Raw genomic sequence first — 72,089 nt, 5'->3', positions numbered from 1 at the left:
CCTGTGGAACTCCTTGCTGCAGGAGGCTGTGAAGGCTACAACTAGAACAGAGTTTAAAGGGAAGTGAGATCAAGTCATGGAGGTTGGGTCCATGGAGTGCTATTAGCCAGAGGGTAGGAGTGGTGTCCCTGCCCAAAGTTTGTGGAAGGCTGGAGAGGGATGGCACGAGACAAATGGCTTGGTCATTGTCTTCGGTCCATCCCCTCCAGGGTTCCTAGGGTTGGCCGCTGTTGGCAGACAGGCTACTGGGCTTGATGGACCTTTGGTCTGACCCAGGACGGCCATTGTAAGCTCAGGGCTCAGTGTCGGGGGTCTCAGTGGACCCCCCTGATTTTCATGCACACCTGGTCCTGGGTGGCCAGGCTGGCAGCTCTCCTGCCCTAGACGGCCACTTTCCTGTGCCTAGTGCGGAGATCGTGGACGAGGTCCACGATGTCCGCACTAGCCCAGGAAGGTGCCCGCCTCTTGCGGTCCAGGGCAAACTCCCGGGAGCCGCCAGCCTGGTCCCGGCAAGAGGGGGTGGGCTGGGGGGCATCGGGTGGGTGGCTCTGTGCCGTGCCAGGTGCAGGGTCTGCTAGCTGGGTGCTGGCAGGCTTGCACCTGGCACGGGCACCGTAGCCAGCCCGTGCCCCTTTAAGGGGTCCGGGGCCGGGAGGGGGGCATAGAGTTTCCCTGGTGTTGGCCAGAGTGGCCACCAGGGAAACCTGGGGAGGGCTAGCCTCCCACTAGTTCGAACTAAAGGGCTACACAGCCCTTAGTTCGAACTAGCTAGTTCGAACTAGGCGTTAGTCCTCGTAAAATGAGGTTTTCCTAGTTCGAACTAAGCGCTCCGCTAGTTCGATTCAAATTCGAACTAGCGGAGCGCTAGTGTAGCACCTATTAAAGTTAGTTCGAACTAACGTCCGTTAGTTCGAACTAACTTTGTAGTGTAGACATACCCTGGGAGTTCTGCTGGAAATTAACAACTTTATATAGTCATCAAATTTCTGATTCACATCCATTTAATCCTCAGGACAAAGCATTTTCCAGTGCCCTGTAGGCAGAGAGACGGAAGTACATGACAACAAGATACTATTAAAACATAGACCTGGGATCAGATTTTCAGCTGACATTAATTGGCATAGATCTACTAACATTATTTGAGCTATGCTGATTTATACCAGCTGAGAATTTGAGCCCTGATGCAGAAGCCTTGGGTATGTAGGAGATAACAAATGATTTCAAAGAATCGTAGAAATGTAGGTCTGGAAGGGATTAGTCCCTGCACTGAGGCAGGACCAAGTTAACCTAGACCAGAGATGGGCAATAATTTTTGATGATGGGACACTCCAATAATTTTTTAAGTGGTCAAGGGCCACACTCTTTTATGATATTATGAAGGAGGTGTGTGATCTGGAGGCTTGGTGCGGAAGGGAGGGGATTGGGATGCAGGAGAGAATGTAGAGTCTGAGAGGGAGTTTGGATGAAAGAGGGCAGAAGATTAGGAGGCAGGGGGTCTAGGAGAGGATATGAGTATGGGTGCAGGAAAGGATTCTGACCTAGAGAAAACTGACCAATGGGAGTTGCAAGATTGTGTTGGGGTAGGGGCAAGGTGCTTAGTGCAGAAATCTCATGACTCCTGCAGCTAGTCACTTTGAACAGCGTGCGGGGTGCAGAAGGCACAGATCCTGTCCCAGGCTCCCACTGGGCCACAGGCCAGATCCAAAGACTTGGTGGGCCACTTTGCCCACCCTATCTCTCACAGATGGTTGTCCAAACTGTTCTTAAAATCCTCCAGTGATGGTGGATTTTCCACAAGCTCCCCTTGAAGCTTACTCCAGTGCTTAAAGACACAGAACGTTTTTCCCAATATCTGACCCAAATCTCCCTTGTTTCAGATTAAACCCACTCTTTCTGTTCTAGCTTCAAGAGACCTGAAGAAAAATTGATCACATTCCTCTTTTAACAGCCCTTAACTGTCTATTATCAGGTCCATCCATCCTCCCTCCCCCTTTTCTCAAGACTAAACAAACACAGATTTTTTTTTTAGCCTTTCCTCCCGTGTCAGGTTTTCTAATTCTTTCATCTTTTTCTTACTTTCTTTCCTAAAATGTGGCACCCAGAATTGGACACAATACGTCAGAGGAGGCCTTTTCTCACAACTTCATCACATTATTGACTCATATTCAATTTGTGATCCCCTATAACCCTTGGACTCTTTTCAGCAGTACAATCATCAATCCAGTTATTCCCAATTTTGTAGCTGTGCATTTGATTTAACCTTATTCAGTGAAATATTTTACATTTTTATTTACTGAATTCCATCTTGTTGAATTCAGAACAATTCTCCAGTTTATCATGGTCCTTTTGAATTCTAATCCTTCCTTCACAGTACTGGCAACCCCTCCCAGCTTGTTTCATCTACAAAATTTCATAAACACATTAATCATTCCATTATCTAATCTTTTAATGAAAATATAGAATAGTACTGGACCTCTGTAGGATCCCATTCGATATGCCCTCCCAATATGACAGCAAATCACTGATAATTACTCTTTGGATATGATCTTTCAATCAGTTGTGCATTCACCTTATATTAATTTCAGCCTTGAAAGATTATGTCAAAAGTCATATTAAAAATCAAAATATATCATGTCTATTGCATCCTCCCTATCCACTAGGCCAGTAAACCTGTAAAAGACGTGAATCAAGTTGGCTTGGCATGATTTGGAATTGGATCCTGCAAGGTGTTGAGTACAATGGATGTTGAGAGTGTTCAGCACCTGGCTGAAGCACTCAGCACCTTGCAGACAGGGCCTTTTCTAAGTGATTGTTGATATGGATGCTAGGTCCAATCCTGTGCAAATCAGTATTAGCATTACCACAGAGAGATCACAACAGCACCATTCGGAATTCCACACAAATGTCCCTAAAGATTATAGATCTTAAAACTGCAATGATATAAATGGAGCTTTTGGAGACGTAAATTGTCATTAAAATTAACCAACAAGTTTTGATTATTCTGAGTTTTGGAATAGGACACAGTAGGAGAGACTTTCTAGAGATTATTGATTAGCCGGTGTTGTGAAAGCAGACTGAAATTTCAGCTCCACTTCTCAAATCTGGATTTAACTTCTCAAACCTGGCTTCTTGATCTTTTGACCACAAATGTGTCTGATTATGCTTGCAGGCAAACTGTCCGTTTCATTGCAAAAGCAAATGATAGACCTGCCTGCTTCTGACAGAGAAGTTCAACCTGTGTAGATTATGCCAAGATCTGATCCTTCGGTAGCTCATTCTCATGTGTGACCTTTTTGCGGTTCATTTCAAAGGACCCGGTTCTGTATGTGTTAAACTCAGTATTGCTGGCTACAGATCTCCTTATTTCATAGTTCATTGGTATGAAAAATACTTTTTTGCCAATTACAAAATTCAGAAGTGGATCTAGGTACAGATTCTGACTTCCCTCAAAGACTGGAGTTGTTCACACCGGGGATTTTGATTTGAACCCCTCAGCAAATGTGACTGTTAAATTTTGCTTCTGCCATTGGGTTCTGCTGCAGAAATGGTGAAGTCATAGAATGTGGTGCAATTGGAAATGGTGCCAACATTCCATTGAAAATACACATGGGAGGAATAATGAAATATATACCTAGTAAATTAGGTAACACTTACGAATGTATAGTCAAATCCTGACCTAAGTGAAGTTAATGAGAGTCCATCAACATCAGCTGGGGCTGAACTACACCCCTAGTAAATTGTAGGCAACATGAAATTGTTGGAGTGCAGAAGGGGAATGAATTTGTGGTGGTATTTCCACCTTAAATTGCAGACAATTAATCTAATTTAGATTTATTGTGGTTTATGTGTTGGTTAGTTTATTTATTTATTTATTTATGTTCTGTCTCAGGGAGTGGTTGTTCTTGTACTTGTCTGAATCATAAGAATACGGAATATATTTTTAACAGAAAACTGTTAAATAGCATAATCCTTTACAAACTTGACTGACACAAAGGCAAATTTTTATAATGGTAAATCAGACGTAATAAATAAGGTTATTTTGATTTTGAGGACAGAAAATGCTTTTATAGACCTGCTCTGCCTTTAGGCTTCCTTGTAGTAAGAAAGCAAATTTACAAAGGCTCTACTGAACTTTGACCCAATTCAGAGCTTCCACACCCAAGGCTGCTGTATTTTAGAGACAGGTAAATCACTGCTATTAGCATGGTAACTAGTAGTAAAGAAATTGGAAAAGGTTGTTTACATTTTATTTTGTGCCCATTTTCTCTGAGTTTGAGTTTTGCATAGTTTACTTATATTAGTAAGCATTGGCAACCCATTCAAAGTAACTACATTTCAACTTTGGGATTCATATGCATTGGAAACGCAGATTTACTTTTCTGTAGAAAAAAATTTCAACTACAGGTTTGACCTTTATGGTTGAGACTTCTATAGTCTGGCACCACATGCAATGTGGCACTCAGCAACTCTTCCCTGCCCTTCTAGAACTTTGGTGCGTTGTAAGGAGTGGGTGGAGGGGTGGAGAAGTGGGGCTGATGCACATTCAGGGGAAGAAGCAGAGTAGTTGTGGAGCCCTATGCCCGGGGACCAAGAGTGCAGCTGCGCAGGGGGGGCAGAGGCTGGGAGCACAGCCCGGCTGCCACAGGGCTGGGCGCACTCCCATGGGGCTGTGCTCTTGGGGCTCCATCTTGCATCATCCTCTAAGTGTCCACCGCGGCCCTGGTTAGTCAATGGCAGCCCCTCTGTTTCTGCCAGAGTGGAGCCCTGCAGCCTGTGGCAGCAGAGGGGTCGGCATTGGCTGAGCAGGAACCGTAGGGGGCACTCGGAGGAAGACACAAGATGGCTGCGGAGCCCTGCAGCAGGGGGCCAGGAGTGCAATGCCACAGCCAGCAGCAGGATCCAGGAATGCAGCCCGGCTGCTGCAGGGCTCAGTGCACTTCCGCGGGGCTGCACTCCTGGCCCCTGGCAGGGAGCACCACAGCCACCTTGCCTCTTGCCTGGTGTGCCCCATACCCAATCCCCACTTGGTCAATGCCAGCCCCTCTACTCCCATGAAAGCAGAACCTGGCAGCCAGCGAGCGGCAGCAGAGGGGCTGGCATTGGTCCGGGACTGGTCAGGTGTTGAGGGTGCTGGACCGGGGAAGTTCAACCTGTAGCTCTACCTTTCTGTTTACATACGTCGTGTGAAACCATCACACAGGCAGATAGAAACGTAGTCAAATCCTGATCTTACAAGCAAAGACTAAACAAATGAGCTCTGTCCATGGGAATGAGGTAGGGCATGGAGGCACCTGCACAGCTTGGTTCTGGCCACTATTACAATAGCTATTTGGCCCAATAGTAACAAATCAGATATTCAGATCCAAGTCTTTGCTACTGTTTTGGGAAAATGACAAAGATTGCAACAATGGATAAAGCAAAGTTTTATTCTCTTCCAGGTCAAGACAGGCTAATGACTACAAAATCTCCCATTTTTCCTATTGTGACCCTTACAAGAGCGGTTCTTAACCAGAAGTCCAGAGACCCCTGCAGGGCCACAAGCAGGTTTCAGGAGGACCACCAAAACAAACCAGAGAGTAAGTCCAGCATTGTACTCTCTGGGAATCAGGGCAGAAAGCTGAAGATCAAACCCCACCGTACCAAGCTGAAGCCAAAGCCTGAGTATCAAAACTTCATGGACACCCAGCAGTGTGGAGTCAAGGGCAGTTACCCAGCTTCCTAACTCCTAATGCCTGGCTTTTAAACTGCTGAATATTCAGAAAAACATGTAGTGGTGGAGGCAGACTGAGGGATTTTTGTAGCAGATTGAAGGGGTCTCAGGAAGAAAAAGATCGAGGATGCCTGCCTCCCAACACATCACATAATCATGTCTAACACTTGTAAGCCTTGTCTTTACTACTGAACAAGTACATTTTTTACTTTGTAGTATCTAGCACACAAGCTATCCTAAGATTAAAAAAGAAGCGAAGATAAGGGCTTGTAGTACTGGGACATAAACTATGTGAGGTCAACTAGGTGAGGTCAGCACTGCACCGCAGCATGGTGTTGACCTTGACACGGTACAGTAAGCTAGACATCACTGAGCATTACTTCAGAACAGCTCATTTGTTGATTATCCCAAGGAAAGATGCATCTCTTTTAGTAGTGAAAACAAGGCCTCAATCCGGAAGCATCATCAACCACCTTCCTGCTATGATCAAGACAAGTAATGTTCTTTAGCTGATGGGAATTATCTCTTCTTTTTGAGACATTCTGAATTGCATTGGTGGTTGTCACCAGTGCTGCTAATACACTTATCAATTACTTCACATTTGTTCTATAGTGGGAGAAGATTAGAAAGGATTCCAAATACCTGCCAGTCCATACAATTAAGCAGTTAGTCATTTATATGGGAGTAGCACTGGCTCTGTTAAAAACTGCATCTCTGAAAGGCATTTCTGATGTGGAGTAAACACAGCCCACTTTTGGTTAATAAAGTGTTATAGCTGATTCAGTTTGGACAAAATACAATTGAGTATGGTCCATGTTTTTCCACTATGGTCCCTTCAATCACCAACATTTGTGTGCCTAAGTAGCATACATATGCAATTGCTAATGCAGGTGAGCAAATAATTGGATGTATGTGTGTGTGCAGTTTTCAAAACCTTGCCCTGTATGACTTTATTCACATATTATTGGATGAACAAACATAGTTTGACATTTCAAGCACAACAGTAATGGGAACACTTGATCAACACACAGATGAGTACCTATGTACATATATGAAATGGAATGGGAACAACTGCCACTAGAAAAGTGAATAAATCAGGGAAAAAGTGGATGAAGCTGAGTTGTGAATGGGGTATGCATTTTCTAGTGCAAAAGATCTTAATGTTTTGCAAATGAGAGGTGGATAATTCAAAGCATAAATATGAAAATATATCCATGAAATGAATCACCCTGCTTTCAGGAGATGCACTACATTGCATAGAAAAAAACATTACTATTAATTATTATTAGTAGTAGTATTACTTGAGAAAAAGAGTCACAGAAAACCTTGAAAGCAATAAGCAGAGATTCTGAACAAGGTTGCATTTTGCGTCTGTACGCATAAAATCCATACAACCTTTGTAACACAGCAACATGAGCTTAAAAGATTTCTGTGCTCCATGAAAAATTAATTGGGTTAGTTGTTTAGGAAAAAATGGAGTAAAGTGCTCACACTCTTGCTATAGCTGTCCTGAAAAATAAGCAAATTGAACCCTGACTCAATGGGATGGAATATTTAATACATTCGCTTCTTTTGAATAACATAAAATACAATGCTTGTGGAGTGCATGCATTAATTGGAGAGAATGAAAATTACTTCGTGAGTTTGACTCAATGAAGTGTAGCTTCACTGTCAGAATGCATGTTTTCTCTTCCTAATTGCAATCAATGGGTAAGATAAAATTGTGCAAGATTGCAAGTTGTTTTGTAGAATGGACAGAGATATCTTAGTGGGTAATACAGGCAGTCCCCGGGTTACGTACAAGATAGGGACTGTAGGTTTGTTCTTAAGTTGAATCTGTATGTAAGTCGGAACTGGCATCCAGATTCAGCCGCTGCTGAAACTGACCAGCGGCTGACTACAGGAAGCCCGAGGCAGAGTTGCTCTGCCCCGGGCTTCCTGGAATCAGCCGCTGATCAGTTTCAACAGGCTGAATCTGGATGCCAGTTCTTACATACAGATTCAACTTAAGAACCCCAGGCGTCCCCAAGTCAGCTGCTGCTGAAACTAATCAGCGGCTGATTCCAGGAAGCCCGGGGCAGAGCAACTCTGCCTCGGGCTTCCTGTAGTCAGCGCTGGTCAGTTTCAGCAGCGGCTGACTTGGGGACACCTGGGGCAGAGCAGCTTGGGTGCTGCTGGGTTGATCCAGTAGCGCCGCTCCTCCGCGCTACTGGACCAACCCAGCAGCACCCAAGCTGCTCTGCCCCAGGCGTCCTGATTCAGCCGCTGCTGAAACTGACCAGCAGTGGCTGAATCAGGACGCCTGGGGCAGAGCAGCTGGGGTGCTGCCGGGTTGGTTCATTAGCGCCCAGAGAGGCGCTACGGGACCAACCGGCAGCGCCCCAGCTGCTGTACCACAGGAGTCCAGAGCAAAGCCGCGGAGCACGGGGGCAGCGGGACAGCCCAGATGCGCCGCGGCTGTCCTGCTGCCCGCGTGCTCCGCGGCTTTGATCCCCGTCTCCCTGGTCTGCTGGTCTCCAGCAGACCAGGGAGACGCGGAGCAAACCCCGTTCGTAACTGCGGATCCGACATAAGTCGGATCCGCGTAACTCGGGGACTGCCTGTATTCTTCACTTCTGCTAGATAATAATTAACAATGCAGCAACCACCCAGAGTAACCTGGAGATCTTTAGAGGGGCAATTGAGAGATGATTGCTCTCTCAAAACCACACCAAAAGGTTTCTTTTTATTGATAGCTCTAGTGAAATGCAAATCTTTTACAGGGTAGTCTTGAGAGAGTAGGCAAGAGGGCCAGTAGGTGAAATATGAAATGTGTAACTTGGGTAGAAATATATTGTAAGACATTTAATTAAAGAGGCTCAGGTGGTCTGAATACTTCCTATGAAACTAGGTAAGGACAGAGTCAAGACTGCTCCAGATTTTTTTCCCTTTTATGACTTGTTGCAATACAATGAGTCCCTTTTGTATATTAACAGTTTCTTTCATTTACCAGTTCAGCCTCACAAAACCAACATTGCATAGGCAGGTATTTCAGCTGGAATTTGTTTTGTATGATATACATGGACTGTCCCCTTTGTGCAGTGTACATGTAATTCAGCTCTCCACAAGAACATGCTGTCCTCATCTCTGAAATAAACACTGCTCTTGAGTTGTTGTATGTAGTCTGTGGAAATGGTCTGAAACACTAAACTTATGCAAGCAGCCTAGCAGGCCAAAAAATATCCACATTGCCTGTTCCAGATGCTGCTTTTGGATTTCATTGTTTGTATTTATGAAAAATCACCATTTTTTCTACTCTGACATGCACAATCATCAAATTGTGCTTTATTTTATAACCCCTGACTCTTGACATTATTCTTCATAGGCAACTTTCTTGCATAACACTAGTTAATATGTTAATTTCTAAAGATGTAATAAGTACATTAATAACAAAATACAGAGTTTTGGCTTTGCTTTAAGAACTTCAAAAGAACACTGTAAGCATTGATTAATCTCACAACACAAAGCCACATTTTGGATTAGTACATTTATAGAGGTTGAACCTCTCTAGTCCGGCATGCTCTGGTCTGGCAACATCCATGGTCCATCATGATGATAGTTAGCCAGATATCCACTTATCATGGATGTGGCCAAGTTTCCCGTGGTCCCATAAAATTTGATTACAGCCCCCCAGTCCTGGCTCTCAGTGCTCTGTGCTATTATTGAGCTCTAATTTACCCTTATTTGTCTTCTAAGGCTTCATCTACGTAAATTACATAGCTGGAGTTGATGTATCTTAAATCCCTGTCCACACAACGGGAGGTCGATGGGTGCAAATGGTCCTGGCAGCTTCCCTTACTCCTCACGAGGAGTAGAACTATGAGAGCCGATGGAGGTGCCCTTTGAGTTCAATTTAGTGGGTCTATACTACACCCGCTAAATCGAACCCCAGAAGATCGACCATGGCGGTGTCAATCTTCCAGGTAATGCAGATGTGCCCTAGGAGCCCAATGAACATTGGAAATGTTGGTAACACTGCTAGAAAATATTGAATTCCCGTGGTCTGGCAAATTCTCTGGTTCAGCACTGGTCTGAGGATGCTAGACTAGAGAGGTTCAACCTGTATTAGATACATTTCAGTAAGGGGCATAAAGAGGTGTAGTGATTTCTCAAGGTCAAATGGAAAGTCAGGGGCAGTGACAAGGGTAAAACTTTTTAAAACAGAGAATGAACTCTCTCCATATTTTGTGAGAGACTCCTTACTGGGGGACTAGGGAGGCAGAGTTCCCAATCTTTAATAAACATTAGATGCCTTGAGGGATTTTTAAAATGCCTATATATCTAGCTCCCTTCGGGGTGCTTACTCCCTTTATTAGGCACCTATGCATAAGCAATAAATACCGTTTAAAATATGGCCTACAGTGCTGCTGTGAACAAATAATGGCCCTACTTACAAAAGTAAGCACTTTGCATGTGATTTACTTTTTCAGGACTGGATCCTAAACTGGTAATCATCTGATTCCCCAAAAGGGGAACCTGCAGCTGAGAACCAGCAGCAGAGAAGAAGTTACTATACAGCTGGATAGGATGACCTGATACTCATCCACTCAAAGAACCTTACTTTTCTGTGTCCATGGAGCTAAATGATACCTTTCTTTTCTCTTTGGACTGGCAAGCTGAAGTAGACTTTTTTGTTTGAAAAAAGACATCGTGATGGCTAATTAACCTAATTCTGCATTTCTCATACCCGTTACAATTAGCAGCTATTTTGAACTGCTTGTCTTGCTAGGCTTAAATATATAACTGGATATAAAATCCATTTGAAAACCCTTTTTCTTTTGAATCATGTTTCAACACATTGGCACATCTTACACTTCTAAAAACGATTTGTTTCATTCAGAACAGATATATGTTGAACCAATCCAAGAGTAATTTGAAATTAACAATTTCTCATGAGTCAGTTTAGTCACACACACTCACATCTTGTTTCACTCAGCAAATTTTATCTGCCAAAGTTTGTAACAGTGGCAAATTAAATCTACACAATAAGAAAGGCTCCTTCATTCACAGCAAGAAATGTGTTTAAAGAAATAGAGCATGAAGAGTCAAACTCTGATAGATGTACATAGCCCATGTGTGAAAGATCTAAAATAAATGCTTGTTATTTTTCACAAGAGAATATGATGCTATTAGGTCATTTAAATTCCAGTTAGCTAGTGACTTACACAACATGTAGCTTTCCCCCAAGAGAACTATAGAAACCTACTAAGCCATATGTTTATATTCCTAATGCATGCAAGTCACTCTGGAAAAAAAAGAACTTCATGCACTATACTTGTAGGTTTTGTTATGAGGAGCCAAAAGCTCACCTCTGCCAATGAGCTAATTCAGAGTTGTGTTGCCCCAGGAAGGATCTTGATTCAGAGTGTCACAATTCTTCCCTTGCACCTCTCTTGCTCTGGAGCAGGAGCAGGAGCAGGATGCAGTTTATTACAGCCCTGAAAAGGGAGCAGTCTCTTTCCCACTTGGGTTTGGTGGCTGATGAAGATGGGAAGGCAGAGTCGTAGCTCCATTCTCTCACCTCTTATCGAGAAGAAAACAAGGTTTGCACTCGACAGGGGCACTCGTGTGGTATTTTGTACTCTGGAAGCTGGACACAGCCTTATGACAGTTATTTCCAACAAGGTGATGCTTGAAGAAGACAAAAATTCTGAGTTTACGTTTCCTGAGAGTCAATTCTATAAAGTAATTCCGGAGTGAAAATGCCCCTAATCATGTTAGATTAGCCTGGCCTGGGATTAAACGCAATAGTTTCTAATTTTGCACCATGTTCTCTTCTATAAAAGTACATGATGCCCTGATCATATTTCCCAGAGAGACACTAATACACTCGAGTGCCAGCTGTTGATAGCTATAAGTAATGAAATTGCTGTTAAAATGAAACACGACTCTTGGTTTCAGTATGGATGGTTTCAGTAAGGATGACAGTTCTTCCACTGCTCAGAGAGAACAAATCAACCTTTTTCAGGTAGCGCATTTATACAACTGGCTAAATGCTGAACAGACTTCCCATGAAGATTTAACTCCAATTTTAAACAAAATATAAGGATACTTGTAATGAATGTTAGTCATAAAAGTTGCAGATATGATTGCATAAGGCATTGTTAATCACAAAATTTAAAAATCATAATTCCTTTTAATTGTGACCCTTATACGGTGTTACAAATTATGACTTTTTTACTTATATATTCACTCAGATTTTGACATGAATTTGCATTGTCTATTCATTCCTTTTGTCTTGACTTCAGGAAACATTTTTCTTATAGAGTATGTCTGAACTAGAGCTTTTAACCAGTGTTTTAATATGAATTAGTTGACTACCAGTTAACATGAGCTAGCTAACACTTTGGTAAATGCTGGTTTATAGATTTCAAGGCCAGAAGAGAGCACTGTCTTCTAGTCTGACCTGGCATAGGACACAGGCCAGAGACCTTCTTCAAAATAATTCCTAGAGCAGACCTTTTAGAAAGACATCCAGTCTTGAGTTAAAAATTGCCAGTGACAAAGAAACCAGCATGACACACAGTACATTGTTTCAATGTCTAATGATTCTCACCATTAAAATTTACATCTTGTTTCCAGTCTGATTTTGTCTAGATTGAATTTACAGCCAAGGCATAGTGTTATAGCTTTATCTGCTAGATTGAAGAGCCCACTCCTAAGTATTTTTTCCCTGTGTAGATATCTATGCACTATAATCAAGTCACTACTTAACCTTCTCTTTGTTAAGCTAAATAGTTTGAACTCTTTTAATCTATCATGATAAGGTATGTTTTTCTTGTGGCTGTTCTCTGAAACATCTCCAAATTATCAATATCTTTCTTGAACAGTGGACACTAAAACTGGACACACCAGTGAAATAAGCTCTCTAATCCAACTCAAGTTTCCTTTGCTTGCACATCCCAGGATCCCATCATCTCTTTCGGCTACAGCATCACAGTGGGTGCTCATATTCAGCTAGTGTCCACCATGCCCTCCAATCTTATTCAGAGTCACTGTTTTCTAGGACAGAGTTCCCATACTAGTAAGGAAGACCTATGTTCTCCATTCCAGTCTAAGGCTTGTCTTCATTATACTGTTAGCTCAAGGTATAAGCTGAGTATGGCCCCTCAGACCTGCCCATTACACTAAAATGTCAACCTCAAATAAAGTGGTGCTTTAAGCTCAAGCTAGCTGGCCTACTAGGGGATATGGACTGTAGCCCGAGAACTGCTGATTATAAGATAATCATGTAGTGGGGCTGTAATTTCAGACTTAAATTTGAATCAGCACAACTCATCAGCTACTTGGCCAATCCCTTTGCCCATCCAATCCCTGTGTGTAGCTGGAAGGCTTCACAGTGTGGTCATTCATGCTTGAGAAAGCTGTTGCAACAAAAACAAGTCACCAGGCACTCCACAAACATTTGTTCTAAGGTGAGCTGTAGGAAAAAACCCGAACTTGTGTGCCTTGGAATAAAAGAATGTAGAGTGTCTAATGTCACATTTATAAACCTATTCACTAGCTCAAGTTAAACAGCAATTAAGTAACTTGAATTACAATAGGAGCAAAACCTCTAAGTTAGACATACCCTTAATTTCAATTTCAATTTGGAGTGATCGAGCTAACATTGCAGCAGGACTTAATCTTGCACTTTCTGACTTTTTCTTTTTGAAATGTGCACCATTTCTGTTTCATTAACTTTGTTTGCATTCCATTTCTCTTTTGTTTAGAAAAAAGAAAAGGGACTGCCTGGACATACTTAATAACTAGACTTGAAGTTGCATTGAAGTGGCTAGAATGAAATTCTATCCACAAGTCAGTTAAGTAGTGAGGAGACAAAAGCAGAAGATGAAAAATCAAAATGTTAGGACTCCTGGATAAGAAGAGAACTAGATGATGGTTCAGGGGCTGACAATGGGATATGGAACCTCTCACTCCTAGGTCACGACTACAGATCTGGTGCAGTTTCAATTGAGGCCAAAAGTCCTTACAGCCTAACATCTGTTCAGCAGCCTATGTGCAATGAGGTGACAGTTGCAGTCAGTTCCCAATAGACAGTTGTCCTCATAACAAAACCCACCACTGTAACCGGCACAGATCAACATCTCTATTGACAGTGCCACAAGGAATACATGTCCACGGAGTCAGTTCTGCCTTCTCAGCCCTGCAGGTTGTCTTTCCACATCAGAATTGAGGTAGATCAGAAGGGTGGTGCAGGCAAATTCTTCCTGCTGTTTCCTATGTCATTGTTTTAAGGATGGGAGGAGTCTCCGCATTTTCTTTTCTATTTACGAAAGCGGGTTGCTCTATTTACGAAGCGGTTTGAATAAAAATCAAGAAGATATCTAATCTGGAAGTGATCTATAGTTCGTTTGGAAATACTGAGAAGCACACTAGTGACAGGGCATATAAAGCATAGATTTACGGTGGCAAGATTCAATAACAACAACTAGAACCAGAAATTAATTTGTTCTAATTATTTGTGAATTAGAACAAATAATCTGACAGACATGTTGCCCTGTTTTTGTTCTCAAAGTGTCTGCAAACTAAGCAGTTTTCTCCTTGAAAAAGGGGGAGGGAGGTTGTGATGCCAGAGTGCAATGCACTCCAGCCAATCCTCGCTGGCATTATAATCCTTAGGGGCCATTACAGACTGACATAGGCCTAAAACTGCTCTAACTTCTATTCATGGACAACTTGGCTCCTACCAAACTCCAAGACTGCAAAGGCAGAAAAGTGTCTCGCTTCTTCAGCCAAGAACTAACCTTTAGGAGTTTCAGACCCAATGTTTAGACCTGTGTCTTAGCAACTACCATCTTGGACAAGCCACGAAAGAAAAGTCCACCAAAATTCTCAGATACAATATCAGAAGTAAACAGACTTTTACAAATTCCTTTTCTGGAGCATAAATGCCTGACACTGAATGCACATACTAATCATTTAAAAAAGAGGTGGGTGTATAAAGAGTCATTGAAACATGGAAAGAGGAAAACATGTAGGTTGAAGAGCTCAGTGGATATTGAATTAAATAGTTGTTCAGAGCTAGCACTTAGGAACCTGAAAGGCTGATTTTATGCAAAATCAAAGCCATATGAAAGATATCAGTCTCAAGATGAGAGGAGATGGGTACGAGTGGAGTTTCTGCAAGCACTAAACTGGATTTATTGTGTATGGCTTGGCATCAGAAGAGGACAGCTTCACACAAGTAGTGCTCTTAGAATAACTGCAAGAAAATTGCATTTGCTACAGATTGCAACAATGGAACTTTTGGCTGAGTGTTGTGCCTCATCACTGGATAAATAGAGAACTTTATTTCCAAGTGTTGGCATTTTCCATGAGCAATATAAATTCACGGTTAAATTACAATGCAGACATTATTTATGTATACAGGTACTTTCGTTTTTTCTAATGCTATCTGACATCTGCTAATTTTAGAGTAGCAGTAAAACATTGCTCCTAGATATCTGAGATTGAAGTTGATAATGGCATAATTTATTCACTTTACTGCTGAAAGTAATTTAAAGGAAATATGTGATTTTGATATATGGGAAAAGTTACCTAGAAGGCCAATTTCACTGAATTCATTTCCACAGCTCTTAGCACTGAGGAGCTACAATCATATTTTTATGACGTCCAGGCTAGTCTTTTGATTGAATGATACATGAATAAAATCTCCTTTTTGAATAAGTTATGTAAGTTTCATTGCTAATTCCATCTCTTACTTATACTATATATTATAGATGGGTTCTATCTCACTTAAAACAGGATGGCAGTGGGGTTTATTTTATAAACACAGATGGCTCCATCTGGATATAGATTTCATAAACTTGTATTAGACTTCTGAACTTGAGCGATTTATGTATTTCACACCAGGGTGGCAAAGTTTGTGTCTTTTTCTACAATAATATATTTTGATGGATTCTGCTTTCCACTTAATGTCCTCTTCCCTACACATACACAACCTTCTTAGAAGCTCCTTCCTGTTCTCACTGGATATGTCTACACTACAGAGTTAATTCAAAATAAAAGCCCTTATTTCAAATTAACTGTAATAACTGTCTACACATACAACCTGCTATTTCGAAATTAATTTATTTAGAATTAGGTAAACCTCATTCTACGAGGAATAACGCCTAATTTGAAAAAGCTAATTCGAAATAAGTGCTGTGTAGACACTTATTTCGAATTAGCTGGCCTCCACCCCTTCCCAGGGAGCCCTGGTGGCCACTCTGGGCACAACCAGGAAAACTTGTCTGCTCGCCCCTCTCCCAGCCCTGGAGCCCTTAAAGGGGCAGACTCTGGCCACAGTGCCTGTGCCAGTTGCCAGCCTGCCAGCACCCAGCGAGCAGGCTGGCACCTTGCACAGGATGAGGCAGCCACCCACCGCCGCCTATCCGTCCACCGCTCCCCAGGACCAGGCTGGTGGCTCCCAGGAGCCTGCCAGGGGCTGCAAAAGGCAGGCGCCTTCCTGGTCAGGTGCGGAGATCGTGGACCTCATTGAGATTTGGGAGGAGGCCTCCAATGCCCATGATCTCCTCACTAGGCACAGGAATGTGGCTGTCTACAACCACATGGCTGCCAGCCTGGCCACCAGAGGCCACATGCAGACCCAAGAGCAGGTGCAGAGCAAAATTAAAGAGCTGTGACAGGCCTATACCAGGGCCTCCCAACCAGGGGCTGACCCAGAGGCCTGCCCTCACTTTGAGGCCCTGGACCACATCCTGGGGGGTCAGACAGTCCGTGCCCCCCCGGTCATCGTTGACCCCAGGGCAGAGTGCCCTGCCCCTGACACAGGGGAAGAGGAGGAGGAGGAGGACGATGACAGCCAGGAGCCTGCAGGGAACCTGCCCTGCATCCAGGAACCCCTAGCCATCCCAGAGAGCCCGTCAGCAGCCTCATCCGAGGCCAGGGAGGCCTCCACATGTGAGTGACATCACAGTCCCCTTATGTGGGGTCGGGGGGAGGAGAGCCATGGGACCTTACCCCGGGAAGAGACACTGCACACTGCCCTCCCTCCAAACGCCCCCTCTACACAGAGGCAGGGCACAGCTCTTCCCTCTTCTTCCAAAAAAACTCCCTCTTCCCCGTCCACACATGCCTTTTTGCAAAAGAGCTCTTTAGCAAAATGGCATTCTTCCTCGTAAAATGAGGATTACCAATTGTGGAAAAAGCCTTCTGTTGTTTCGATTTACTTGCTAAAGAATGCAATTGCAGTGTAGATATAACTCAAGTTTTGTCAGAAAAACGGCCATTTTTCTGACAAAACTCAGTAGTCTAGACACACCCTCAGGGCTTAGGTCACCGTCCCCCAGTCAAAGGAAAGTGAAAAAAAGTCAAAGGAAAAAGACTCTCAGAAACATTGTATTAGATCCTCCATGAGTAACTGGACTCCATTGATACAAGATGGAGTGCTGTCAAGAGAACAAGAAACTTGATTGTCCTCTAAAGCTCAGAGATGCATCCTGGCAGAAGCGTCCAGAGGAACTCCCTTGGAATAATAGAGAGCCAGCTATTGAGCTGAGTCATTCAAGGTACTTTTTTCCTGACACAAGAAATAGTGGATGAAATCCTGACATACTGAAGTTTTGTCATTGTCTTCAGTAAGTTTGGGATTTCACCCAATACTTTCACAGAAAGTAACTTCAGTTTTTTCCTGCCTGGCTACCTCTAATTTTATGTTTTCCTCAAATAAACTTCCTTTGTATTAAAGATACTTTCCCTGGAGTTCTGTCACATACACTAATAGGCAGAGCTCGCCGAGCGGCGGCGAGCCCTGCTCGCCAGCTGCACGGTTCTGCACTCTGCGCATGCGCAGATCGCTCTGCGCCTGCTCTTCTGGGGTGTAATCTACTCGCCACGGGCAAGTAGATTACATTGTTTGTTGTAGGCCCTGATTTGCAAAACCTTCCTCACAAAAGAAATGACAAATTGATGCCAATGTGACTACGATTTTGCGGAATCACTCAGGCTACATCTAGACTGAAGGCTTCTTTTGAAAGAAGCTTTTTTTGGAAGAGATATTCCAAAAAAACCTCTTCTGAAAGACAGTGTCCACACTGCAAAAGTGCATTGAAAAAGCGATCGCTTTTTCGAAAGAGAGTGTCCAGACTGAATGGACACTCTTTTGCATGTAAGCTGTGATTGCTATAGAGGGAATGGCCATCAGGGCACCTGTGTTTTTTCCTCTTTCCTCTTCTTCTGAAAGAACTCCCTCTTCCCCTTCCACATATGCCTTTTTGCAAAAGAGCTCTTTTGCAAAAAGGCTTCTTCCTCGTAGAAGGGGGATTACCAATGCCGGAAAACCCTCTCTGTTCTTTCGATTTTCTTGCAGAAGAACACACTCGCAGTGTGGATGTTCCTCAAGTTTTGTGGGAAAACTCTGTAGTGTAAATATAACCTTAGTGAGGAACTATCACAGGAAGACAGATCCCTTCGAGAGAAAGATGCAGAAGTGAAATGATTGAACACCTGGGCAAAGACATAATAATGTTTCTTCCCAAGAGGTGCATGAAGGAAACAAGTTAAAGTCAGTGTAGATATGAGGAAGAGGAACAGGAGTTGTGTCAAGCAATGGTTACCACAATATAGAGCTATTTGAACTCCAGAATATTCTACTCTAGAAAAGCCTGGGTCAGAGAGGGCAATACATCAAAATAAAGACTCCGATTGACCTCAGTGAGCCTTGGCTCAGGTCCATAAAACATCAGATCTGGCTTCTAATCTCACACTAATGAGTCTAACTTCAGTTGTTTTAACTCCACTTACTTCATCCAAGTTACTCCTGATTTACACTGGAGTGAGATGAGAACTAGAGTACTGCTATTAAAACCAACCCCGTGAGTATCAAAAGTAAGATTTCTATTTTATCATTAATTTGATGCATGCTATCGGAGAGGAAAATGTCCTCCTGTTACAATTATAGAAAACATTTTGCATCTTATTTTCACAAAAGTCTATTGTAAAATATTTAGAAGTGATCTGCATTATTTTTAATGTGATAAAAAAGAACTTTGTTAATTCACTGAATGCCTACTCAGACACTGAAGAATTTTAAGTGTTTAGCTCAAGAGTTCTGTAGTGAACAACAACTCTAATTATTCTGGTCGCATTATACAAAGTTCCAGGAATTCTTTGGCATGAAAGGACTACAATACATTTTGGCACATCATAACAATATTAGATTTCAAGATATATCCCACACAAGCAGCTCTTGCCTAAATGTAGTTTTATTGAGAAACAAGAGTTTTCATATTATTTAACCTCTTCTGTGCTGACCTTTTACAACTAATTCATCAGGATTCTTGTTCCATGAGTCATCACAGTTCATGAATACTTTTCATCAATTAGCAAATACATGGTTCAGTCAAAAGAGAAAGACCAATATTATTTGTCACCAAAATGTTCTATTTCCTGTTTTAAAGACCGTACATTTTTAGAAAACAATTTGACATGAGTGACACTATCATTTCAATCAAGCAATTCTCAGTAAATAAATATGGATATGCATTTACTCAAGATCACAGTAACGTGTTCGTAGCAGTATTCATGGATTCTGTCACAGCATGAAAGACACTGCCATTTTTACCAGTCTGTTTCAAACATAGGTCCAAAGGGAGCACATGAAGATAACAGATTAGGTCATGCTGGAGTTCTGCATCCAGAGCAGTTGCAGAGTTCAACTTTATGAGTACGTTTAGGAAGAAATATGGCCATAGAGAATTTAAAAACCAGGTAGGTCTCCATGTACTTCCCTAATGCTGACACAACTGTATACTTGCTTGTCCTGTTCCCTATGCATAACTTTGCTTTTCCTATTTCTTACACCCTTTTACTTCTGGTCCCTTGACATATGATTACCAAGGGAAAGTCCTTTAGATTCAGTGGGGAAAAGTGAGGTAAGTGTTAAGAGGTTTCATTTACACTCATACCCACTTGATGACATGTAACTGTATTACAGAGTCTCTGGAACTCACTGGGGGTATGTCTACACTAGAAAGTTAGTTCGAACTAACGGACGTTAGTTCGAACTAACTTTAATAGGTGCTACACTAGCGCTCCGCTAGTTCGAATTTGAATCGAACTAGCGGAGCGCTTAGTTCGAACTAGGTAAACCTCATTTTACGAGGACTAACGCCTAGTTCGAACTAGCTAGTTCGAACTAAGGGCTGTGTAGCCCTTTAGTTCGAACTAGTGGGAGGCTAGCCCTCCCCAGGTTTCCCTGGTGGCCACTCTGGCCAACACCAGGGAAACTCTATGCCCCCCTCCCGGCCCCGGACCCCTTAAAGGGGCACGGGCTGGCTACGGTGCCCGTGCCAGGTGCAAGCCTGCCAGCACCCAGCTAGCAGACCCTGCACCTGGCACGGCACAGAGCCACCCACCCGATGCCCCCCAGCCCACCCCCTCTTGCCGGGACCAGGCTGGCGGCTCCCGGGAGCTTGCCCTGGACCGCAAGAGGCGGGCACCTTCCTGGGCTAGTGCGGACATCGTGGACCTCGTCCACGATCTCCGCACTAGGCACAGGAAAGTGGCCGTCTAGGGCAGGAGAGCTGCCAGCCTGGCCACCCAGGACCAGGTGTGAATGAAAATCAAGGGGGTCCACTGAGACCCCCGACACTGAGCCCTGAGCTTACAATGGCCGTCCTGGGTCAGACCAAAGGTCCATCTAGCCCAGTAGCCTGTCTGCCCACAGCGGCCAACCCTAGGGACCCTGGAGGGGATGGACCGAAGACAATGACCAAGCCATTTGTCTCGTGCCATCCCTCTCCAGCCTTCCACAAACTTTGGGCAGGGACACCACTCCTACCCTCTGGCTAATAGGACTCCATGGACCCAACCTCCATGACTTGATCTCACTTCCCTTTAAACTCTGTTCTAGTTGTAGCCTTCACAGCCTCCTGCAGCAAGGAGTTCCACAGGTTAACTATTTGCTTTGTCAAGAACAACAACTTTCTCTTACTAGTTTCAAGCCTGCTACACATTCCTTTCCTTTGGTGTCCTCTAGTCCTTCTTGATGGGAACTCAGGAAGAACTTTTATGAATGCACCCTCTCCACCCAACCCCTGCTTTTAGAGACCTCTATCCTGTCCCCCCTCCGTCTCCTCTTTTCTAAGCTGAACAGTCCCAGTCTCTGTAGCCTTTCTTCATCTGGGACCTGTTCCCAACCCCTGATCATGTTAGTTGCCCTCCCCTCTCCCAGCCTTTCTCTTCCCCTCTCCCACCTCCTTTTCCCAGTCTCCCCCAGTTTTGTTCAATAAAGACAGAGTCAATGTTGGAAGAAACGTTATCTTTATTTTGTACATCAATAAGAAGGGGGGCTAGGGAAGGGTAAGTGGAAGGAGGTGAGGGAGGTATGGGGTACGAGCCCCCGATGGCGAGGACTGGGCTGGCTCTGCGGGCTTCTGGGGGTGGAAGCTCTCCTGCTGCCCCCCAATTACCCCCTCTCCCCAGATGGCAGCCTGCGGCAAGTGCAGCCGGGGTGATGGCCGAGTGGTGTGATGTGCTCAGTGTGGGCACTCAGGGCACTCCAAGCCAGAACTTCTTTGCAAGCGGGGCACCCCTGAGAACTGTGTGTCCGGGGTGGGGGTCGGGACCCTTTAAGCGCAGCCCTCGGCTAGCCTGAGACAGCATCTCCATGCTCTAAGTCCTCCTTTTATGCCCTGCCGGCACTGCTTCCGGCCAGCCTTAAGCCCTGTTCAGAGTCCACTCAATGTGGACTTACTAGTTCGAACTAGCAAAACGCTAGTTCGAACTAGTTTTTAGTTCTAGATGCGTTAGTTCGAACTAGCTTAGTTCGAATTAACTAATTCGAACTAAGTTAGTTCGAACTAGCGCTGTAGTGTAGACGTACCCTGGGGGATTTGACTTACGGTATATGTTGAGAACAAAACAAGAAAGGAACTACACCAGTTTAGTGCAATATCTTATCATTTTGATACTATTTATATAGCAAGAATAGCTAAGTACCTTATTCCCAAGGTTTACCATTCTGGTAGATTAGAAATTAAAACCTCAGCTATTCTTACTATTTCTATATTTGCTTATATGTTAAGACAGCCATGGTGTCTTTTAAGATTCAACAATAGAGAAGCTGATGCTCTGTTGATATTATATTTTTCGTTAGTCTCTAAGGTGCCACAGGATTGCTCATTGATAATAAATGAGTGTTATCTATAAGCACATTATGACATTTTAATGGTGATTATGACATATGGGACATTCAGAGAAGGGGATGGGGGGAGAAGAAAACAGGAAAAAAGAGAAAATCAACAGCTGGCAAAGGCCAAGATAAAATATACGAAAACTGTATTCAGTGTGTCTATGTTCTTTTTAGTCATTAGTAAGAACAAACATTGAACACACTGAAACAATACCATTGTATCAGTTACATATTTGTTCCATCCTGTGTGTGCGTGTGTGTGCGTGTGTGTAGATAGATATAGATATAGATATAGATATAGATATAGATATAGATATAGATATAGAGAGAGTTTGGCACACATGCAATGAAAAACTAGTCAGCTCAGAGGTGATATTCCCATTATATGTTCACATTGTGAGAATTTATTTGGAGTGTACAAAATCATTGGAAATGAAGGTCATTGATTTTTCCAGAATCCTAACCTCAGCCCTGAGTGGGTCCTGTTCAACCTGTATAAGGAACATAGTTCTACCCTTATTTTTAGAAGCTGGTTTATAGCTGTAATGATATTCTGCATTTATATGCCCACTTCTTTCCAAAAATCTGAAGCAGGAACTCTGCCAACCAGGCAGTGAGGCCACTAGATGACAAATGTGTTAAAGGAGAACTCAAGAAAGCCAAAGCCACCGCAGAGGAATATTAATTATTTGTATCAGTCTTCACTGCAGGAGATGTGGGGGAGATGCCCAAAAAAGATAGCTCTGATGCAGGTAACAGATCTGAAGTGCTGTACCACAATAATGTGTCAATTAAAATGTTTTAGAAAAAAATGATAAATTAAACAGTAATAAGTCACCAGGACCAGATGGTATTCATCCAAGAGTTCTGAAAGAGATTCAAATAAGATATTGCAGAACTACTAACTGTAGTATGTATCTGTTGCAGAAACAAGTCTCTGTACCAAATGACTAAATTAGCCTTCTCCCCACTTCTTTGATTCGAATATGAAATGTATTTTTTACTAAGGTACATTTTCCAATCTCAGTATACCACTGTGCTGATGACGCACTTACAGCTCAAGTATGTTTTCATCCTCATCTATCTCTGGACTTTTCAATTGACCTCTGTTCCTCTCTGCATGTGCACGTGTGATAATTTCAGTGTGAAAAGCTATCCTTCAATGCACACAAAAATTGCATGCCTCTCCCTGGAGACACTACATACCCTCTCCCTCCCAGTGATAGGAAAACTACCTATTACAATTTTGACTCGGCAGCAACACTTTCCTACCCCTTCTCTCTCAAGACTTCCATACTTGGCACCTAGAAGCACACTCCCCAACTCACATCTCCCGTGCCTCTTGCTGCCCAGGGCCTTCTCTTCTGCCTTGATCCCCCTTCCCCATATACACCCTCCCTTGCCTCCCTCTGTCCCAGGGCTCTCTCTCTCTGCTCTGGAGCCATACCTGAAGGGAAGCAAATGTAGCCCCTCAGCCCTGAAACGCTCTCACACAGCTCTGAATAGTGTGAGTTTGAAGGAGCTTCTTGTATCATCACAACAGCCCCCACTGAAGACATCAAACTCAAATGACCCATGATCAGCTTAGTAATAGAAATATAGCCGTGTTAGTCTAGTGTAGCTGACGCAAAATACAGGAGTATGTAGCACTTTAAACATCTTGTTAGTCTTTAAAGTGCTACATAGTCCTGTATTTTGCTCCATGATCAGCTTGTGAGAGCTGGCAACACTGTGATACTATCTTCCTGTGGCTGTTTAGTGGTGACCCACCTTGCCCACCACTAGCTCCAGGCTGAGGTAGCTGCACTGCTATTCTATCCCCTCCACATCCCACACCCATAACCGTACCCCTCAGCCTCCTGCCACATCCCACACCCATAACTGTCCTCTGCACCTTCCCACAGCCTGCCTCCACATCCCACACCCATAACTGTCCTCTGCACCCCCCCCCTCAGCCTGCCTCCTGCCCACACATCTCCAGCACCCCCTTTAACCTTACTCCCATTTCTCCCTGCACTCCCCCCGTCTTCTTCTTACCCCTCAGCCTCCTCTGCTCCCATTAACCCCCTGCAATCTCTAACTCTGACTCCTGCTCTCACAGTCTTAATGCCTCCCTCCTTCCTCAGCCTCTCCAAGTCCTCCTCCATACCTTCAATCTGTTTTCCCCACTGTCTGCTCCCCTCACTCTTCCACCTTTCACAATGTCTCTGCTTCCTACCCCAGTGTCTTTCTTATCCGTCAGCCTCCTCTGCTCCCATTACTCACCCGCAACGAGAACATCAAGTCCCTGTGTGCTGTCTAGGTCACTGAACCATGGCGGGGAAGCCTCTGCTCTTGTGGGCATGGCTTCAGTATTAGTGAAAACAGTCGGAGGTGGCAGCCAAGTTCATCAAAAGCAGCCTTACTTCTACATGGAGATAGACTCTAGGGCAATGGCTGCCATCTTGCTGGCTTCTGTCCCATTGTCAGAATTAGGGAAAGTTGCTGAGTTGAAAAATGGCTCACAGCAATGATTGGACCATCACAGAGCACAAATCCCAGTGATGAGTGAGTCTGGTGATATTTTGAAGAACAAGAATCATGCTTGCAATTGTTTCCATCACTTCACGTGGACTATACCAACAGTGTAGGCTTCCTAGTGACATGTCACACAGTGACAGTCCTGAAGTTATCCTAGATGATTACTGACAGGAGCAACTAACTGACTAAGGATTTGCAATTCATATAAAGCCTCAGTAGAAGTTGTGAGGATAATCTCTGTGTTGGATTCAAGACATTAAATAATTGCCATAGGTATATTATCCTTAGATATTGTTATTATTAATCTTACTCTCTAGCAAAACTGCAGTCTATTTCCAAAGTAAATTGGGCATTATGTATGTCTTGTGGAACTGTCTTATACAAATGCAAAATAACTCATTCGTATTTCCATAGGATAAATTACAGTTACAAAAGTTGCCAAGGCTATACAAGTAACCAAAAGCGCTATAAAACAGTAGTTTAAAGAAACAAGCAAAAGGAACAATGCAATTCCTCAGAAGAGTCATTATGACAGTATAAACTGTATGTCATTATGTGTACTGTATCTGTGTACAATCATAAAGTCAAACAGGATATTTAAGACCAATTAATCATCCAGCTGCCATTTCAGGATTGCTCCATACAACACATTTTATATTGGTTTGTCCATTCCACTTCTGTGCATTTATGCTGAAAATAATTTGATTGCTTATTACATTTCAGTGTAGGGAAACTTTATTTCTTAAACTCTCATGTTTTCACAGAATTAACGTCATCCCATGATTCCTCATTATGCTATCCTTTTTAACACCCTTCCTTTCCCAACCTATTGCAAACACACACAAAAACCAAAAAACCATCATCTCTAAGCAACTGATCTCTTAGCAACAAGATGTACCTTCATAAGAGATATCACAGAGTGGTCATCAGAAAACCTGTTCTGATCTTTAAAAGGAGCACACCCGTTAACACAGGTAGCTCTCGGCAGCAACTGAATGAAGTAATAACAAAAGGACACAGGTAACTTATTTAACATTCATATTTTAGCCATTTTTCTTTTAAAATTAAGCTAGAACAATTGTGAAAGAAAAACAAATTGTTTTTGATGAATTTTAGAGTTACTTTAATCTTAGTTTTTTCTGGCTAACTTTCTGTACATTATATAATGTCTGAATAGCTCTTTACATGTTTTCTGACTGACAGCACAAAGCTTTGTTACTCAAACGTGTCTTGCAATTTAAAACAAAATTTTGTAAGTATTTATAATTTTGTAAGTGTTTCACTTTTTTTAAAAAAAAGGAGTACATTTTGGAAGAACTATTGCATTATGAAATTGTTCATTTAATTTAACTTTTCAGACCACTTAGATGGTATGAAAAGAAGCTAATTACAAACTTCTTGCATTTTTGGAGCAAATTCCATGGGCTCTGTCTAATGTTTTAGTAACTTCTGGGTTCCTCCTAGACAGAGTAATATTTTCTGTAGCCATATGCACTGCTCAAGATACAGATTTGCTCCATAACTAGAAACAGGAGAGAATGAATATTGTCAACTTTTAGCTGGACTCTCAAAGTAAAGCTAAACAGGAAATGACTGAAGTTGGGCACACTACAGTTTCCAAGTAACACAGCCATAACAGAGAGAGAGAAATAAACTCTCAACATTATGAAGATTGAGGTGAAAAAGAAGACATTGGGTAGAACACCACATATCTGAAACTGATCTTGAGGAGAGCTGGTTAACTGTCTGATGGCCACTGGTGTTGTCTGTGGTAAGGATCTGTCTTTACATAAACTACTATAATTTCCTCCTTGTCCACTTCTGATGCATACAGTTATCTAAACAGAACCTTGTTTGGAAAAAACTGTATTCTAAATGAGTTATTTTGATTTTCACACCAAAGTTGGTTTTGCGTTTCTAAATTTTATTAAGATACTACTGGAATATATGCAGCAGTCTTCAAATTTTAGGTAACATTTCGTGAGATTACAGACAAAAAACTCAGTATGTGATAAGTGATGATACTGAACAAAATAGTTCTCCATACGTGTAAATCATATGTGTTTACCAACCAAAACAGGTTTCTACTACTATTAGGGCAGAGATATAATCATGGCAAAAACAGCTGGATTCTATTCTCTCTATATATGATAAATTAAATTGTCTGTTTAAGTATAATTGTAGAATCTATATTACTAGAGATGCTGTAAGAGGTAAAAAGAACTCAGCTGAATTTCAGATAACAGGCTGATGTTTGCAGGGCTGCAAGCAGTTAAGAAAAACTGTTGATGTGTAAACTGAGAAAATTTGATATAGAAATTAGAGAAATAAATAGTGACCTTTCACACCCTCCACTAATTTTCCTGTCACTTTTGAAAGTATAATTGCACTTTAAATAGTTCTAAAAGTTTCTTTTGGAGAACACATAGGAATAATGTGATATACAACTCTCTGAATCCAGGAATACAAAAACCTCTACAGTAGCAACGCAATTGTCCCTAAGAACTAGGACATTGATAGTATATATGTCTGAATGTGCTTTTGATGGCTTGCGTGAATTGATATAGTCTCATTCTGCATCAGCAAATGTTTTGGATTAAAAGGTTCAACACAAAATCATCATCTATCTTCTACTGGGGCTGCTACTTTTCATGGCTAAGACTTTGGTCTCTAAGAACAATGAGTCCTTTTGTAAAAGTGACACACTTGGCAAAGTATTTTTCAAATCATACATGAGAATGCCATTACAATTGCAGAAAGGGACATTGTCCAAATTCTAATTTCAGAACCTTCTGATTTTTCATGGAAATTGTAATATCATCTATCGCAAATCATTGTGGAAGTGAAGAGCCCTATTGTGCAGTCACTAGGGCTGCATGTAGTGTACCTTCCCTTGTATTTCCTTCTAACATAAAGAACAGGCTCTTCTAAGGCATACTGGTAATTGGCGCGAGGGAAAGTGGATGTGCCGCTCACTATAAAGTAGCATAAAGCAGGCAGTATTTTTAGTCTCATTTTACTAAGGGGAACTAACATCGTTCTATAACTTGACAGGTCTATTAACCCACTAAGGAAAAATTTGCAGAAGTTACTTGTGATTTTGAGTCCCTCCATTTTTTAGTGCCAAACTCCGGTCTTGATTTTCAGAAACCACTGAGCAACCACTCTCATAAAAATTAAATTAGCCACCCAAGAACTGAGGCATCCAAAATCACTGGTGACTTTTGAAAGTCTTGGCTTATGTACATACTTGTATAACACTGAGACTGCCATTTCACAGCACTACAACTAAACAAGGTATCCCCATGGTTTTGGTCATATTTTAGATTGTGTCCTCTATAGCACAGTGAGGTTGTGTCTACATTGGCAAGATTTTGCACAAAAGCAGCTGCTTTTGCGCAAAATCTTGCTGCCTGTCTACACTGGCCACGAGTATTTATGCAAGAACACTTACATTGTAATGTACAAAATCAGTGCTTCTTGCGCAAATACTTCTGGGTGCATTTAGTGGTGTGGATTTTGATCTTGAAGAATGGTAAGTAGCTTGAGGACTCTGTGTGACACATGCGGCAATACTTCAAGCAGTTTTGTTGATCACAGCCACATTGTATAACAGGAAAGGGCTGGACTCAGCCATTTTTCCTAAGAGGTCCTCAGTTATAGAACTTCCTCTGTGTTCCTATCCCTTTCATGTATCAGAGACCTAGTGCCGATCTCCAGGTCACATTCCAATGCATAGCAAATTTTTCTCAGATTTGCACTGATGTAGGACTAGAGGGGTTGATTGTGCAGACCAGGTTTAAGGTTTCATTTTTCTTTAGGTATTTTTATATAGATCCAGGAATATATTCATATTATAATTACCTAGAGTTTTAGATGGGCACCATTCAGAAACCTAAACTAAAAATGCACATTTGATGTATAGCTACAAATCAACAAGATGTAGCATCAAAGTAGCAGTCCCAATGATGCAGGAAGAACTGATCATCTTTAATAGGCTGCTCATGACCCCTGTAACCATTTGTGGAGACCAGGATGGGATACTAGCTGTAAGTAAAGTTTTATATTATTTCAAGTATGATAATAAGTATTTTGCTTGATCATTAGTTGCTAAGGTGTGCTATGGTAGAATTTGCCTGCAAACCATTTCTGTATTGTAGGTAGGCTTTTTATCTAGCTATTTTCTATGGTGCAACTCCCTTATTTTATGAACAATAAAATAACCATAAATGTCAATGTTCAAGTGTCACACCAGAATGGCATGACCTTCCCTTCTCTTCCAGATTTGAAGTGTTCCCATGCATGCTAATGTTGCAAAGACAGAAGAAGGAAGATCTATAGGGCAGCAGGCAAGCTGAAGTTCTGGACCAAGGTATTACTACATAATTTCAAGAATAGAAAGGGATGCTGCTTCCCAGTCCAACAGACCTGCATACTGGAGTGTGTTTGAAATCTAGGAAATGGGGGATACTGCATGCTGGAGGGAGAAAGAGAAGTTTGGAATAAGACTAGAGACAGGGCTGCCGACAGCAAGGGCAGGGGAGGAGCTGCTGGCCAGAGCGTGGTTATTTAAAAGACCCCAAGGTTCAAGGTCACTGCAACCCAGCCGCAGTAGCGGACTATGCTCCAGGTCCTCTTAAATCGCTGCCAGAGTCCTAAGTTGCACAGTCGGGGCAGCACAGAAGGGTGGACAGGGTGGGGACCCCCAATCCGCACCGCCTGTCTGAGTCAAGCCCCACCCCTTCCGGGAGGACTAAGAGACAACCCCCTCCCCAGCTTTCCCCTCCGCCCCAGAATTTCTGTCCTCAGCCCTGACTGTAGAACACAGAAAGTAGTGGGTCAAATTCTCTACAGGAAACAGAGAGTGGACCCCTTTAGTTTCCTTGTGCTGATTGTTTATTGAGTTTTCCATTCTGATAGTATTTCATAGCGCTCTTTTCCTTGTGTGTCCAGTGTTTATTGGTGGTTGATGATAGAGATTTTGAATGCATAACTTCTTTAAACAAAGGGTTTCAAAATGCTCATACGAATAAATTAAAATTAGCAGATGGCTTTTGGTTTGTTTGTGTATTTATTCCTATGGGTTTTGGAAGAGTGCTTCTATCCCTATGTCTGTGGCCTATAGGCAAGATACTGATGATAAACTTAATTATATGGTGAAATTAAGGCCGGACCTCTTATCTTTTGTTTTCTAGAAATCTTTTGAAAAAAAAAAAAAGATTTACTACTAATAGTACTGTATCAGGTATATATTTATAAGTCCTTGACTCTATCACTTCAGCTGATGAAATATTTTAATAGACTTCTATTGTTCATTTATAATTCTCTGCATGCATGAGCAATAAGACTTTTAAAAATATCCACTGTAATGAAAATGAACATAACATCAGAAAAAAAAAGATACTTCCCAATCCCCTACTCAGAAATGGCCTGAGTCAATTGAGAAGACTTGTTGACCACTTGGAAAGTCAATAAACTTGAGCTCCAAAGGGCATAGGAGGGAAATGACTTCACAGGAAAGACCTAAAACCAAACCTTTGATGTCTAAAGTTAGGGATCATTAGACATTAGGGGTGATAATTGGGGAAGCTATCATTATCACCCCTAATGTCATTACCTCACGGAAACTTCCCCTATTATCACCCCTATGTCATTACCTCACAAACACTAACCTTCCCCCCTCATCCCCACTCTGTTCTAAAATTTGATTTGTCAATTTCACATGTGTTCACTTTTTTTGATTGTATCACTTTGGTATATATGGTTGTGTCAATTTTCTTCCACATATTGATCTAAGGAAGTAGGTCTCTATCACTATTCTAGATATGCCACAGGCTCCCTGTGAGACCTTGCCCAACTCACTTAAACCTACCCTATCTGTCTACTCCTATGAGTAAAGTAGGGATAATCTTTTTCTTTTAACACATTTTCTTCAAGGGAGATCTTTGCTAGATATTTGTGCAATGCTTGGCACAGTGGGGCTCTGATCTCAGCTGGGGCTTCTAGGTTCTACTGCAGGGGTGGGCAATAATATGGAGCCTAAACAGGATGGGGTGGGGCCTACCACGAACGGGTGTGGCTCCCCAGACCACGATTGGGAGCCTCTTTACCCCCCCTTCCCACTAGGCACCTATGCCCCGAAAGAGGCTTGGCACGCTCCCCCACCCCCAGGTGCCGTGGCTCCTCACAAGTCTGAGGCAAGGTGAAGGAAGCTTCACACAGCTGCCCCATCCCCACATCCTGATTGGCCTGGGGGCAGCGGAGCACACAAAACCTTTGCTCTCCCCCACACCCTGTGAGCAGCATGCAGAGCTTCAAAGTGCCATGTGCTCTTGGAAGGGCGGGAGGAGGCTTCGCACACTCCTCTGCCCCCAGGCCAATTAAGGCCTTGGGGCAGGGAAGCATCAGGGCCTCTGCAAGCCAGATTCACCCGCTTGGTGGGCCGGATCCGGCCCGCGAAGGCCCTTTTGCCCACACCTGTTCCACTGTCTATGTTGACACCCCCCCACACACACATTCTACCTCACTTGCCCCTAAACAAAATACATTGCCAAACTCCTTTCCCTTTCATGATTAATTAAGATTCATGCTGAATCTTTGTCCCTACTCCCTCCAAAAATCTTTTCACAGAACAAAATGAAGTGTAAAGGAATTGCTGGGGTACCTTGGTGAGCTCATATTCTGCAAAATGCTGCAGAATTAACTACAGAACACCAAACCTGCAACATTTTTAAAATGTAGGAATATAACCTAATGATTTTATGTAAAATTAATTAAAAAGTCAGATCTAAGTGACTGACCTAGTTTTAGATGTGCTGACTAAGGCTCTAGAAATCATTGGGGGAGAGCTAACTGTAGGCATTGGGTATTAATTATGGTAAAATGTGCAGATTAGGGAATTGTGTTTGTTTTTCTCGCGTAGAACGAAACCTTTAAAAACACGACATGGACCAAAATAATTTTTTCTGCAGTAGAAAAATGTAAACAAGTAACTCTTAGAATGCAGAACTTTGTTTCCTACTGCGGAATGCAAGCACAGCTTTATCTATAGCAAAGTGTATGCTTTATCATAATGAAGTGTCAATTAAGCAAGTAAAAAGGGAAGTAAGAAATCATAGAACTCCTGAAAACAAACAAACAAACAAAAAAATCAGGAAGTAGTAATGCGCAGATATCAGGTGCATGGTACATCCTGAAGGAACTCTTTTAGTGCCACTCCTTAACATCTTGTAGGAATGAGAGCATTACAGAAAAACCATGCATGTAGCACCAAGGGAATTTCTTTGGCCACATCCAATATCCTTCTGAAATCACTTACTGAGGGGAAAACTATAGGACTTGCTCATGCAAGGTGCTGGGTATTCTGCCAATCTAAAAAAACACTAAAGAATATGCTTAACTTTGACCATGTGAAGAGTCCCGTGGATTACAGTGGAATAATGCATGTGCTTGGTTTTCAGCATATTATTTTTCTAGATTGGCTATAACGCTCAGCACCTGGCAAGCACATGCCTATAGTGAAATAGGTTGTGCCTACACTTAAAAGTTTAAACTGAAAGTGTGGCCATGGCACGAGCACTAGGAGAGAGCTCTCCCAGCAATCTACGTAAACCACCTCGAGGAGGGGAATAGCTAACAGCGCAAGGAGCACGACTTCCAGTGCTGTAGCCTTGTTCACCCTTGTGCTTTACAGCACTATAACTTTCTGCACTAGGGGGAGGGATGTGTGTTTTTTCACACCTCTGAGCAAGAAAGTTATAGTGCTGCAAAGTGCTAGTGTAGACTTAGCTATAAATTATAATCATATTGGTCATATCAGAGCACTACTGATGGAGAAGTTCTAGACAAGTCTTGCAGAAAAATTATAATCTATGTAAATATTTTCTTCAAGTTATGGATTTCATTGCCAGAAAAACACAATTGCAGCCTTCTTATTTAAAAAAGTATGTTTAGAATATTTATAGAGTTCATTGCAACTGTGTGGAACCTGTCACTACAGCCATTAAAAAAAAAATCCTCTTTGTGTGAAATCCTTATGAAGACCCAGTACTGGAATATTGAGTTGGAAACAGTTCAGCAATGAAAGCAGGTAGCATTTACCATAGAATAAGGAAAGGAAGTAATGTACAGCTAACATCTGGCAGACCCCTCACTTACACCAAGTGATCAGAGTGTACAATCCAATAAATATATCCAAATTTGTTTTCCCCTTCTGTTCAGAGAAAATATTCTGTCCTGAGCTAAGCTAGTGTCATTTTTGAGGATGATGTTCCTTTGCAAAACACTTGATGATTTATAATTCTGACCAGGTAACTATACTTCCTCTAGGAAGGTTAAAAACTCGTCCTGGAGTAAAGGATGGAACTTTCCTCTCTCCTGAAGCTTATTAGTTATTAGGAGTGGAGGAAAATTCCTACAGGCATAATTGATTCTATAAAGAATTTTCTGGAATCAGTTGACCTATCTCTCAGTGGGGAATCATAAACTCCTCTTTACTCAGTGTATCACACTGAGTTCTGACCTCACAGCCTATGCCATCATACAATCTGTGAGGCAGGTGAGAAGGATTATTGCTAACTACTTTTAATATAAAAATTCGACAGTTACAAAGTTGGTAACCTGACAGAAAAAAATCATTAAAATTTGGATGTTCTTATGCTTATAGCAACATCTATTTTAAGGAATTCAGCTCAGTTTGGAAGTTTTCTAAATGCAGACCTTTGAGACTTCTAATCAGCAGCGACCTCTTGTGGCAAATATTTTATCACCAGCTGAAACTTGCAGCAAATACGTATAGCTCTGCATTGATAGAAACATTCCATCTCACAAAACCTTCTATCTTGAATAGAGATGGGTTTCCCTCCCATGCACTCCAGCATTTGACGGATACAATTTTTTTTTACAGCTTTCTTTTAGTCAAAAGATAGGCATCGTGAATTAACATATTTGAAGTATCTTCTACTCAAACTGCAAATCAATATAGGAAAGTGATAACTTTTTTTTCTGATTTTACCATTGCTTCCTCTTATACTTCATTAATTATTTGAACTACAATGTACCATATGCCTCCCTGAAAATATGAAATCTATTCATTTTCCTCCTTAAAGTGAGGTCCATAGATATAGTCCATTAACAAAAATCGAACCAAATTCACATATCAGCCTGTCTTATTCGTGAAATGAATAATACACACGAGTTACATTACAGGAAGAAATTACCAAGCATAGCTAAGCCTCTATAACTAATGTGGTTGTCATTCCTGGTTTGGTTCAGTTTCTAAGTCTTTCATCAAAACATTCAAAGGATACATAATAGAAGTTAAAGAAAATAAGAGTCTTGGCAGCAAGATCCATTAGCTAGAAAAGTCTGTGTGTCAATAAACTCTTGTGCATCAGATCCATACTATTTCCTAGAATAATACCACAATGGGGCCACATATAGCGGTCATCAGCAGAGGCAGATGCAGAAAGGAGGATACACAGTTTAGTAGGCAGGATGGTTTAGCAGAAGTGATTCCTTGTGGATAAGTGTCTTCCCACCCTCTCCTCACATCAAACCTTTCTTCTTCTTTAAAGTAAACAGGCATTAAAAAAATAGAAACCCTGCAAATGTGGGCACTTAACACTCACTGAAGCCAAGACCAACATTTTTCTGTGCAAGAGAAAATACATTTAAAAAATGTAAGTGAAAGCTGTTCACTTTATGAAAGAGTTTGAGGTCTGATTGTTAAGATACACTGAGGATATGTCTTCCCTACAAAGAACAGGTGTGTTTTTAACTCAGGCTAGCTAATTGAACAGTGAAGACAAAGCAACTTGGATTTTAACTCAGGTTAGTTTCTTGTGTTCAACCCAAAGGCTCCCTTGTAAACTATAGCCCAAGCTTTGGAAGGGTAGCTGTGTTAGTCTGTAACTTTAAAAACAACTTTCAAAAAAATGAGTAGTCCTGTAGTACCTTTGCATATGTCTACACTGTACAGTTATTTTGAAATGTGGTTGCTTCATCTCAAAAAAGATATATTGGTATTGGAAAAGGTTCAGAAATGGGCAACAAAAATGATTAGGGCTTTGGAATGGGTGGCATATGATGAGAGAGTAAAAAGACTTGGACTTTTCATCTTAAAAAAGAGAAGACTATGGGGGGATATGATAGAGGTCTATAAAATCATGACTGGTGTGGAAAAAGTGAATAAGGAAAAGTTATTTACTTATTCCCACAATATAAGAACTAGGGGTCACCAAATGAAATTCGTAGGCAGCTGGTTTAAAACAAACAAAAGGAAGTTTTTCTTCACTCAGCGCACAGTCAACCTATTGAACTCCTTGCCAGAGAATGTGGTGAAGACTAGGACTTCAACAGGGTTCAAAAAAAGAGCTAGATAGATTCATGGAGGTTAGGTCCATTGATGGCCATTAGCCAGGATGTGCAGGAATGGTGTCCCTAGCCTCTGTTTGTCTGTAAAAGGGCGACAGGAAAGGGATTACCTGATGATTACCTGTTGTGTTCCCTCCCTCTGGGGCATCAGGTATTAGCTACTGTCGGAAGACAGGATACTGGGCTAGCTGGACCTGTGGTCTGACCCTATATGGCCATTCTTATGTTCTTATGTTCTTATTGTCTAGACTAGGTGACAAATGGGAGGAACTCATCCATTTGTACACTGTACATTCAAGCATGGTTGGATCCAGATATTGCAACAAACACAACAAAGCACACAAACTTGATTTTAATTAATCTCTCAATTTCAGATAATGTTGTTTCCATTTATTTTTAGTTTGCAATAATGTACTATCCGCATTAATGTAAGTGCCAGTTCACAGTGAAAACAATTGCATATTTAAAAAATTTGTTCAATTACTTACCACTTCCTCCATTCAAGTCTTTCAACACCCATACAACTTCAGTCACTATCTACATTTCACAAATTGTGATAGCCCCATTCTCTGCAACACACAAACCTCCAAAAGTCAACTGTCAACAGTGTTGTTAGGGTTTGAAACCAATGGAGACCACTCTAAAAATGTGCCTTCATTAAGCCTTGGTTTTCCCTTTTTTCTACCATCTCCTCCTCTTCCCACTGTCCATACTGCCACTCACTTTGCCAACTCTTTGACTCAACCATGGGAATCACAAGCCTATATCACCATCTGGGAGATGAACTCCTCATCTTCATTGTGTACTAGACCAACAGCTTGAAAAAGCAAGCCTAGGGCAGGTATCTTGCTTGGTAGTGCAAAGAAGTGCTTCTTCGGCATTGAATTGGCCCCATGTTATGTTTTCTAAGCAGTAGATGCACTATAAAGAAAGATTTTGATATTTGTTATCTGATCTCACTGTCTGGATGGTGGCTGGGGGCGATGGTATTTCTGGGACTTAGTACTTGGTTGGGTAAACATGAATCTATGGATTCAGAAACTGAACAACGTTGCTCTCCTATATAGGGGACTTAGTACTTGAAAGTACTAAAGATCATACAATTGAGTACACCATAGAGCTGCACATTATTGAAGCACCTAACACATTCTATGGTGCTCCGGGAAGTAACTTGAATAGAACTCCAGCAATGGTAGCTCAATGGATTTACACCTTCTGTGATTTCTGAATGGGAAATGAGGGAAAGAAACATCATTGAGGCAAAGAACGCCACACGGCAGACTCTCTTATGGCTTAATGCCCAAACCTTTACTTACACCATGCAGAAGGCGTTAGTCTAGTTACATGCAAGGGTGAGTCAGGACTGTTAAATGGGATCTTTAACAGCAACAGCACTGCCTACCTACCATGGCTTCAGATTCCCTTCACACCAGCTGGGTTTCTCAAACTTCCCACATGGTTTGGGTGCTGCAGTAACTTGGCCCTCCCACTAAGCTACAAAAGAAAAAGTTAACCCCTTCTAGGATATCAAACTCCAAACCAGCACAAAATCTAAGAAGGTCTTGCATCCCACTCTCAAGTCCTTCCTGAGAGTCTATCACCTCTTTGAAAAGGGTCTGCTGCCCTTGCTGGGCTCTACTCAGTCTTCTCACACTTTTATAGAACCCAGACTCTAAAGGCAACTGTTCCCAGAGTCCTTCCTCAGTCTGGCTCTCCACAGACCCTTTGGTATATATGGTTGTGCCAATTTTCTTCCACAATTTGATCTGAGGAAGTGAGTCTGGACCACGAAAGCTCATCACCTAATAAACCATCTTGTTAGTCTTTAAAGTGCTGCATAGTCCTGTCTTTTGTTTCAGCAAGACCAGACTAACACAGGTACATCTCTATTATTATTCTACATCCATTACATGTACTGGACGCATACTGGAGACTGAATTTCTTATGCTGTAGGCGTTGGATTTTAGTAGATGAAGGTTCCATGAGAGGAATCAGAAAGGATACTGGGGGGCTACTTTGGACCCTCATTCTGTTTCTGAATCTCCATTGCCCTCTTAAACTTCAGTTTCTGACTTCGTCTTCTGCAGCAGATAAATGGGTATGTCAATGAACAAATTTTTAACCACAGTCCATTACATTTATCAGAGAGCAAAGATACACAGCAATGAAGTAAAAGAGTGTTCTCTGTTCTCAGTGCATGTTTTCTTGAAAAGTAGAGAAAGCAAACTCTTCCATAGGCAGCACTTTCTGTGCTTATCTTTTACTGTCGTAGAAAAGCAGATATCCCCATTACTATATACAGTACAAAATTCTTATACTTTAGGGCAGTTACCTTCATTTTACTGTGGGGCAACATATTGTGAATGACAGAATCATTGCTGAAGTTGGAACAACAATGATTATACTACAATTTCTATGGAGGATCTGAAAACACTGTACAGGCATTCATGAATTAGGCTTCATAGTACCTTGTGGATAACTATAGCATAATACTTGCATTTTGCAGAGATCAAATGACTTGGCCAGACTCACCTAGTAAGGCTGTGACAAAGCAGCAAATAGAGAGCTAATCTTCTGTGCTTTTTATCTACAAAGCCTTCCCAACATACAAGAGAATACAATAGCAAAGCAACGTAAAATACAGGAGCATCCAGAGATAGAAAAGGCCTCCAGAGATCCAGCTACCTATCAGTGCAGTACACATTTCCAAAGGGTCATTTGGCATTTTGTTTTACAGTAAGACATTTCCTTTAAAAAAAGGGCTATAAACATTTCACAGTAATGATCTGAAACACTGTGGCAACACTTGAATTAATAAGGTTCTGAATCACCACTACCCCTTCCCATTCTTTATTAGTATTCTGTACATCTTCTACTTAGACTGTAAGCTCATCTTCTTGTTTTCCAGAAAGCACCTAGCACATTTATTACTGCTGAGAATGGGAATACATTCTTCTAAAGTATGAGGCAAAAAAACCACAATAAACAAAACAACAATATGAGAGAAAGTTTCAAGATAAACATTTTGAAAACACAAAGTGCTGGGGAGAAATAGCTGGACATGCTGAGTTTCTATACTCTTATAGGTGCTGGAACTATGGGTGCAGGGAGTCATGCAGCACCCCCTCACTTGAAATGGTTTCTAGCATATACTGAGTTTACAGTTTGGTTCAGTGGCTCTCACCACCCCCACTATAAAAATTGTCTCAACGTCCCTGTATACTTTAAAATTTAGATATTAAAAGTGACCAGGGAACAACACAAATAGACATTTAGTTATTGTAGGAGCAGAGTTAAAAGGGTGTTTTACTCATCTATTGCACAGTATTATGCTGTGAAACATCTCGTGTCTGGCAATACCAAAAGGACAGGAGACCCCTGAAGTGGTTTTAATCAGGTCACAATTGTATTATTAGATATCTGGGCACACCCGGCAGGTAAAGTGCACAGTGCAGGTAACTCCAAGTTCACGCAATAACTACCCGGCAAGCTTCCACCCCCTGCTTTTTCCATCCAGATCTCCCAGCCCAACCCATTGCTGGGAACATGACCCCTGAAACAAGTGTAGGGGGGCTATAAAAAAGAGGAACTGGCTTTTTATACCATACCAGTTATAGAAACCCTGAATCACCTCATTCCATTCCTTTAACTAACGCCTCCTTTGTAAGTCCTTTACCAAGCCATTTATCAGGTCGCCATATCCCTTCCTCGCACTGCACATCCACCCCCAATTACATAATGAGTTGTGATGTCATAGACTAAATCCCTTCCCTACTCACCATAACAAAGCCCTCCCAGAACCCATTGTGGGGAAGGTAGGAAACCCCCCTCCACACACACATTCCACTTACGACAATCTGATGAGGAGGGAAACATTATTTTCCATCCCCTGCCCTAAGAAAGGAGTGGTTAGTGTGATGCCTATAACTGGTCCTTACAAAACCTAGCATTTTGTCATCTCAAGGGGAAGGAGAGTGGTGCTGCTTCACGCGGTCCAAGGAAAAAGAGGCTTCTCTCAATCTGTTTGCCCCTTTTCAACTCCCCAGTCCTTCTGGTTTCTGGGGATGAGTCAGCATCACTATACTGACTCCCTCCTCCCCTGCCTTCACAGGGACAATCAAATCCCATACTTTATGGTGTAAACTTAACATCTGCAGGAACCAGCAAGGAACCCCTCTTCTCCCTCTTTTACAGTATAGTTGTCTGTTATGCTTTTGCCTTCCTTTGAAGAGCCAAGCATTGGTCACTGTCAACTTTAAAATATGGCACAAATCTATGGTCTGGTCTGCTTTGCTAAGAGTACTATGCTCTTCTGCTAAATATTTTGAAAAACGTAAAAAAAGGCAAAGCATTACATGACACAGGGCCAGATAAAAATAAAGAACAATATAATTTTCCTCCAGCTGCCTGAGGCAAGTTACAATTGTATACTAGGAAATACATCTGGTTATTTTGGAAATCAAAGGGCATTCACAAATGCTAGTGACATGGAGGGGGAAAAAGGGTAGGTATTTTTGATAAAAGACTACGAGTGAGTTCATTCAACCCCTCCACATGTGTTGAGAGTTTAATTTCTTTTATTATGGTTAGAAATTTGGCACTCTATCTGGAGTTAACGTCATTGTTTGGCCAGCCAAGGGCAACATCAAAGATAAAAGGTTTATTGGCCAACGCATCCAAAGGAACCTGAGCTTCAATACCAAGGTCAGAAATGCTTTGTTAATTCTGAGCAAAAAAATAAATCTGCTGCATGTCTGTTTTGACTTGTGGTTTAGCTTGTCTTGTCTAAGCAGCCAGAGTCATTATAAAACAAAGCTTCTCCTGGTGCAAATTTGCTCAATTACAGAACCTGCAAAGGGGTTGCAAGGTACCGATTAAAATCGTCTTAGCACTCTCAAACTTTCTGCCTCTTTCCCTATTTTTCCCTCTAAAGGCAAAGTAAAATCTCTTAGAAAAGATGATACTGGAAACCCTGGATCTGATGCATGACAAAATCACCAGTGTGGTGCCAGAAGTGATGCCAGCTGCCACCGTACCCATACTCCTCCTCATGTGCTTTCTTTTCCTAATATGGAATTATGAAGAAACATCGTCAATACCAGGTAAACTGATTTTAGACATGGTATCCCCCCAAAATCTACAAGTTTCTTTTGTTGGTCACATTATGGGAAAATGGGAGTGATTGGTAATAAGTACTTAACAAGAAAACACAGAAGGAATATTTGGTATAAAATATAGGAGGGGTTAAATGATAGGAAGAACAAAAATCGGAAGTGCCCTATTTGCCCCCAAACTTTGTGCATTAAAGTTTGTTTGGGCAGCTAAAAGTATCACTTTATTTACTTTCTTCAGAACATCTCTCTCCTTACTGTGCACATGATAGAATGATAGTCTGTAATTTTAATTATGGAATCTAGATATTTATCATCTGGATGATTTTCATGGATGTTTTAGACCTCCAAATTTTGTTACTATTGTAAACAGCTTTGGAAGATGCATTCTGCTTAAAATGAGGGGATGGGGTCATTTTGGACCTTTTCCCATGTATCCAACACTAAAAAAACTACCCCCATGGGCCATCATCAAATGGTGTCCCATTCAGATGACCCCTTTTGCTAGGTTTGTTCCATTTATTCCTCATTAGGTACCGGATAATTACATCTCCATAAACTAGAACATAGTGCACATCTCATGCTGATGTAAATAAGGAATAGCTATTTAGATTAATGGGGTTACACCTGAGTATAACTAATTGAGAGGAGAGTCAGGCAAGCTGCTATTGAATAACTCTTATTGGTGGAGATTTCAGAGAATACTGAAAAGGCATTTGCAGAAGGTTATGCTGTCCACCCTGAAAGTTTTTTGAGGTTACCCAGGATAGATAACAGCATTAAACTGCCATAAATTTACAATTAAATAACCCTGGTTTATGATTCTCTTCATAAAGGCTAGTGTCTTGAACTATTTGTACATCTTGTGAACACAATGTGTAAAACTTTTCTGTAAGTACTTTACTTGCTTTCTTTCATGTCTCTGAACAAATTCTAAGACATTACAGCAGGCAAGCCACAGAGACCACCTAGAACAGAGGGGTTTCCTTTAGAGCAGGGTCCTTTAGCCATTCTAAGACTCTTCCCCTCGCCCACAAGGGAACAAATGTTTGCTCTTAGTTACACTAGTGCATCTCTGGAATCAATCTACCTAAGTCAGCTGAGTTCTTCTAGATTTATACTGGTGGTATTCATTTCAGAATCTTCACCATTAACTAAATTGAGATGATTCCATTCTGAGTTCATTAGAATGATACTTTCCATACGCTCATTGATTAGAATGCTCTTATACAAACCCATCTTTTACAACTGCACTTTCCTCCTTTGTAATTTTTATATTAAAAGAAAGCTACAAAGTTGATTTTTGTATGTGATGTTACAGTCTAATAAAGGCCCTTGTCACTAAAACAATTTGCTAAATTTGCAAGTGGATAAAGAATAGTATGATGTCATTATTCTTTAAACTATTTCTTACTCCTTCAACCTTGATCCTTAGCCGGTATAAGTCTAAGGGAAACTACCAGTCATTTACTTAAAGTATCAGAAAAAGGTTCAGAGTCTAGTTTATTACATGCACATAGAATGTACATCAAGCTCAAGCTTGAGTTGCTGTGGATATAGAGCTATCAACTCTGCAGATACAGGTGTTCCTATGTCAAGTTTGCATAAGCCAATTTTATGTGAAATCAAGGGTCCAGTGCACTCTGTGACTTGACTATTAAAGATATTTACAAGAGAGTGCTACTGGTATTTTCAAATCAACTGCTAAGATTCATATTTTTATTTAACTTTTTCCTTAGGGCCCAGTTTCTGTATGGGAATTGGTCCTCTCATTTCACATGGGAGGTTCCTTTGGATGGGAATGGGCAATGCCTGCAACTACTACAATAAGCTGTATGGAGAATTTGTGCGAGTCTGGATCAGCGGAGAGGAAACATTCATTATTAGCAAGTAAATCTTTGTTCTTTCTCTATAAAGAGTATGTTGCAATTTTTTGCCAGGCACTTTGCTATATTAGAATTATGTCATAGTTTTCAAAATTATTTCTCACTAACAGAAATCTTATGCCTTCTGCTACTTACTGACCCCACTTTTTGGGTGCACTTCTGAATATCAATACTCACATACTAGAGGCTTGACCTGGCACCTTTGCTGGGAGTTTTGCCATTTATTTCAGTGAACCAAGGATCAAACGCTGAGGCCCAATCGGCAAGCACTTATTCTCACTTATACTGCATTTACTCCAATATGAATACTGAGTATAAAGGCACTACAAGTTGCAGTTTTATACAGTGGAATCCTCTGATCTAGCAACATCCTTGGTCCAGCAGGACCATGGATGTTTCAGGACCAGAGAGTCTTCGTGCAGGGGAGGAAGAAACACATAGCCCAGCTGGGCTGCAGGAAGGACAAAGCTGGGAGGCCCAGTGTGCAACTCAGCTGGGCTGCGTTGGGGGGCATGAGCCAGGCAGCCCTGTGGGGGGAAGGGCAGGCAGCAACAGGGGGCAAAAATGACCTCCCCAGATCAGAAAAATCCCTCATCTGTGACCAGTCAGGTCCTGAGGGTGCCAGACCACTGATGTTCAACCTGTATTTAAGAACATTAACTGATTGATAGCTTGCAGGTTCGAGCCAAAATTTAGTTTCATATAATCTCATGGAGATCTTTCTCAAAATGGGACTGAAAGCTCAAGATCACGGCCCCAATTCAGCTAGGTACTTAAGCACATGCACAGTTTCAGGAATATGAGTTATCCTGTTGGAATCAGTGGGACTACTCATGTGCTTAAATTACACATGCCTAAACACATTGCTGAATTGGAGCATATAGTTTTATTAGCTGCAACAGAGGGAGGCTTTTTGCTGTTTTGTTTATTGGGGTGTGATTTTTTTATTGGACATCCTGGGCACTTGTGATAAGGAGGATTTTTTTCCATAAATGAAACTCATAAAGACCACACATAAAGAACAACGGAAAGCAACTGCTGAATTAGCCCTTCTAACTACTCTGAATTCAGATATGTCTCCCAGCCTGTTGAAAGACACTATAATCCAGGGAAATGGACTCCAGTTCTGGTGCTACCACTGATTTTGTACAGATGTGGGCAAGTCACCTTTCTGTCTTGGTTTCTGCCTAACTAGTAATGACAATGGGAACACTACCTGATCAGAAATTACTGAATGCCTACACTGTGCTTAAAGCATGTCCGATGCATAATACTCTTACTGCGCTCTTATACTGTTTGATTCAGGTCTATAAATAATAATCAGATTCATAAATCAATGAATCAGATGAATCAGAGTGTGAGGCCATTACCTTAGCTTTGGTCAGGATTGCATCTCACCTAAAAACTTAGACAGCACATGGAAAACTATTATTTAAAAATCCTTTGCAATGTCAATAGAGCATTCACAGTGGTCCATAGGGCCTGTCACAGTTAAACAGCAAGGTCTGAGCTCTATAAACATGCAAGGACAGCCCTGTTCTCATTTAAGTCAATTGGACTTTTGCCATCAACTCCACTTCGATTAAGAGCAGATGCACAGAGGGACATGCGGAGTCTGCTCTGCAGTATAATGTACATTGTCTTCTCCAGGCCCTGTCGGTGTAACAAAATATGACTATTTTATAGCCTTCATCAGCAAAATCTAGCCCCATTTTAATAGCTACCTTTATTCTATCTCTCTGTGCATACAGGGGCAAATCTTGAATTCTTCACTTAAAGCCACTCTGTGATTGGTCCTTGGGTGGGTGTACAGATAGGATAAGAGCATAAGGAGTCTCTTCTTGTCATTGCACATCTGCGGTGGGCCTGTCATCACTTCACTTCCTGTGAGAAGTACAAAGACTGTTCCTTCCCTGCACAATCCACCCCAATGGTAGCCCAGGAGTGGTGGAGAGGAAGGGAAAGAGAGCAGGGCAGTAAGAACAAGGGGGAATATGCTGCACACCTTGAAAGGTTGCAGCTCTGAGCACAGTCTCCTGGCAGAATCCTTGAGGCAGGATCCCTCCCTGATTATGTGTGTCTGCACAACCCTGTACTTCTAAGCCTTAGCGTTGGCTCAATCTTTGCCTGAGTACAGATCTTTTCATTCAGGGTGAAATCCTGCCCCTATTAAAGGCAATAGCAAAACCCTACTGACTTCACTCAGGTGAGGGTTTTCAATGAGAGTTTTGTCTCAGTTAACACGGAGTGAGGATTTCAAGATTTGGTCTCTGAAATGTGCGGGGCATATAAAGTAGCTGACTGTTGATCTCTCCCAGTCTCTTTCTTTCTTTGGTGTTTTTGATCTTATTATTTTGTGCTACTGGAGCAGCATTTCTAAGCAGCTAGCTCCCTCTAAAGGAAATTAGGTTCTAAAGTAGGAATGTGAATCCAGGCCCGTTTGCTAGTGTGTGCTGGTAATTGAATAAGCATGGTTAACAGAAAAAGAGTAGGCCATGTTATCCTGTGGTTTTAATTTAAGGTTATTCTTCCAACATACCTTTTGGTAATATTTCTTCTTTGATTTTCTACATATGAATAATTCTAATTTCTGATAATTAATTAGTAATAATATAAGCATTACAAAGTCAACATATGAAAGCAAAGAATTGTAATGTAACAAGCTACGTAAAGCAAGGCCCTTGTTATATTGTGCATTCACCATGTATACCCAGGTAGGCCAGGCACTGAATCAAGCAGGGCATCTTGTGCACTGTCAGCTGGATATTGCAAAGCAATGAGCACTTTAGTTCTCATCCAACAAAGCTGCTAAAGGTCCAAAGGGCTCAGAACCTTGAAGGCTTGAGCCCTATGAAACTGGAAGACTGAGGGTGTGTTTACTGATCTCTAAGAAGCATCTTTGTGAGAGATGTCCTTATTCTCCAATGGGTCGTTTTTGTGTTTAGGTAGCATAATTGTATTACATGATTTGTATTTTCATAATAGATTTGCCAGTTATCCAATATGTATAAGAGGTGTAGGTGGCAGCATACGAGCTGACTCAGTGGGTGCTTTGGGGCTAGTGTGACCACAGGGAAAAGCTAGTTGGGGCAGAGCACCCACTGCCAAGCTGTCCCTCTGCCTCTCTCTCCCTTGTGCCACTTGCTTACTGGTGGCCCCATTGATCAACTCTTCCCCACCCTCCCAGCAGTTCCAAAGCGCTGCAAACAGCCGATTCACTGTGTTCAGGAAGCCCAGGAGGGCAGGGGAGGAGTGGGGCACCTTCAGGGGAGAGGGCAGGGCGGGGTCTTATCGGAAGCGGTGGAATGGGGGCAGGGTGGGGATGGAGCAGAAGAGGGGCTTGGGAGAAATGGGTGGAATGAGAAGCAGTGGAGGAAAAGCAGGGGTGGAAAGTGGAGGGGGAGGAGCTTGGGGGAAGAGGTTGAATAGGTGTGGTGCAGGGGGAGGCTTGGGGCAAGGAGTAGAATGGTGGCACAGCCTGGTAAATGTGGGGGGCTCCAGCCCCCCACAGCAGGAAGTTGTCACGTATAGGTGGCAGTATATCCTGCTACGATTGATGTTATCTAACAGTTGCGCATTTTAATCCCTCAAAGGCAGGCTGTGCACTATTGCAGTCCCATAGCTCGAGCATACTAAAACAATCAGAACTTTACTGTGACCCCAAGTGTAGCTGAAGAAAAGCAGAAAAAAAGTTCAGAACTATTATGCTAAATTCCAAATCACAGTAAAATATGGCCACATACATATCCTGTATAAAAGCAAACTTTGGTTTGGACAATCAGTTGTGACAAGTCAGTAGCTCACAGGGTCAGTAGTTAAAAACTAATTTTGTGTTGACTGTAATGATTTTGGTCACAAGTGTCCATTAATTTTGGATGGAAGCAGTAGCAGTTAATAAAGGATGGAGCGTCTACTCTGAAAACAGATAAATACCATGTGATTTACGTGACCAGAGATTCCCTAGAAATACTCACTGCTTTTGTTTGTTCCTAACGCTCATTAATGGAGATTGGCTTATGCTCTGAAGAATGAGAATTTATATCCCTTCCAAACCTTTTGAGTATGTTTGTTTTGGTTATGTTTAATCTTTTCTACTGCTAATTAGTGCTAATAGTGCTGGTAGTTTTTAAAATGTGAAAGCCTGTCCTTTATGGAACACCAGCTCATTTCATTTAGATGACCAAGAAGCTGTTAGACTGAAACAATTTCTGAATATTTGGACTGGATTTCAATGGATGACTTAGAAAAATCTCATTCTCTGAATGTGTTTAGGGCTAGTGAATAGAAGCAGAAGGTTATATTAGCAGTATCGGACTCAACCTTCCCAGACACAATGCTCTTTATGAATAAAACATCACCACATTCCAAAAGTAATTGGTAAATATAAGGTTTCCAATTCTGGACTCCCATGCAATCCTATGTGGAACTCACTGCCATAAGAGATTATTGAGAAACAGGTCTTAACAGAAATCATTGAAGAAGAGCTGGGCAAGAGCCTGTCAGCAGGCCGAATCCGGCCTGCCTAGCTCTTTTATCTAGTCAGTGCGGCAGTTCCCAGCACCACCCCTTAACACGTTGCATGGAAGCCGGACACGTGAACCCTTTCAACTGCTTCTATTTAAAGGACTTGTGCCTTCCCTGTGGCTCCCAGGCAATGCGTTAGGGGGGCTGGGAGCTGCGAGCCCTTTCAACTGCTTCTATTTAAAGGGCTCGCTCCTTCCCAGTGGCTGCTAAGGCCCGAGCCCTTTAAATAGAAGCAATTGAAAGAGGGAGCTGCAGGGGAGGCACAACCCCTTTCACTTGTTTCTGTTTAAAGGTCATGCCCCTTCTGCCTGCATCCCTGCCCCTTCCATCCAGGGTGGCCTGTGACCACTTCAAAATTTTTTGAAGTGGCCTCCCTTCAGAAATTATTACCCACCCTTGCATTGTACGGTGGCTCATAGGAAGCCATCAGCTCATAGGAAGAGTAAGAACATCATTCTCAATTACACTAACCAATAGCAAAATTTAAAGTGTACAAATGTTATCAATCCTCATGGTTCAATATGAAAGGCAACGACAAGCTATCTAAAATGAAGAAGGAAATTTTCCCATAGACATGTTATTGTATAACTGGCATCCAGTGTTGTACATCTACTTCTGAAGCATCTGCTATTGGCCATTGTCAGAAATAGTCTAGCAAAGTCTATGTTCTTATAGATTTCTATACACCTCTACTCTTTGCTCAGGTTGAATTTCTCTGGCAGTCAACTGCCATTTTACTGAGAAAACAGTGTATGCCTAGCTCCATGTAGAAATAAAATTACACTTAGAACACCATGCCTCATATTGTCAGTCACATCGTTGGCTTTTAAAAAACTGCATGTATATGAAATAACATCAACGTTACATGTGCAGGATTTGTGAGTTGAAAGTGCTCTGGCTCACAAGTGATCAACCCCTTGTGAGGTTGATTGGGCCTGAAATAGAATGTCAAATTAAAGATTCTTATTTACAAAAATGATCTGTTTTCCTTTCCCAGATCTTCCAGTGTCTTCCATGTAATGAAACATGGGAAATATATCTCTAGATTTGGAAGCAAACTTGGATTACAGTGTATTGGCATGCATGAAAATGGTATTATATTTAATAATAATCCAGCACTATGGAAAGAAATTCGACCTTTTTTCACTAAAGGTAAATTATTATGTATTACTATAGTGTACCATATGTTTTGGGCTTCTGAAATGGTGGGACTGGTATTTTGTGAAAGTATAAGGAGTTGAGTTTCCTTTCTCTGACCCTCTGCCCAAAATATTGCAGTCATCCTTCCTGGCTCAACCTGACTCTCCTAACACTAGAAAAAGATTTGCAATAACTTTAAAAATTCCTAAATTCCTCTAAGCAAATCCTAATTACATCCCACAAGCCACATACCTGAATATTTTTACTTCTGTGGCCCAGTGTTAATCTTAATGTAAGTGGCAATTTTGTAAGAATATTTATTTAATTAAAAGGTTCTGCATCCCAGCTTCAATTGATTTAAAAGAAAACAATTATCCTACCCTGAATTAAAGCGTGTTCATCATTTCAAAATGAATTTAAGAGCTCAATGCAGCAGGAATCTTTATTAATTGGTTTAGAACATTGAAAATCAGGGAAGTAATAGGGCCATCTGAGATCAAGATAATTACTCCGTGACATAGCCCAAACTCAAATAGGAAATCTGAGCTATTATGACAATACTAAATGCTGGGCCCCAGATCTACAGCAGTATTTAGATGCTTAACATCCATTGAGTTCAATGGGAGTTAAATGCCTAAGGGTATGTCTACACTACAAAGTTAATTCGAACTAACGGACGTTAGTTTGAATTAACTTTGATAGGCGCTACACTAGCGCTCCGCTAGTTCGAACTTAATTCGAACTAGCGGAGCGCTTAGTTCGAACTAGGTAAACCTCATTCCACGAAGACTAAACCTAGTTCGAACTTAATAGTTTGAATTAAGGGGTGTGTAGCCCCTTAATTCGAACTAGTGGGAGGCTAGTCCTCCTCAGCTTTCCCTGGTGGCCACTCTAGCCAACACCAGGGAAACTCTACTGCCCCCCTCCCGGCCCCGGACTCCTTAAAGGGGCACGGGCTGGCTACGATGCCCGTGCCAGGTGCAAGCCTGCCAGCACCCAGCCAGCAGACCCTGCACCTGGCACAGCTCGAGCCAGCCACCTGATGCCCCCCAACCCTCCCCCTCTTCCCGGGACCAGGCTGGCGGCTCCTGAGAGCTCGTCCAGGACCGCAAGAGGCGGGCACCCGCCTGGTCCAGTGCAGACATCGTGGACCTTGTCCACGAACTCCGCACTAGGCACAGGAAAGCGGCTGTCTAGGGCAGGAGAGCTGCCAGCCTGGCCACCCAGGAGCAGGTTTGCATGAAAATCAAGGTGGTCCACTGAGACCCCCGACCCTGAGCCCTGAGCTTAGAATGGCCGTACTGGGTCAGACCAAAGGTCCATCTAGCCCAGTAGCCTGTCTACCGACAGTGGCCCACACTAGGGACCCTGGAGGGGATGGATCAAAGACAGTGACCAAGCCATTTGTCTCGTGCCATCCCTCTCCAGCCTTCCACAAACTTCGGGCAGGGACACCACTCCTACCCCCTGGCTAATACCACTCCATGGACCAAACCTCCATCACTTTATCTCACTTCTCTTTAAACTCTGTTCTAGTTGTAGCCTTCACAGCCTCCTGCAGCAAGGAGTTCCACAGGTTGACTCTTTGCTTTGTGAAGAACAACTTTCTGTTACTAGTTTGAAGCCTGCTTCCCATTCCTTTCCTTTGGTGTCCTCTAGTCCTTCTATTATGGGAACTAATGAAGAACTTTTCTATATGCACCCTCTCCACCCCACTCATGCTTTTATAGACCTCTATCATATCCCCCCTCCTTCTCCTTTTTTCTAAGCTGAAAAGTCCCAGTCTCTTTAGCCTCTCTTCATATGGGACCTGTTCCAAACCCCTCATCATTGTAGTTGCCCTCCCCTCTCCCAGCCTCTCTTCCCCTCTCCCACCTCCTTTTCCCAGTCTCCCCCAGTTTTGTTCAATAAAGAGAGATTCTATTTTTGAACACAATTGTCCTTTATTTTGTACATCAGGAAGGGGGGCTAGGGAGGGGTAAGTGGAAGGAGGTGAGGGAGGAATGGGGTACGAGCCCCCAATGGGGAGGACTGGGCTGGCTCTGTGGGCTTCTGGGGGTGGAAGCTCTCCTGCAGCCCCCCAGTTGTCCCCTCTCCCCAGATGGCAGCCTGTGGCAAGTGCAGCCGGTCTGATGGCCGAGTGCTGTGATGTGCCCAGTGTGGGTACTCCGGGCAATCCAAGCTAGGACTGCTTTGCAAGCGGGGCACCCCTGAGAACTGTCTGTCCGGGGTGGGGGTCGGGTCCCTTTAAGCACAGCCCTCGGCTAGCCTGAGACAGCAGCTCCACGCTCTAAGTCCTCATCTGATGCCCTGCCGGCACTGCTTCCGGCCATCCTTAACCCCAGTTCAGGGTCCACTCTGTGTGGACATGCTAGTTCGAATTAGCAAAACGCTAATTCGAACTAGTTTTTTAGTCTGGATGCGTTAGTTCGAATTAGCTTAGTTCAAATTAACTAATTCGAACTAAGCTAGTTCAAATTAGCGCTGCAGTATAGACATACCCTAAGTTCCTTTGAGAATCTGGGCCTGAAGTTGTTTTTGTTTTGTTTTTTGTTTTGTTTAAAGGGCTGTGCAGCCCTTGTAATTAGAGGCTTACATAGTTTCAACAAAGATAACCTGGAAGTTTTTGATTATGGACATTTTTGTAACATTTTGGGTCATTTGAACCTAATAACTTTAATGATTCCAACAAACTTGCAGGTTTCACAAGACAGCCAGAGTTTCAATGACTCCCTCACCATTGTGTTAAATATTTTAATAGTACTGCCAGGGAAATGGGAGCACATATATTTGCTTTGAGTTTATATTTTGCTATTTTAATCAATATGTCCAAAGTGTGTGTTTTTTTAAATCAGAGGTAGGTTATGAAACTAAAAATTATAAAAAAATGTCTATCCAGTTATTTTGATTACATCATCATCTGTTACAACTTTACTGCCAGTAGTTGGATAATACATGTAACATGGAAGTTAATCTTCTGACTATTTTATATGTACATTTCAGCTTTGTCTGGACCAGGACTCGTGAGTATGATAGCAATTTGTGTTGAATCAACGAAAGTCCATCTGGACAGATTGGATGATGTTACTGCTGGACTGGAAAACATCAATGTCCTGAATTTTATGAGACAGATCACACTGGACACTTCTAACAAACTCTTTCTAGGGATCCCTTTAGATGGTACAGATAATATTCTTATATCTCATAATGGGTCCACTTTTCAGGTTCATATTCATGCAAAATTTCCCAGTGCTATGAATAGGGAGCTGTGTCTGAGCAAGCACAAGAGGGACTAGCTCTAATGTTCAGTTTTTAATAACAGTCAGATCTGATTGCAATTAATTCAAATCATGAAAGAGATTAAAATGGTGTTTACAAACCTGTATTCTGTTTGTAAGCCTGACAAGACCCCTGGATTGAGAAGTAGGATCTGCATCTTGATAGGCTAGTTTTCCAGTGTTCCTAGCAATCACAGTACAGTAAAGTCAAAGAAGTAATCCACTCTTTGGCTGTGTCTACACTGGCATGAATTTCCAGAACTGCTTAAAACTGAATACTATTCCGTTTTCAGTTTTTCCTGGAAAAGGACCGTCTACATTGGCAGGCTGCTTTTCCGGAAAAACCCTTTTTCCGGAAAAGCGTCTGTGGCCAATGTAGACGCGCTTTTCTGGAAAAGACTACTGGACTGTCTACACTGGCCCTTTTTCGGAACAGTGTTCCGGAATAAGAACTTATGCCCGAGCGGGAGCAGAATAGTTTTTCCGGAATAGCGGCTGATTTTGTACAGTAGAGCATCGTTGCTTTTCCGGAAATTCAAGGGCCAGTGTAGACAGCTCGCAGCTTATTCTGGAAAAGCAGCTGATTTTCCGGAATAAGTGGCCCAGTGTAGACACAGCCCCTATGTCTTCAGCATGCCCACAATAGAGAAAATACCAAATTGCCAGCTGCAGAATATTTGTTGGCAGAAAAAAGTTTTATGAAATCTGCAAATAAAAGTTTTCTATTTACCTGGAAGTAGGGCCATCCTTACAATGTGTGCAGCCCTGTGCGAGTTACCTAAGGCTGTTCCTTCCCCATGGCTTCTGCCAGGGTTCCAGGCTTCCCTCATGCCCCCACGTGTATAGCTTCTGCTGGGGGTTGGCTTCCCTCTGGCCGCACCCCATCCCAGTGTGGCTTCTGTCAGAGCTTGGGGATTCCCTTGGTGTGGGCATGGAGCTGCAGAGACGGAGGGATCCTCCCCATCCCCAGCATGGCAGTAAGGAACATTGGCTGGCTGACCAAGAGAAGCACATGGGTGGGGAAGAGGAAGAAGGCAGGGAGAAAGCAATCTTGCTGATGATAGCTGAGAGAGGGCTGGGCCAGACAGAAATCAACAGATGCCGATCAGGGTTCTCCATAGGCACATGATCACATGTAGCTGCATGTGGGCACCCAAAAATTTGGTGCTCCAAATTTTCAGGTGCCCTATGCAGCTACATATGCTATATATGCCTACGGATGGCCCTACATAAAAGACTCCTATCCCAAGATTATATGCACTTAAGAGTCAGAATAAACTTTCCACTGAGCAAAACTGTTGCTTGCCCGTTTTCCACTCATTTGTAATCCCCCACTTACCATCACTCCGCTTGTGTGGGAGATGAGCTGGCATTGCTTATCACATTGCAGCATCTTTCAGCTGAAGAGCCTTGGTTTTTACAACATACTGCACAATCTGACAGGATTCTAAATATATTTCATGCCGCTATTGTCAAATATTAAAATAAAATATTAGAATGTCTGTGATGACAATGCCATGGCAGTGGGAGAGAGGTATGATAATATTGAAATCCTACTTGGAATGCCTGATCTAGATCCTCCTAACTTCAGCAGGAGCAGGCCTTTCTTGTGTAGGTTTGGGTGACATTTCTGTGAAGGAGCTATTGAAGTGTACATTTTACACTGCTGTTTGTTTTTAATTTTCAGAAAATGCCCTGGTGCTTAAAATTCAGAACTACTTTGATGCTTGGCAAGCACTCTTATTGAAACCTGACATCTTCTTTAAGATTTCGTGGCTGTACAAGAAATACGAAAAGTCAGCGTAAGTATCAATGGTTTTACAAATAATCTGAGTAAGATAAATCCGTCCTTCCTGCAGTCACTCTTGCATGTCAGTTAGATCTCTACATTTTAAAAATGAATGAAGCGTTTCTGAAATGGATGGGCTGAGAGCCCTAGAGACCAAACTCACCTATATTCTGTGGCTAGTAATGTGCAGGAGGTCAGACTAAATGATCAAGACAGTGCCTTCTAGATTTAAAGTCTCTGTGCTTCAGGCCTGTTGTGTGGTGCCTGGTCACTCATCTAGAAGGTCATTCTGACTGTTTGCCAATTCAGTCCTGGTTTCTCTGCTGAGACACTCTAGTGCTAATTGACCGAGGTATACAACTGAAAATCACCAGTTCACTTCACACAGGCAATGAAATGCCATCTTACGGTATCCACTTCCACTTAGTGGCCAACCAACCAGCACTCCAGTAGTAATCTAGGAGACGGGTAATTCCTTGAGTCAGTAAGTCCTTTTTATACTCGTGGAAATATAAATATAAAATGACAAGCAGTCCTGTGGCACTTTAGAGACTAACACATTTATTAGGTCATGAGCTTTTGTGGGTAAAGCTCATGACCTAATACATTTGTTACAGGTTGGACCTCCCTGGTCCAGCACCCTTGGGACTTGATCAGTCCCAGATGAGGGATTTTACTGGACCATGGAAGATCATATCTGCCTTCCCTCCCCCTCCTTGCTCCTCCACCCCCCGCTACCATCCCTCCCAGCCCTGGGCCTGCCACAGGCCCTGCTGGTCCCCATTCCTCCTTGCCTGCCACACTGAGCAACCTCACTGGAGTGCTCTGGGCCTCGTCGAGGCTCCTGGCTCTGCCCGGCATGCCTGCTGAGCAGCCCTGATGCTGCGCACCAGGCTCACAGGCCCCAGGCAGCTCAGCAGGGGCATGCTGCTGTGGTCTCTTGGCCCTGCTGAGCAGTCCCGCTGTGGTGCCCTCGGCAGCCTAGCTGTGGGGAGCTGGGCTCATGGCCTCACTGGCAGCTTGCTGTCACCAGCCTGCAGTCCTGCCGGCCCGCACAGCTTCTAAATACCAGTACTCCACAGGGACTCTCTGGTCCTGGATCATCCATGGTCATCCTGGACCACAGATATTGCCAGACAAGGGAGTACTCATTTACGGAGGTTCAACCTGTAGTCTCTAAGGTGCCACAGGACTGCTCATTGTGTTCTAAGTTACAGACTTACACAGCTAACTCTTTGAGACCTTTTTTCCATGGAACTATAGTGAATGTTGTTAGCATGTCAGTATAATCCTGCTTGTTGGTGCTTGTATCTTTGCCAAAACTCTTCAATTCAGGTTTAAACAAAGCATTTATCATGCTGTTTCTCATCTCGGATGGATCAAACACTAAAAACAACCAAAATATTTTCCACTGAGTTTTCTTGCTTTCCTTTGTTTTCTCTACTAAAAGATGATGGATTATAAAACAAACTTCATCCTTATCTGTACTGGTGTCCTTGACTAGTCTAATAAAACACTTATTTTCAAGCATGCATAATAAGAACTTTTCATACTATTATGTCACAAAGTACTTATGGGATTTTAACGAAGGAAGTCTATCTACCCTGGTGGAAATCCTGTGCCTAGGGAAATCAATGGCAAAATTCACATAGAAAGTGAAATCTTGTCTCCAGTCAATCTCGAAAGTGCCAACATTAGTCACTACACAATAGTATGTATGATATCAGAGATGTACTTAATATGCCTGGTGAGCCATGACCATTTTATTGCCCATCCCTGTCTTAGAGAGATAACTGTCGGGGACTTGGAAACCATTAGCTATCAAATATAGGTAAATATTCAATTTTTAATAGCCACTATTTCCTACTGTGAATGTGACATTGCTGAACATAAAGTGAACTGAATTACAAAAATGTGGAATATCATGTTTTCCCATAGGTTTCTAATTCAATTCAAATTTTAATCAATGCACAATGGTTGTTATTACTATGGTTCTACCGCTATATATAAAACAACTGTGCCTTTTTGAGGAGTACCCTGGTCACAAAGGGTATGTCTATACTTGCACCCTAGTTTGAACTAGGGATGCAAATGCAGGCAAATGCAGGCATTCGAAATAGTCAATGAAGCGGGGATTTAAATATCCCGCGCTTCATTAGCATGATCTCGCCGGCGCATTACTCTGAATGCCAGCTGTTTCAAAAGTGAAAGTGCATGCCAGGACGCATTAGTTCGAACCAAACCCTTTGGTTCACTTTTGAAACAGCTGGCATTTGGAGTAACGAGCTGGCGAGATCATGCTAATGAAGCACGGGATATTTAAATCCCCACTTCACTGACTATTTCAAATGCCTGCATTTGCATCCCTAGTTCGAATGAGGGTGCAAGTGTAGACATACCCTAAAGAATGCAGTCAACTCTCACAGTGGTAAACACCAAATATAGTGCTGACAAAACACATACATAATAGAAACTGTAAAGGTAATGATTATTATCATCATTATTTTTACTGAGCATATCCTAAATATTTCAGAAAATTTCAAAAATCTAAGAATTGCAACATACAGCCAGTGAAAACCCACAAAATAAATTACATTGCCGACTTTCTTTTAGTTGTTTATTGCTGAAAACCCACAACATTTTGAAAAAACAATTAAATTTGGTGAATTTTGAGCAGCTCTACCACATTTAGGCCATTACCGCTAAATTTCTAACCCTAACCAGCATTCAACCTTTGCAAAATGTGTTATCATGGTCCAATGATGAAAACAATATGGTAAAGCCATAGAAGAAATCCACCAAAACATTGGGAAATGTCAGTAGTAACTTCCCAAATAATGTTTAGTCACTCATATAAGGAACAGAGCTTTTTCATCTCCTGAATGGTGTGAGCAATAAATGTAGAACAAATAAAAGATAATATTACTTCTTTAGTATGTAGTCAAGCTGTAAAATTCCTTGCTACGTTTATATCAAATTTAATAATTATCATGAATTTTTTCCCTCTCTTACATAAAGCATTTTACAGTGGGCTACCTGTTTTGTGGATTTGCCCACCTTCCTCTGGATCAGCCTGTTTTGGAAACTGCTAGTGGCATATTGCCTTACTTGATGGACCAATCGGTTCAGGCAGCACAAAACTATGTTCTTTCAGTATAAGAACAGTAGTCACTTTTCATTTTTCTAGATGCAATCTGCCTTGTTTTACTACTTCACTACAAAACTATTTGCAAACAAATTGTCTGTTTTATTGTTAAATTTATTGTCCAAGATAGCCTTAAATGTCCCATCCTGCTTTACTAAAATATCAGACTCTTATAGATATTCTGGGTTCCATCTGCTTTCAGAAAGGATTTGAAAGATGCAATCGAAATCTTAATAGAACAGAAAAGACAGAGACTTTCCACTGCTGAAAAACTGAAAGAGCCCATGGACTTTGCATCACAACTGATTTTTGCACAGGTAATGAGATTATCAGCAAAATATGGATTTGTCCAAAATGCCAATGTCACTGAGAACAAAATAGGACTTGTAACAGAGTTTGACTCAACCTGCACAGTAGAAAGTAATGCCATTTGAAACTAATGCAAAATAAGAGTGTTTGGAGCACCTCAATAAGGTTCCAGGCTTTGAATAACTGCATCCAAATGCTTGGTTGCTTGTCTGACCCTTTTCAGGTTATATCCACATGCCCAAGACTCTAAAGCTCATGCCCACATCCCCTCCAGTCTCTCTTTGGCCCCTGTATTTTCCATTTATATAAATACCTTTTATTCTAAAGGAATATCCAAGGGCTTCAGAAATCAGAGTCATGTAGAATGACTGAACAGCAGGGCTGACAGCCTCACCAGCCCACAGGCAAAGGGATGAGGCTGGGTTAGCCAGCCCTTAGCACCACACAGAAAGCATTGCAGTGCCCTCTCCACAGCCCTTAGTGCTGCCTGGAGCTCTGGCAGTGATTTAAGAGGTCCGGGGCTCCAGCTGCCACCACTGCCACAGTAGCAGCAGTTGCTAGGTGCTCCGGGCCCTTATGTATTGCTGGGACCCAGCATAGTTGTCCCCTTTGCTCCCTCTGTCAGCAGGCCTGTGTCTGGCAATCAAGTACGCTCTGAGGGTATGTCTACACTGCCACCCTAGTTCGAACTAGGGTGGCTAATGTAGTCATTCGAACTTGAAAATGAAGCCCGGGATTAAAATATCCCGGGCTTTATTTGCATGTTCCTGGGCGCCGCCATTTTTAAATGCCCAATAGTTCGAACTTCCTGCCCACAGCTACACGTAGCATGGGCTAGGCAGTTCGAATTAAAGCTCCTAATTCGAACTACTGTTACTCTTCCTCCTTAGGAGCTTTAATTCAAACTGCCTAGCCCATGCCGCATGTAGCCACGGGCAGAGAGTTCAAACTATCGGGCATTTAAAAATGGCAGTGCCTGGGAACATGCAAATAAAGCCCGGGATATTTTAATCCCAGGCTTCATTTGCAAGTTCGAATGACTACATTAGCCACCCTAGTTCGAACTAGGGTGGCAGTGTAGACATACCCTGATGGAGCACAGCAAGTGAATGGTGCACAGCGTGCTGCAGCACAGTAAGTGGAAGAGGAATTTGGGTTAAGCACAAACCACTACATAGCTTAAAAAATGTTATAGAATCATATACACCATGTAAAACATTGGTTTTCAGTGCTTCATCGGAGAGACTCGGTAAATGGATGTTACTTATCTATCCCACTTGTATAAAGAACTATGTAAACATTTATAGGATTTGAACCAGTTGTTTCAGCTGAGTCTACATATTCTACATTCTTCCCTTCCTGTTGATCCAAGGACTTTTGCAGAAGTGCAAATTCAACATTTGCCTCTTAAATTTTGTAGAGCCGTGGAGATATGACTGGTGACAATGTGAACCAGTGTGTGTTGGAGATGATGATAGCTGCACCTGACACTCTGTCTGTGACTCTCTTCTTCATGCTAGTACTGATTGCAGAGCACCCTGAGGTGGAAGAGGAAATGATGAAGGAAATCGAAGCTGTTATAGGTAAGGGCTGACTATAAAGTCAATGATGTTGGAAGACCATTATGCTTCAGTAATCATATAATTATTTTCAGGGAGAAAAATCTAAAGTTTTGCAAAATTATCTTGCTGCATCATATTGTAAGAAAAAAGATCTTCTTAAGGAGCATTCAAAACTGAATGGAAAATGATAAAAGGTACACGATTACTGAGGAAGTAAATTAGGATCATAAGCAAATCTGCTAGAATGATGAGGCCAAATTCAGCCCTTAGCCATTTACAGTGAAAACCTGTTGTCACTTCCCTGACCTCAGTGGAATTACTCTGGATTTATACAGGTGTAACTGATAGTAGAAGTTCAACCCTATCAACTTAGGACTGGGTAAAGATCCTAAATGTTTAAGGCACTACAAAAACAATTTCCCTAGCTTTGATATTCACATTTCCACATCAAATGCCATGAATGAACTACATCAAGCCTGATTTAATTAGCTTCATTAACAATTATCCTACAGTTGTCCTAATTAGCAATTAACAGTTCTACAATTGACAGGAAACTTCTTTTGCTGTTATATATACTGTGGATTCTGTAATTTCCACTCCAACTCATCTGATGAAGTGGGTTTTACCCTCTAAAGCTCATGACCTAATACATTTGTTAGTCTCTAAGGTGCCACAGGACTGTTAGTTGTTTTTAAAGTTACAGACTAATATGGCTATCCTTCTGACACTTGATAGCAGAAGTGGATTTTAGCCCTCGTCTTGAACTATGAAATTAGGTATGATACCACCAGTTGAGCTGAGCTGACAACTATTCATATCTTATTAAATATTTTCATCCCTCTATATCTACTATGGTAGGTAGAAAGCTGTTTTAAAATATTATATTCTCTCTGGGAAATTTGAAATTAAGAAATATAGCATGTGAATATTTTCTGCATATTGGTCAAACCTTACAAGTAATCAAAAATATTTGGAAAAAGGAGTTAAACTTAGAATTTGCAAATTGATCTACTAGTGATGAACTTAATCTTTTGTTTTATTTTGGATATGCTATATCATTAAAATATATTATATGACAATACCAAAGGATTCACCACCTGCACTGTGGAAGTCCCTCTCCAAGGTACTGGTGAAGCCACATATCTAATACTGAAATGAGGCCCCAGTTCTGGAAAACATCCCTCTTTAGAGACTACTTTAGCAAGTGCTTAACTTCAGTCCTATTCTTAAATGCCTAAGAAGTTAATGGGAAATAAGCATGTGCCTAAATACTTACTTAAATACATATGAATTTAAACATGCACTCAAGTGTTTTTCTGGTTTGAGCACTTCAGTAGTAGGGATGTAAAATATCATTTAATTGAATACTCAAATAACTTCAGAAATTCTTAACAGTTGCTTGACTATTCTATAGTCCCCAGGTAACCAATGTGCTCTGGCCCCTCTCCTGAGGAGCCTCCTGCCATTCTGCACTGCTGCCTCTGTATCAGAGGCAGCAGCGTGGGGGGCCAGGCAGGAGCTGGTCCATGAATGAAGCCAGTTTTAAAACCAGCTCCCTCATGGACCAGCTGCCTGTCTCCCCATGCTGCTGCCTCTGATACAGAGGCAGCAGTGCAGGGTGGTAGCAGCCCCTGTTTGGGGGTGGTCTGAGCTCCCAGACCCAGCACGAGCTGGGACTGAGTGGGGCTGCCTGCCCTCCCAGCTCCTAATACACTTTAAATGCAGAGCTGCAGCAGAGGTAGATCCTGGACCTGGCACAAGCTGGGACTGAGCTGGACTGCTGGCCAGCCTGTTAAAAAATGTACTGATCTGAGGAAGTGGGTCTGGCCCACGAAAGCTCATCATCTAATAAACCATCTTGTTAGTCTTTAAAGTGCTACATTGTCCTGTATTTTGCTTTGGCAGGAGTGTGTATGTGTGGGGGGTGGGGGAGAGAAATGCACACAGCCTATAGCATTAACCTATAAGCTTTTGCTTATCAGTTAATCATTTAATCATCTACACTATTACATCCCTACTCAGTAGTAGAAAGTTGTAGACCAACTGGGAGTTGAGACCCAATCAACCAAAATGGTCAAATGGCTGAAAAGGTAGAGGATTTTTTTTAAAATCTAGTCCATATTCTGGTCCTCTCTGTGGGTGCTAATGAATGGAAGCCCCTCAATTTCTAGACTTCCTTTTCTTTAATTTCTCCCCCCAGTTTGAACAATGTAGATATTTGTTGCATTCACTCCCATCCACCTTTATTTTGGTTCATTACATTGCTTTTAAATCAAGTCTCACATCTGAACTAGGTAACATTTGTTCAAAACTATTTTGAGACTCTTTTCAATGTTGTTCCAGAGCTTTAGCTAAACAGCACCTGTCACCTTTCTTGCCTCTAGCTAGCAAGCTGTATCTCTCTTCTCTTTCTTTATGAGAATGTGTCTGTTTTTCTAATTGGCCAGGAGCTTGGATAACCCAAGTGAATGCAGCAAACTCTGGACTTGTGTGTTAAAGTCAGCACATTGATATCAAAGTGTTGAATCCCAGGGGCCATGCAAGAATAACAGTTCTCATTAATACATAGCTAAAAGGCCTCTTTTCACAACTATACATGGCTTCTTAGAAGCAATCAGCTGTAATTTAATGCCAAATGTCAGCGTCATATCTATCAACTACAAAATGCCTCAGCAAAACGTACAAGTGCCACAATGTATCAGACTGCTGAATTTGCTAAAGCAAATTGTCTCTCATAATCTCATACACATCAGTGCTTTCTCCAGTCAGTGCTGTGTACCTTGGCGAGATGGTTAAGTTTTATTATTCTTTTACTAATACAGAGTTTTCTCCCATATTAAAATGTAACTACTGTTGCCTTAGGGTTCAGTTTTTCAAAAAGACCTGTTATTTTAAAGGCAGTCTCATTTGTGAGAGAAGGAAGAGTCAAGGCAGCAGGGAAGCGTTCAGAAATAATTGTTTCCTTTGTACAACTGACCAAAAGTTTACTTCTCCAAAAGTTTAGTTTTCAAACAGTTCCTGTTAATTGCCAGGAATTCAAAAAATTCCATGACTGTTTTCAAACCATTCTGTTAAAGTTAACTGAAGAGGATACAGAACTGTAATGGAAATAGGTTCAACAGTTATCTAATGTCTAAAAAAAATGTTTAATATAAGATAGCTGTAAAATCTGAGCTAGATTCACTATTCTCTGTGCTGAGGGATTACAAGTAGAGAAGGGAGGAGAAGGTTATTCCAATTTTGTGGGGGTTAAGAAAGCTTTTCAAGTCTGGCTTTGTTACTAATCAGAATAAAACCCAATTTTTAAAATTTTTTCCATGAAATATTCTGCCCATCTGTGCAGGAAGTCCTCAGTCTAAGACAGTCAGCCAGGAGGCCTGCGTCAGGGCAGAGCAACTAGGAGTTGGGGCTGTCAAGGAATTGAAATACTGGGAATCAAGGATTGCAGGCTCTTGGATGAGCTGTCAAGGAACTGGGAGCCTAGAAGCCCAGATTCCCAAGGAGCCAGACATATGAGCTTGTAGGAAACCAGGAAGGTTTTAGATGGAAATCTGCCTAGAAGGCATGTTTTGAAACCCTTGGCACATGAACTTCCACTGGAAACCTGCCTGGTGATTTCTAGTGGAGTTTCATTTTAATCAACCCATCACCATTTTGTTTCATCACAATTTGCTAATTCATCAAGGTTTTGGTCTTTTTTTTTCTGACCAGCCATAGTTGGGATCCCTCAGGTGTGTGGTAGGATCTCATAAATTACACTTACATGGTCTTCATCACTGTAAGATAGAGAGAATGATAAGGCAATCTAAGAGCAGATGGACTAGAAGTGGGTATGGTACCTCTTATGAAACTCCTGCTTCCTGGCAGGAATTAAAGTCCTGATCCAATTTCTATGTAAATAAATGAATGTTATTCCATTGACTCTAAGGGGAGTTGAACCAAGGCTCATCTACATGGGGCAGCAATGTCTGGTAGCTTGAAAGCCTTTAAATAGTACTAGGTTAAAGTCTACTAGTGAACTTCTAGAGTATCCCAGCAGCATCTGTAAGGACCAATTAGTGCCCAACATGTTAGTGCACTTTCAAAATCACACCTCTGTAGTGCATGCTGTCTTACTGTTCAGAGAATCCTTCAGGCCTTAGGCCTGTTTCCTGCCTTCCCCCTGATTAGTGTGACCCCCTCAGAAAGGAAGACAGTGGAAATGCCAGTTGTCTTCCTTGTGTATGTATCCCTGTCTTTCAGCAAAGGGCCTTACTGGTGCACTGGAAGTGTAATGTACATGGGTATCTTGTGTTACATGTCAAATAATCTGTCTATTTATCTTAATAATCTATGGGATATTAAAGCATTTTCATACAGAGTCCTGATCCTGCTCTGCTGAACTCAAACAGTTTTCTATTGTCTGCAATAGCAGCAGGATTTGTGGAAGAGAAGAGATTTAGATTTGGGACAGATCCTTTGATGCTTGATTCGCATTAATGTGGGTCAACAGTATGTTTGGCTTCTGAAGTATATGAGGCTACATGTATCATGAAAGGAGACAACATTTTTACTGAATGGAGCAGGGGTGAGCAATAATTTTTGATGGGGGGCACTCAAAGAATTTGGTAAGTGGTCAAGGGCTGGCAGCCAGCTTTTCTTAGTGCCCAGCAGGGTTGAGGCAGGCAGGGAGCCTGCTGAGGCTTCTGCGAGCCAGACCTGGTGGTTTGGCAGGCCAAATCCAGCCTGTGGACCATATTTTGGCCAGCCCTGGCAATAGAGGGACTTCCAAAACCCAAACCATTTTGGCATCAAGTCCAACATTTCAAATAGCATTCAGATAAAATCAGAATAGCAAAATCAACTTCTTTTGCCTGCTTTATTCCTCAAGGTGACAGAGACATACAGAGCAGTGACATGCCGAACTTAAAGGTTGTGGAGAATTTTATTTATGAAAGTATGAGATACCAGCCAGTTGTGGATCTGGTCATGCGCAAGGCTTTACAAGACGATGTAATTGATGGATATCTTGTGAAAAAGGGGACGAATATCATTCTGAACATCGGACGTATGCATAAGCTTGACTTCTTCCCAAAGCCTAATGAGTTTTCTCTCAAAAATTTTGAGAAGAAAGTAAGTTTTCTTCATTGTTTCTGATAGGGGATAGAGTATTACTTCTAATTAAAATGCAAAATGGGTCTTCCTCTTATTTAGATTAAGTCTTTTCTACTCACAATCAGTTTCTCATTGTCTACATTAGCATCTGGATACACATGAGATTTCATAGCACATTATAATGATTCTCATAGGCTTAACCACGCATGTAGCTGAGCAATATGGCACCGCTCCAGCAAGTACAGTTTTAAGTACAGTTTAAGTATAAGCACCTTGCAGGATTGGGCCCAATGTCCAAAGCAATGTATGAACAGCAAAACTTATTTGCAACATCTTTTACTATTATGGGGTCTTCCTTGGGCTTTTTGTCTTCTCCCATTCAGAATTTTGGCTTGTCATTAGTTACATGGCTGCTTTACATTGTCAGAATTTAGATTATCCATCAAGAGCTGTAAGAGGTGGCGTTGTATTACTTATAACACAAATTATTTGGTTCCTCCACTTTTGATCAAATTAAGTAGAAGTAAGCAGCTGGCACTGTGATGCATTCAATAGTAAAAGCACATAGACTGTGAAATGTTAAGATCAGTTTAGCACTTCTCAGGGGGCACTTAGGTCTGAAACAAGTGTTGAATTCTTTAACTTCAAGAGGTAGGAGGCCCAAAAGCTTTGCAACTCTGATGGGCTTGCTACAGGTACATCCCCATCCTGATCACATAGGGCAAGCTTCCTTTCACTGATCTTGTGGGTTTTCCCACTATGCAAATTTCCTCATGCTTGCTCTACTAACCTGCCATATACTAAAGTTTGAGAGTAACATTAGTATTAATGTTTCCCCAGAATTTTAAAAGCTCCTGTTGTATACTCAGTGTGTTGGTACTGTTTTGTTACCTATTAAAATCGTTTATTAGCTCTTGGCAAATACCCCCCAAACATCCACACATTATATGCAAATGAAAAAAGTGAACAGAAGAATGAATTTTGAAATGCATTTTGTGCTAATTTTTAGTGAATATTTTAGGAAATGTGTTTACTGGTGGGTATTTTTGCAGAAACATTTAAGAAACTATAAGGGGATATTTGCCATAAATTAATATTGAGCTCACAAATGTGAAGATTCAAGTCAGAAAAGAGATACTATGGTTTCCGTTCATCCAGTCAGAGAATAAACAGTATCATGTACTCTATCTAACCAATCAAAGCTAACCAACAAGGTGAATATTTTCATGCTGAAAGTCAATTACCAACAATGAACTTTGAACACAATCTTCATCCCAACAACTAATCATTGTGGAAAATTCACAAAGTGAAAAGTTGGCTAAATTTATCAAAATAATTACTCGTTCTAAGTTATTTCATCAATTTTACCCATTATTTCCATTTTAGGCTTTTCTCTCTGTGGATTTCTTGATTGCTTTCTAAATTAATTTTGCTGCTAAAAATATTCCCTTTTGACCAAGAACTTAAAACACACACATTTTCTTTGGATTCATAACTAATGTAATGTGAGCAATACAATCTGACTTAATGCCTTCTGTTTGCCACATAACACACGCTGTTCTAAATGAATAGCAACCCACACCAATCAATAAGCTATCTGCTGAAATCATGATATCATTGGAATCCAAATACATATTTCCAGTTTCTTAGACCTCCTCCTGACCTCATTCATGCTCCATTCAAGACCACTGGTGGGCAGAATTTGCCTGCTTGATTTTTTTTAAAGAAAAGGATAAAAAAAATACAAATAAATTGATGTTAAGGCCAAAGAGTCTGAATGTGAGAAAATGCTTCATTGAAAGAGTCTGTCTAAAGATTTCCTCACAAAAATGCTTAGCGATTTTAATGATATTCTTAATAATTCAATGGAAATTGTTCTACTTGCTTTAAAACTTGCCTTTTTCATTGTTTCACACAGGTCCCTTCTCGCTACTTTCAGCCCTTTGGATTTGGCCCTCGTAGCTGCGTAGGAAAGTTTATTGCCATGGTAATGATGAAGGCAATCCTGGTGACTTTTCTGCAACGGCATAGAGTGCAGACAACAAAAGGAAGAGGCCTTAACAACATCCAGAAAATCAACGACTTATCCATGCACCCGAAGGAAAGACAGCCCTTACTGGAGATGTTTTTCATGCCAAGAAACACAGACAAGCATCAGGATGATTAACATCAGACCACTAATGGTCTCAGAAATCTAAGGTTTCTGCTGTTTTAATCAAATTCTGAGAAGTGTCCACCCCTCCTACATGCAGTCATGCATATTCTGACCTAAACATTTTATTGCTTCTAATGCATTGGTGCTCTAGGTGTTCACTTGTGCTGCTGCACAGTGGAATCAGGCTCTGAGCGCTCTTCAAAACTGATAAATAAGTCCAGGTATATAGAAAAGCGCTGTCTTCAGTTGATGAAATGTTGCATGCAGAAACTGACATTACTTTTAAAAAACCATCCAATTCAAGCCAAATTCTATTCTGCTTCTGAACACTGTGCAAGTCCTGAGTGCTACATGCCTACAGCCCTATGTGGTTGGGGTTTACTTTGAGGGGGTTTTGGTTTTTTTTGTCACAGCTGGTCCCCGCAGGAAGCACCATCAGCTATTATTATAATAGCTCTAAAAACATTGGTCGTCAAAAACATGAATAAATACCGCTAATGGTCATTTAAAGTATGAGAAACACCATGAAATGGATGAACTGTATCTATCTATAGCAATGACTAAATTCCTGGAAAGTATTTAGGATATAGCCAGTTCACCAATATAATGTTTACACAATGAGAACTTTGAAACAATTTTTTCTCTAAAGTGTTTTTCATTCTGGTATATCAAACAGATAAGATAAAAAAATTATTAGGTTAGTTACATTTTATGGATTATATTATATTCCAAAGGTATCAAGAAATAGCTTAGCATTTGAGATAACTGCAAGAGGTTTCTGTTCCCGAGTTCTAGTCACAGAATCCCCATCCGTGTCTTCACTACCTCACACCATTATTTCCCAGCCATGACTCAGAAGTATGGAGCTCTGCATCCAGGAAATAGGGAAAGAGGAGGAAAGATGGAGCAACATTCCCAACCTCATGTGCTAGCTTGCTCACATCTCCCTGCTTAGGGAGTAGTTGTCCTTCCTCCTCAGTTGTAGTAATGAAAACATATCTTCACGTATCCTCCTATTTCAATGGTTGTTTATTATGCTCATGACCACGGCATCTAAGCTGCCTCATCATAGGTGAGAACCCCATCTAATCTAACCACAGCTTTCCCCTGCTGTGAAATTCCATTTTAAAGGATAACATTTTGGTTCTCCCCCTTCCCCCCAAAGAGGCCACAGCAGGAAGGAGAATCCCTTCCAAAATATGCATGCAATGCTCATCACTTCTCTTTCAAGACAATGGGCCAAATGCTGCTCTCAGGTGCATGGGTGCTCTCCCATTGGCTTCAATAGGGCTATACTAGTGTAAATGAGAACAGAAGTTGGCTCCAGATGTGGCTGCTTCTGACTCTTGATGACAAATGGACTCATTTATCTACTTCAGGGCAGGTATGTGGCTCAGGGATTGTCTGGTCACAGGTTTACTGCCTTGCTCAGGAAACATCCTGCAACAGTAAGCATAAATGGATAGAACATTGTAAAGGGGGTTTTCAGTGCTCAGGATTAGCTTAGAGAATGGGTCTAAAAGCAGTTTTTGACTTTCCAGAAATCAGACATGTGGAAGTCAACATGCAGAGCAACTTTTTCTGCTGAAAACGGGGCTAGGTGCAGAAGCACCTTTCATTGCACATTCCTATAGAATAGCAACCTATGGTTCTTTTTTTCAAAAGATGACTGTTATCAGTTAATTGGGTCAGGAGCAACTGCCATAAAAATACAGTTTGTGGTTTAATGAGAATCATTGGAAATTCCAGTTTTTATGCATATGTATTCCAATGAAAAGGGGCCTGCAAAATTTAATATTTTGATAAAGGCCAAACAATCAATCAGAAGTATTCTTATTTAGCCCTTTCCTCCCAGGTTAGCTAATCTGTACGCAAATGGTCAAAGTACATCATGTGCTTACAACCAAAAAAAATCTAAATCTTGTTTAATGCCCCTTAGGAGAATAATAAAGTGAAGTCTACAGCATATCCCTCTGGCCGGTATCTTTTTGCAGGAAATACACCACGCAGTCCACTACTCTCACAGTTCTGTCAAGAACAAGATTTATCCTGCACTGAATATTAAAATAAGAATATGACAGACAATAACCAAAACAATACTTGTCAGCCATGTATAATGAAAGTTTTAGTAGTGATCAAGAAGCTGCATACTTTGGGGATTTATGGAATCATAGGAAAGCAGAGCTGGAAGGGAGCTATAGAGGTAATCAAGACCGGCTCTCTATGCTGAGGAAGGACCAAGCTATTCTAGACCATTCCTGACAGTCAGGGGCAGATGACCGTTTTGTGGGGCCCCGGGCAGCATAATTCCACGGGAACCCCCCCTTTGCCACGGCGCATGCGCAGTGACGCCATGCGCATGGGCAGCGGCGCCACGGCGCATGCGCGGGGCTTTCTGAAGTGCGGGGCCCGGGGCGACCGCCCCGTTCACCCTGCCCTATATCCGCCCCTGCTGACAGTTGTCCAACCTGCTCTTAAAAACAATTAATGGGAATTTCACAACTTCCTTTGGAAGTCTATTCCAGAGTTTAACTACCCTCATAGGTAGAAAGTTTGACCAACCTAAATCCAAATTACATCTTGTCCTACCCTCAGTAGACATGGAGGACACCATCCTCTTTTATTACAGTCTTAAACATATTTTAGGACTGTTATCTGGTTCCTCTAAACATGCCAAGTTTTTTTTAAACCTGACCTGGGGAAAGGTTATAATTTTTTCTTGAACCCTTCTGGGTTACACACCAGTTTTACTCACACCATTCATGAACTGTGGACACAGTACTCCAGGGCTGTGTCTAGACTGGCCAATTTTTCCAGAAAATCAGCCGCTTTCTGGAAAAACTTGCCAGCTGTCTACACTGGCTGCTTGAATTTCCGCAGAAGCACTGACTTCCTACTGTAAGAAATCAGTGCTTCTTATGGAAATACTATTCTGTTCCCATTCAGGCAAAAGGGCCAGTGTAGACAGCTCAGATTTGTTTTCCTCAAAAAAGCCCCGATCGCGAAAATGGCGATCGGGGCTTTTTTGCAGAAAAGCGCGTCTAGATTGACACGGACGCTTTTCCGCAAAAAATGCTTTTGCAGAAAAGTGTCCGTGCCAATCTAGACACTCTGTTCCAAAAATGCTTTTAACAGAAAACTTTTCTGTTAAAAGCATTTCCAGAAAATCATGCCAATCTAGACGCAGCCCAGATGTGTCTCACAAGTATCAAGCAGAAAGAGAAGAGAAGGAAAGAAGGAGATTCTTCTAGGGAAGAAGATGCTACAAGGGAGCTCAAAGATCAAAATAGGAGCAAATCAATTTACTACTACTAACTAGTTAAGGCTTTTTCCAAAGTGCCTTCCTTATAACCACTGACACATTTTCTAAGTATTATATCTTAATGAAGGCCAGCCCCTACATAATTCTGTCCATTAACTCTATAGGCACTATTAGGTATCCATTAGGTAACGCTGACTTTGTGTTAAATATAAAGACCAGGAAAATGTTTTTTACTGAAGTCTTCTGGAAGGAAACACGATGGAATTTCAAAAGAGCCCAAGTGATTTAGGGGCAGGAATCCTATTGACTTCCAGTGGGATTTGTGTACCTGCGTCTCTTAGAAGCTTTGGGAAAAGACATACCCAAAGAGACAGAGAGAAAAAAAGGAAGAGGAAGTGGTAATGTACTAGCTATATTCCCTGTTTTACACTACAAGAGCATACCAGATATTCTGGTGTAGCAACCCATGTGGAATGACTACAAGAAAAGCAACAACAAAAGCTAGGAGCCCATTAATTAGAAGTTGATGTATTCACCTCAGATTTAGCTATAGATTGATTCAGTTGTTAATTGTTTGTAAGTTATTTCAGATCCCAAGGTTTAGAGAGCTGCCTAAATGGACCATGAATGTATTGACAGTCTTGGTAGAGAATAGACAAGTTATTACAAAGACTTTGCAGAAAACATGTTATTGTAACAGTTCTAACTGGAACAGCTTTATTCTCTTTGGGCTTCTGCACAGATGTGCTGACTTTCACGTTGCATGAACAAAAGTGTTTTTAACAGAATACTCTAGAGAAACAGGCAGCTAAAATGTAGAAATTAATCCTCTCTCTTTTTGCTCTAGCTATAAAATATTAAATCTCATTTTTCATGACATTTTGCAGATAGAGGCATGTATGGAAGATACAGAATATTATTGTTTACCTCTTTAATCCCTATACAGTATTTTAATATCTTTCTTTGCAGACACCATCACGTTGCTATTTACATTTTTTTAATATCACAGAGTCAGACAGTGAATTGGATAGGTACCAGATTTTACAATTTGAAGGATGTGAGTTCAAATGCTATTAGTTTGTTAGTTCCATGTATATTATATGATTAGACTATTTTTCTCTCACTATAACATACAAATAATGAACTTTTAATCAACTTTCTTAAAAACTGAGTATCAAAATCTGACACTGTAATTAAAGTAGAAAAGAAAAGAGTCCAAAAACTACATGGTATTACTATTATAAAGACAAACTAAAGAAACTGAAACAATGTATACAAATGAGCAAGACAAAGGGAGTTTAAATCTCATCTCCCTTCCCAGGATCTCTAAAAAGTACTATTCATGGGTATGTCTACACTACCCCGCTAGTTCGAACTAGGAGGGTAATGTATGCATACCGCACTTGCTAATGAAGCCCGGGATTTGAATTTCCCAGGCTTCATTAGCATAAGCGGGGAGCCGCCATTTTTAAATCCCCGCTGCTTCGAACCCCGTGCAGCGCGGCTACACGGGGCTCGAACTAGGTAGTTCGGACTAGGGTGCCTATTCCGAACTACCGGTACACCTCGTTTCACGAGGAGTAACGGTAGTTCGGAATAGGCACCTAGTCCGAACTACCTAGTTGGAGCCCCGTGTAGCCGCGCTGCACGGGGTTCGAAGCAGCGGGGTTTTAAAAATGGCGGCTCCCCGCTTATGCTAATGAAGCCCGGGAAATTCAAATCCCGGGCTTCATTAGCAAGTGCGGTATGCATACATTACCCCGCTAGTTCGAACTAGCGGGGTAGTGTAGACATACCCCATGTTACTTTGCACTTTACATGCACTAACTAATGCATTTTCACATAAGGAAAGTAAGTAGCAGTAGTCACATTTCACAGATGGGAAAACAGAAACACAGGATGAATTCTTAGTCCTACTGGAGTGTCTGGGAGTTTTTCCATTGACTTCACTAGGACTAAAATTTCACATCCAAAGTGAAATTGATCTGTATGGAGTGACTTTAATTCAACTAAGATCAGAATTGTGCCCAGAGAAGTCAGGAGACTTGCCCAAGGCCACATACCACTTCAGTTGCAGAGCCAGGATTTGAACTGAGGAATTCCTGATTACCATGCCTATGCCTGTTCCCCTACATCACAGTATCTCCATTCTAAACTAAGATGCCTCCATTAATATAAATTCAAAAAACAAAAGATGCACATTTTGCCATAATTGTACCTCCTTTGATTCAATCACTTAGTAATTTGGATCTTTCTGTCAATAACATCCCTTGATATGCCTGATTCCTAAAAATGTGAAATACAATAGTTTGATGGCCACATATTTTACACTAGTACAAAATCCGTGTGCCTTCATTTTCTTTGAAAATAAATTACATACTAATTCACTTTCTGTTCACTCTGCACACAAAAAAGGAAATAAAGTTTATTTCTCTAGAGGTACCTTAGTTTCTAATTTTCCATTTAATAATAATTATTATTTTCTAATAGATAAAGCACTCCTCAGGAATGACATTAATGCATTGTAGTCAGTGGTGAAAGTAACTTCAAATTTTGTACCGGTACTGTTCTATTGCAACCCAGGTCCCTGACAGCTCTTTAAATAGATCCCTGCTGGCTTTTGCCGCAGTTCAGCCAGCTCTTTCTGGAGCTGCACACAAGGGGTTAACCCACTTACTTTCATCTCTGATTATACTGGGATATTGCTATCAATTTCAACAAAGGATTTTATAAAACCATGTAGATAACTGGAAAATGAATGGCAATGATTCCTTTAACACCTTATTTATTTGAGAGTTTGTAGCCTAGCATTTAGACACACGACAAAAGTAATGTTAGTTGAACAATGAGAGTTTTGTTTTGTTGTTTGTAAAAAAAACTTCGTAAATTAATTTCCACATATATTTTGAATTAGGCTTATATGCCTATGTGCTTTGATAATGATGGCTTGATCCTGCAGTAAGCACTCCTATTGCTATGAAAGGGGGGTTGAACATACAAAATTACTACAGGATCAGACCCATAAACAGCTAATCTGGGCCACAATCCTCCAAAATATTAGTCAAGCCAGCTATTAGTTTATCTAGGGCTACTTGTAAAGGTGTTTGCAGGATCAGGCCTATATTTTTCTCCCATGCTTTCCTTTATTTCCATAAGATATTCAGATAGTGAAACACTTTTTAAAGTTTGCAGTGTGGATGTAGGCAAATTAGTTGATGAGCTATGAATGTGCTATTGTACCCTGTTATTGCTCTGGATTTCAAAGCTGTTTTGTTATCAGGTGTTGTGAAAAATTTATTGAACTTCAGAATGACATTCGGTCAACTGTTGTACAGTAACTACTTCACCAGTGTTACATTTATTTATATAGATCAAAGCTGTTCACTGTATTGAATGAGTTAATGTTATCTGGTTTAACAGACTTTGAATATGGAAATGGTGTTTGACAAATAAAGTACAAATAAAAGTAATGTGCATAGAAAAGTTTTAAAACATCCATTTTTCTTCATGGTCTCAAACTACAAAAAAATAAAAAAAAGCATGTGTTATATTTACAATCAGTACTTAAATTATTGTACACAGTAAGTGAAGTCATGGCCCGAGTGAGGTCTATGACCAAGCTCCTAATGAATTCAACGAGGCTAAATTTCACACAGTGGTTTTCAATACAAGTGTAAGAGATTAAATCATTTAAATTCAAACATAAATTTATCTGTTTAGTCCAGAATGCACTGAGCAATTATGTTACAAATCTTCCACAAAAAGAGAGTGAACGAAATTTGCCCCACTTATACAGAGTTGCACAGGTAGAAGAGGAAGAATTTGATCTGGCAGGACAAATGAAGAAGGATGCACTAGCATAGGTCTGAAGAAAATAACTAAGTTTTGATGCCTATTTGTTAACAAAACTCAAACTCAGAGTGGACAAACAAACATTAAAACAAATCATTCAGATTGTTCACTCTCTGGATTCTCCAATAATTTTAATTTTATCTTTTCAAGTTGGATTCAAGTTATAGCTCTTATTAAAATTACAATTTTGTGGAAGGAAAG

General features: G+C 41.5%; 1 protein-coding gene across 1 annotated transcript; it reads left to right on the top strand.

Moving 5' to 3' along the window:
• The first annotated feature begins 39,494 nt into the window (after positions 1–39,494).
• CYP19A1 (cytochrome P450 family 19 subfamily A member 1) lies at positions 39,495–65,409 on the top strand. Its single transcript, XM_075897235.2, has 9 exons — positions 39,495–39,883; positions 41,632–41,782; positions 47,300–47,454; positions 50,446–50,622; positions 52,408–52,522; positions 55,857–55,971; positions 57,384–57,546; positions 62,396–62,637; positions 64,538–65,409. Exons 1-9 carry the CDS (start codon positions 39,739–39,741, stop codon positions 64,784–64,786), a joined length of 1,512 nt encoding a protein of 503 aa, XP_075753350.2. The 5' UTR covers positions 39,495–39,738; the 3' UTR covers positions 64,787–65,409.
• Positions 65,410–72,089: the final 6,680 nt, after the last annotated feature.

Source organism: Pelodiscus sinensis, chromosome 14 (assembly GCF_052426305.1).
Source record: "Pelodiscus sinensis isolate ZL-2025 chromosome 14, ASM5242630v1, whole genome shotgun sequence".
Taxonomy (NCBI): Eukaryota; Metazoa; Chordata; order Testudines; family Trionychidae; genus Pelodiscus; species Pelodiscus sinensis.
The sequence above is the reverse complement of the archived record's forward strand: the minus strand, read 5'-3'. Positions and strand labels throughout refer to the sequence as shown.

Excerpts from the sequence above, each read along its gene's own strand:
- CYP19A1 (XM_075897235.2), top strand. The coding sequence starts at position 39,739 with ATGATACTGGAAACCCTGGATCTGATGCATGACAAAATCACCAGTGTG. Across the intron at positions 41,783-47,299 it reads GAAACATTCATTATTAGCAA|ATCTTCCAGTGTCTTCCATG; the intron begins GTAAATCTTTGT and ends TTCCTTTCCCAG. Across the intron at positions 57,547-62,395 it reads GGAAATCGAAGCTGTTATAG|GTGACAGAGACATACAGAGC; the intron begins GTAAGGGCTGAC and ends TTATTCCTCAAG.